At 32.2% G+C, this 69,411-nt stretch overlaps 1 pseudogene; it reads left to right on the forward strand.

Annotated features, from left to right (window-relative positions):
- Positions 1-41,252: 41,252 nt before the first annotated feature.
- On the forward strand, positions 41,253-50,883 carry LOC114384097 (annotated as a pseudogene).
- Positions 50,884-69,411: the final 18,528 nt, after the last annotated feature.

Consider the following 69,411-nt stretch of genomic DNA (forward strand, 5'->3'; position numbering starts at 1 on the left):
CAATTACAGAATCAAGAGATCTTACTAACATGTCTCTTACAACTCTTTTTGGAAAGCTTCCGGAACACAAAATGGAACTCATTAGACTAAATCAACATGAAGAAAATGACAAGAAAAAGAAAGGAATCACACTTAAAGCTTCATCTTCAATTAAAGAAGAAAGTGATAAAGAGGACTTGAATGAAATAGAAGAAGGTGATGATTTCAGTTTCTTCGTAAAGAGATTCAATAAATTCCTAAGAAACAAAGGAAATCAAAGAAGATCAAACTTCAAACCAAAGAAAAAAGGAGAAGATTCATCTTCTGTTCCAAAGTGTTATGATGTAATCAACCAGGACATCTGAGAGTTGATTGTCCTAGTTTAAAGAAAAGAATGGAAAAATTAGAGAAGAAAACCTTCAATGCTAAGAAAGCAAAGAAAGCTTACATCACTTGGGAAGATGACAATATGGATTCATCCGGAGACTCAGAAAATGAAGTCATGAATCTAAGTCTCATGGCCAAAAATTATGAAGGCGAAGAAGAGGTAACATCTTCTAACAATAACTTATCTATTTCCTTTGATGAACTCCAAGATGCATTCAATGATTTGCATAAAGAATTTGTTAAACTTGCCAAATTAGTTTCATATTCTAAGAAAACTATTTCAAGTTTTGAAAAGGAAATTTTGAAATTTGAAATTTGAAATTGAAATTTGAAGTTTTAAAAATTGTTATTGCCAAATTTACTCTTGTTACTAGTTCTACTTTGTTAACATGCTTTTACTGTAGTAAGAAAGATCATAGTGCATCAACATGTTATATTAGAAAGAATGGTATTAGCATTGGAAAAATGGTATGGGTTCCAAATGGACCCTTACTCAAAACTAACATTATTTTCTAATGAACTAATGAAGTTCTTCTTCCATTGCGATGATCCAGTCATTGTCTGTCAATGCTTTGTTTATTGTTTTAGGTTTGAATTCAGACACAATAGCATAAGATGCAAGGTCTTTGAATGATGATCTGGTTTTAAATCCTTTAGTCTGATCTCCAATGATTGTGAATGATAATGAACAAATTTCCAATCCTTCGTCTAAGATGGTTGATATTATGATTCTTTAGTTTAAGGAAGATATTCATCCGGCTGCTGACTTTATCTCCTTTAGATACATTAGAAGGACCTATCTGCATATCTAAAAAATCATCATTAAGATATGATAGTTTCTTATTAGATTTTAGTTCATAAAAAAATTTAATATGAATAGATACTTCTACAACTAAAGTCCTTGAATTTAAAACTTTGTAGGCTTTAGATGTATCAGAGTATCCTAAGAATATTTCATTATCTACTTTTGAATCTGTTCGTGTGTCGGCAAGTGTACCAATTCACACAAGTAGTATAAAATGGTAATACCGAATATCGTATCTTCAGGGAATTTGTTTCACACAGACAATGTACATTCAGTATGTAAACATTTCTATGGATTAAAAGCAATGTAAATATGGGGTTTTGTACTAGAAAACCTATTCAAACATTAACAAAATATATAAAGCTATGAAGGTGAAAAACTATCAAGTAAAGAGCGTTGGGTCGTCCCACTGAATTACGCTTGATGTTTAATGAGTATTTTTCTCTATTTAACGTTATCTTAGTGTTCTTACGCTGAGAAACTACTCAAATCAAGATCCCTCTAGTGAATGAGCCTAACTCTCTTTAAACTTCGTCCTTGATCCCTCAACAAACTTAGTCTAAAAGAGTTGCATTAAGCCTACAACATAATATGGAATAGATCATTGCACTCTATTCATAGACATACAAATTTCTAGCTTGCTCTACCATGTTCTAAGGCTTTAAAGCATTTCCCAATGCTAAAAATCCTAACTATACATACAAATGGATGATCAAGCCACAAGCATGTAAAATAAGCATAGATAGAAGCAATAAACACATAAAAATAACATCAAATAAATAGTGTAAGAATGTTACGTCAAGGTTTTTCAGCAAAACTCCCGAACAAAGAGGCTTAGCCTTCCATTACAAGCAATGCAATCTCACAATACAAGGAAGGGATAGCTTTAAGTGAAAGAAAATGGTAAAAGATGGTTGAGGATGTCTCCTACAACCTCTAAACCCTAAACTTCACTCTTTCTAACCTAAGCTCTCTCTGCTGCTCTCTTTCTCAAACTCATTCCCATGGTTACTTTTGATATAAGAAATGCAAAAACCTTTTTCATTTTGAACTCTTTTACAAAATATTTCAAAGACCTTAAAAGATTCATGTTTATGTGCAAGTATACCCATGGGTATCTAGAATAATCATCGACTATAACAAATCCATATTTCTTCCCTCTTGGACTAAAAGTTGTTGTTGGTCCAAAAAAATCCATGTGTAACAGTTGTAATATTCTGGAAGTGGAAACAATGTCATTAGATTTAAAAAAAGTTTTGACTTGTTTCCCTAGTTGACATGCTTCACAAAGAAGATGAGTTTTCCAAAAAATCTTAGGTAGTCTTTTTACTAGATTCTTTTTGGAAAGTTTTGAAATGTGTTTCATATTGACATGCCCAAGGTTTCAAGGTTTTTGTGCCAAAACCATCTTTCATTTTCTCTGGAAAGTAGACACGTTACATGTTATTTACTAAGACTCTTTTCTAGAGTTTGGATTTTCTTTTTAAGAACTTCATTTTATTTCTTTAATTCAGTGTTTTCACAAATAGATATTTGTATTTTTTTTTTATACTTTTTGCACTGAAGAGAAATCATATGACTGTTTTGAAGAAGAACATCATAAGGCATATATTCTTCATCGTCTAATGAAGGACAAGAAGAAGAGTTAGACTTTGAGCATGTTGTTACCTCAACCTTTTTGTCTGTTTTGGCCATCAGACAGATGTTAGCTTGCTCATTGATAAACCACTTTCTAAGTGGTATTTTGCATGATTTTTTGTGCCATTTTGCATGGATTTTCTTGGCAGAACTCACATTTTGACACTAGTTTTGTACTACAGAAGCACAACCACTCAATTGAGTGAAAGAATTTGAAATAGCACCAATTTATGAAGATTTTAAGACTGTACACTTGATCAAAGTTGTGGTACATTTACCAGGGTTGTAGTAATCTTCATGAACACAATAAAGTGATAACAGTCCTCCAGAATAGCATCAAGATTCAACAATGGTCATGGTCAACTGACGTCGGCCAAATTCAACAAAAGAGGGGTCAATCCATGATGGTCATGGTCAACTGATGAGGGCTATAGTGAATCCGCCATGGCCCAAGGCTTCAACGTCACTTCTGTCTACAGTCGTGGTGGATTCACCATGGTCGTAACGTGCCTTTTTGAGTAGTTAGCTTTTGGAAGCTATATATAGAGGTCTTTGTCTTGGGAAAAAAGGGAATCTAGTCTTACTTTTATCTTTTTACGAATTTGAGAGAACCTTCAGTGCTTTTGGGGCTGAAGAGTGTGGACAACACTATTAGGACAAATTGTGATGACTTTTCCTACTTATTGGTATGTCTATTTTTACTCTTTATAGGATTACTAGTTTTACTCTGATCATGAATGGCTAGTCCCCTAGTTTAGGGGTTATGATGTAATTGTTCAAGCGTACTCCTCTCCTTATTCTTAATGGAATTCCTCATTGTTTTATGTTAATTAATTACCTTCCTTATTTTAATGTTTATTTGGAACTAACCATTCAAATACTCAATGGATAGCATAATAGTGATCATCTGCATGTAATCAGTAGAACTAGGTAAAGAATGTTTTGGACCAAATTGCATGATCAAACTATTTGAGTAATCTCCGATAGATTAGTTAATCTTTAATTAATCATCCCTAAAATTGATTTTATCCTTTAACTTAAATTGATAAATACATGATCATTAGGGTATTGATTTAAGGCAAATAGCATATTCTGAGCTTGATCATAGGCTTTAGTTGATTTTGAGAATCAATAATTTTTATTAGGACTAGGATTGGAGAAAAATTGGTACTAGTGAGTCATAACCTCTGGTAATTCTTATCATCATTTAAACTTCTCTAATATTCATTTAATTGCTTTATTATATAAACTAGAACCATAAAAATATTTAAATCCTTTTTCTAATCAATTCTAGTGTTAGTTTAATAGGCTTAACTAATTAGGAATAAAAGTGGTCCTTTAGGTTCAATATCCAAACTTTCGAGTTCACTATTACTATTGTGTAAGGTACACTTGTCCTTATGCGAGCCTAACATATTTTACGCATCAAGTTTCCGGCACCGTTGCCAAGGATTAGTTGTGTAATTCCCAACTAGTTTAATTTTGTTAAACCAAACAATTTTGTTTATAAAAATTATTTTATGCTTTATTTAATTTAATGCTATTTATTCTTTTATTTCCCGTTGCACTTGATCTTCTCCTATGTTTTGTAGTGCATGCTAAACAGGTCCTAAAATCCACCACTGTAGTACCAACCTAATATTGAGCAGCTAATTAAGAAACATCGTGCAGATATCCTTGAAGAAAGATAAAAAGCAATGGCAACTAATTAGACTCAGACCCTTATGGATTACCTAACCCCTACCTTGGGGGACACCAATTGATGTAGCTCTATGTGGAGCTTGTAGGCCTTGGATCTTCTTCATCAATGGAGTCATTTGCTTCTTAAAGTTCAATAGTAGTGGAATGGAGAAGGAAGAAAGATGATTGGAGATTCCACTTCAAGGAGAAGATGAGTCAAGAAAAAGCTCACCACCATAGGAAGTCATGGATAAGAGCTTGAAGGTATGAGAAGATGAGTGGAGGGAGAGGGAGAGAAGGAGCACGAAATTTTGTGCCTCAAATGAGGTCAAAACTTTGAAGTGTAATTCTAAAATAATCAAAGTTGAAAAAATGCACACACACGGCCTCTATTTATAGCCTAAGTGTTACATAAAATTGGAGGGAAATTTGAATTTCTATTCAAATTTTACTTGAATTTGAAATTGAATTTGTGGAGCCAAATTTTGGAGCCAAAATTTCACTAATTATGATTAGTGAATTTTAGCTATGGTTCAGCCCAATAATCCAAGATAGAGTCCAAGATTCTCCATTAAGTGTGCTTAGGTGTCGTGAGGCATGTAAAGCATGAAGGACATGCACAAAGTGTGACTATATGATGTGACAATAGGGTGTAGCAAGCAAATGCTCACCTCTCCCTCTAAAATTTAATTGGATTAGGCTTCTCCCATTTCAATTAAATTTATTTCCCAACACACACATCAAATATTCACTTAATGCATGTGAAATTACAAAACTACCCCTAATAAAAACTAGTCTAGGTGCCCTAAAATACAAGGGCTGAAAAATCCTACATTTCTAGGGTACCTCACATACATTATGAAGCCCTAAATACAAGGCCCAAAAATAATGAAACCTTAATATAATATGTACAAAGATAAGTGGGTTCATACTTAGCCCATGGGCCCAAAATCTACCCTAAGGCTGATGAGAACCCTAGGGCCTTCTTTTGCTTCTCTGGCACAATCTTCTTGGAGTCTTCTATCCAATGCTCTTGGGGGGTAGGATTGCATCATTCGCTCCCCCTTGAAAAGGATTTGACCTCAAATCCAGAGGTTCTTGTAACTCTAGGCTTCTTCCCTCAACACCTATAAAAAGAATAAAAACATATATATTAATGGTGTTTGGTATGTTGGAGTAAGGTAAGGTCTGAAAATCCATTTCCTGGGCATCTTCACATGAGGGAACATGGTTCCTCACCAACTCAATGAGTGTTGCTACAAGTATAGAAAAATATGTGACATACCTTTTGTAAAAGTTTGTTAAGTCATGGAAGCCCTAAATTTTCCTTATACTTGGTGGAGTGGGCCACTTAGGAATGACCTTTATTCTCTTAGGGTTCATGGGAACCCCTTGATCACTATTTAAAAAATTAAGGAAAGTAATGCAATAAAACATACCTTTTTCTGTATTTTCATGTTGATTACTCCTACCAAAAAGTATGACAAACCCAAGGCGTCTCATATGAGCATTTAGGTTTGTATTAAGACAAAAAATAAGAACAAACCTACCTAATGAGTTCCTATGTATATGAATCATGAAGATGTTGGATGCATGAGTGATTTTACAAAAGAGGGTTGCACCACTCAACACATTTATCATACCACATATCATAGGGATTTAGTGCCTCATAATACCTTTTTTGGGCACTGTCGCAACCTACCCTTCGGCGGGAGGACGACGCAAGAGCTCATGGATGCGTCTTCCAAGGGAGGAAAATGCACGGAGTCGCCACCAACGTTTATTCGAGGAAAATGTCGAAAAAATCAGAAAGGTGTGGTCTACGAACTTTAAGTGTGAAAGGTTCGGGAGTTGTATTTACGCACGAGGAAGGTATTAGCACCCCACACGTCCGTCACAAGGGACGACAGCCTTTAATCAAGTGTGCAAATATGACTTCAATTTGTTTTATTTTTCCTTTTACATTTTTTATGTCTTTTTATGCCTTTTGTATTTTTTATCTTTTTGTGGTCGACAAGGGTGTTTCCCTCGCTCCTACGTATTCCTCAATTATGATAAGGAAATCAGACCAAAGTAGTTCTTTGAGAACTAAACGTTGGTTAAGTTGTTTTGATTTTTTTAGCAAGATCGATTTTAACCGCACAAAAATCGTTTAAGGCGTTGGACCATTTAAACGATCTTTTGATTCTTTTGAAAGGAGAGAAACATTAAGGCATTGGACCATTAATGATCTCTTGGTTTTTTTAAAGTAGTGACAAAGTTACATGTTGACTTTAGGCTTTCGAAAATCCACGTTAACCAATAAAAGCAAAGAGGACATTTTAAGGCATTGGACCTTAAAACAATTTTTAGGTGATTTTTATGGACAAAGCTTGATTTGTGAGTTGATTTTAGCCTTAGTTTTAGTTTGGTTATTAGTCAATTCAATTAAGAAAAATCTCAAAGAAAAGCATCCGATTGATTTTTTGGATTATTTTATTTAAAGATATTTTGATTATTTTATTATTATTTCACCTCTTTTGGTTTTAAACGTGGTTACGGCGTGAAAGATCGGTTGGATTTTATTTTAACAGAGATTAAACGATATTACAACTCAAATGATCGATGGAAATTCATTTTATTATTGATTAGGCGAGAAAATGGCTTAAATAAATGGTTAAAGCACGTCAAAAGGGGTACAGAAAACAAACGAAATGAAAATAAAAGCTCGCAAAACAAGTGGGGACCACTAAGGGTACATAGAATGAATTGAAAGATTCGATTTCGGGAACTTATCGGTTGAAGACCGAAGAACGAACGAAGAACGATGAAGAACGGTGAAGAATCTTCACGAAATCGCTCACGAAAACGTCTCGGAAGCGTTACGGAAGCGCCTCGGCTTGGATTTTCTTCACGGAAACAATTTTTCTCACTAATTTCAAGAGAATCTTAAATACCAGAAGGGCTGAACGAAATTACTCTGCCCTCTTTCCCCTATTTATAGGGAAAAAGAGGGAGGTGGTTGCTGCCCAGCTTGCCCAGGCGAGCTGGGTTTCTTCCACCAGAAGGCAACGCCTTCTGTTGGAACACCCTGGAAGGCCCAAGTCGGCCTGGTTGCTATTTGCACACCCCTTTTTACTAAATACACCCCCTTTTGTTGTTTTTGCTAATTCTTTTTCTGTAACATTACGAAACATTACGGATTACGTAAAGACACTTATTTTCTTTCTGTAATGTCGCGAAACCTTACGAATTATGCAATAATCCCTTTTTTGACCTCTGGAATGTTGCAGAACTTTACGGATTGCGCGACAATGCTCCCTTTCGACTTCCGACATGCCGCGGAACTTCACGGATTACCAAACAATGGGTGTTAAGTACCTCGAAGCGGTCAAGCAAAGGTTGCAGGCCATCAAACAATGGTCCCCGGACGAAATTAGGGTATGACAGGCACCAACAAAGCACAAGGATTTAAGCTCTTACAAACCAAACCCTCATCCAACAACTCCTTTAGTTGAGGAATAATCTCAAGCCCAAGAGGTATGGTATTGCTAACAAGTGTCTTTTTATAAAGGGGAAGATGTGGAGGTTGTCTAAGAAGGAAAGTTTCTTTAATGTTTGTCTTTATTGCAAAATGACATTCCTTCTTAGCTAACCTCTTGGAAGAGACACTTACCTCCTTACACTCCTCCTTAACCATTAAAGGTTGTCCTTCTTCTTAGGGGTAGATTTCTTCACTAAATTCTTCCCCTTTTGCTTCTTTACTTTCACTAGAGTAAGGTGAAGTAGTAGCCTCATCTTGGCTACTATAAATTTCTTGGCCCCTCATAATCATGGTTTTCTTGGTGGGGCATTGAGAAGTAATGTGTCCTCTTCCAAGACATTTAAAGTACTTTATAGAGCTAGTCTTCTCTTGCATACTAGCCTTAAGAGGTTGCTTTTCTATTGTCTTCCCCTTATCGTCTTTGGGCTTAGAAGGTGCCGCCCCTAAGATGCCTTGACCTTGGTCTTTCTTTGGATAAGAGTGAGGGCAATAAGATTTTGAAGTCGACTTCTTTTTAAGTTGTTGCTCTACCTTTATTTCCCAATCTAAGTAAGTCTCTGCATTGTCTTTCCCATGGAAGTATGAAAGGTTAATGTTAGCCTCTTGAGGCTTTCTTTCCTTTTCTCTCCCATGGGAGTGATGTCTAAGATGTGACCTATGCCTTCCTTCATAATAGTCGCGAAGTTCTTCACTTAGGCTCTTGCAAGGGTCATGACTACTATAGGAGGCATGCTTTTCTTTTCTTACTTCTTTTAGTATTTTCCTTCTTTCTTCTTCCCTTATTTGTTTTATTTCATCTTGATTTATTTCTACCCTCTCTTTTCCTTTTTCTTTTCTTTCTAGGTTTTCTTTCCATAACTTGAGGGAACTTAACTCATCTAAGATTCTAGATAGAGGATCCTTATGACTAGTACCCTTAACATTAATACTAGATGAATGATAACTCATGTTGGTTCCTAAGTTGTGGTTCTTTCTTGTTGGGGGTTTGTAAAAGGTAAAAGTTAGAGTTCGAAAGAACTCAAGATAAGTGTGATAAGCAAGAAGAAAGTATTATGTAATTACAAGATAAACTAGGCGTGACTAGTAAAGAAAATAAGCTATGAAAGTAAGCAAGAAATGTAAACTAGGCGGATCCTAGGAGTGTTTGGATGACCACATTTAAGGTTCCCAACAAAACACCCACTATCCTAAGGGAAAATTGCCTAAAATAATTACACACAAATGGAAGTTTGGTAACCTATTGGAGGCTCCCAACACACTTCGAATGAAAGACCTTTTAGTTACAAAACTTGAAAGCAATGAAGGTAAGTAAATTGCCAATTACAAAATTACAAAATAGTCCTCAATTTTGGTGGTTGTTCTCTCTTTGGTAATTCACTCAATTTAGGGTGCTTCTTAGTCCAATGGCTCTTAAGGTGGTTGGCCCCTTACTTCTTGACTCAAATTCTTCAAGGGATGGCATTAATCCGCCTTTCCAATTCCCTATATGGCAACTCACAAACAACGAAACAAAGAGACAAGCAATAACCAAAGACCAAAAAATGAAATGAAAGCTAAACCAATAAAGTTTTAACAAAAAAAAATTCAAGGATTATTCAACAATTAAAGTAATAAAAAGTACACAAAAGCACGTTAAGACTCAAAGAGAAACCTAGAATGGCTCTAGAGTAGAGTAGAAAAAAACTAAAAAAATAAGACTCAAGAAACCTCTAGTTTTAGCACTTGTTTCCACACTAATTTTCAATTTAAATTTCAGAACTAAGATTGGTATAAAATAGGCACCAATTATAGAACAAATTTCGAGCCAAAACAACAAGCACACTTCCCTTTCACTTTTTTTTTTCCTGGACACTGATTTTCTTACCAACTTGTGTGATTTTTTCGTATTTTTTTCCTTTTATTCAAATCACTTGATTCTTTTTTTCTAATTTTGTTCCATATGTCTAGAAAATTCAGTAAAATTTTCAGCTCAAAATTCACAGTGACCAATTCCTAGTAATGTTTACAAGTTCGTATATTCAAGCTGCCAGCACCAGTGATTTCAACCTAGAAATCAAGAGTAGTGTTTGTATTGCTTAAGGCTTGGATGATTACAATTTGTTTTTGCTTATGCTCAAATGTCATGAATAACACAATTCAAGAGAGCTTAAGACTTATTTTGATCCATAAATTCAACCACAACTCACACCACAACTCAATTTCTTCATATGCATCATATAGGAAACTTAGAAAACAAAACAAAGTTCAACAACAAGACTAATTCTAGGAATTGATTTAGAACATGTTATGAACTAAATAACATGCATGAATTAGACTCAAAATTCAAAAGATAGGCTAATAATGACAAGAATACATGAAAAAATTTATCTAGAATTCAATCAACAAAATCAAAATTCAACATAAACTTAGAACTTAATGTGACAATTATTATGACTAAACATGACTCTAAGACAACATCGATTAAATGATTTACACTTAGATTTTTGTGTTTTTTTTTCTAATCAATATTTTGGAAGAAAATTTAGATCTAAAGGTTCAGCACAAGAAGATTATGAATGAAAAATGATAGAACCTAAAATCAACACAGAAACATGATTCAAGAATAGATCTATAAAATTTGAACCATAGAAATGCAAGAACAAGTGTAGATCTAAGATTTAATTGGTTTATTTTTTTGAATCTACTCTAAACAACACTAAACCACAATACAATAGAGGATATAAATGGATAATAAGATGAAGAAAAAGGAATTAAAGTGAATTGACCAAACAAAAAGATAGAGGAAGCAAAAGAACATCACCTAGACGAAGATGCTCTTGATACCACATGATGTAGCTCCATGTAGAGCTTGTAGGCCTTGGATCTTCTTCATCAACGGAGTCCTTTGCTTCTTGAAGTCAATAGCAGTGGAATGGAGAAGGAAGAAAGATGATTGGAGACGCCACTTCAAGGAGAAGATGATTCAAGAAGAAGTTCACCACCATAGGAAGCCATGGATAAGAGCTTGAAGGTATGAGAAGATGAGTGGAGGGAGAGGGAGAGAAGGAGCACAAAATTTTGTGCCTCAAATGAGGTCTGAACTTTGAAGTGTAAATCTCAAATGATCAAAGTTGAAAAAATGCACACACATGGCCTCTATTTTTAGCCTAAGTGTCACACAAAATTGGAGGGAAATTTGAATTTCTATTCAAATTTTACTTGAATTTGAAATTGAATTTGTGGAGCCAAATTTTGGAGCCAAAATTTCACTAAATATGATTAGTGAATTTTATCTATGGTTCAGCCCACTAATCCAAGATCAAGTCCAAGATTCTCCATTAAGTGTGCTTCGGTGTCATGAGGCATGTAAAGCATGAAGGGCATGCACAAAGTGTGACTATATGATGTAATAATGGGGTGTAGCAAGAAAATGCTCACCTCCCCCTCTAAAATTTAATTGGATTGGTTTTCTCCCAATTCAATTAAATTTATTTCCCAACACACACATCATTTATTCACTTAATGCATGTGAAATTAAAAAACCACCGTTAATAAAAACTAGTCTAGGTGCCCTAAAATACAAGGGCTGAAAAATCATACATTTCTAGGGTACCCTACCTACATTATGGAGCTTTATATACAAGGCCCAAAAATAATGAAACCTTAATCTAATATGTACAAAGATAAGTGGGTTCATACTTAACCCATGGGCCCAAAACTACCCTAAGGCTCATATCATATCCGATTATTTTGCATCTAACTTGATCATGCCCAGTGGTTTGGCCTTAATATCAACACTTGCTGGGAATTTGTTTTGGTCTATCAACATAATTGTTTGTAACCAGCGCATGTTTACTGATTTCAAATAGCTCAAATGTCATCTTTTTTTCTTATGAATTGGGACGTTTCCACTTGGGCTGGTTACAGTGCACACGATTTGCATCATTTCTCCTTTTGGGTTAGGTTTTGATATGATTTGTTTCAAGGCCTTCTAAATTAACGTTGTTTTGATTGTTTCAATCTCTAGAGTTTTAAGTCAAAAAAATAAGATGCATATTGAATTTTGGTTTTGGTTTATATTATTAGTTCTAAAAATTTCTTATTGGCGAGCTACGACAATTGCACCTATCAAAGCAACTAAAAGGATTATTGAAATTAGTTCAAATGGAAGAAAAAAATATGTTGATAAATGAATTCCGCACATTGGGAATTAAATTTTTATTACTAAGATTTAGGTAACTTAAATGTAAAGTGAAATATTGTATTTTACTAGATGAACATTAGTTGAATGGATGCATTGAAAATTGTTTTTGTTTCAACCTTCAAGAGAACTTATATTATAATTGGTGATAATTTTTCACTATAAATAGAGAAGAAAATTAGTGGAGAAATACAATACATGTAGAGAGAGTATGTGTGAGAAGAGAGATTGTAAAACAAAGTTAATTTGTTGAGAAAAAAGTGTTTTTACGTGAGTATTATCATTTCTTTTAACCGTTGAGTGAGATATTCAAATTTGTAGGGCGATATACTATTTGAAGTGAGTTACAATCTTGTAATCATTTTCATGATAGTGAAAATATTTTTGAGACGATTTCGTGGACGTAAATAAGAGGTGTTGAATCATGTTAAATTCTTGTATTTATTATTATTTTTCCTATAATATAATCTTTGTGTATTCTCACTATCTTTTGTGGGTGTGAGTAATTTTATTTGTGAGAGAGTTGATTACTCAATATTAGAGTGTTGATTTTCCAACACAATCATTCTTTAATTTTGCTTTAATAGTGTTTAAGCGTTCTGCACCAGTTTTTGCATCATCCTTTTTTTTCCTTTTCTTTTGGTCATGTTTCAGACTAAATTGTTTTAATACCTTGTTTAATGTTATTGATTAGCATTGCTTTGATTTGGTAATTGGCATCCTGACTTTGGTGTAGCAGGAACATCATTTTTGGGTTTAGGTAGATTTACCTTCAATGCCTTTGGATGGAAATACAAAATCATGACTTAATTATATTAAGAAATAATTCTTCATAATTACTTGTTTTATAAATTAATTTAACAAAATTGCTTTAAAGAATTGACTTAGATTTACACTTTTCTCAATTTTATATGTTAGTATGTATGAGTTGTGACAATTCAGAAATTTTAAATTTAATAAATATAAAATAATAATAACATCTTATTAATTTTGTTTTTTATCCAAAATAAGTAAATAAATAAAATAATGCTTTGTTATTGATTTTTATGTTAGGATGAGATAAATATTTTAAAAGTTAAAAATAATTTCTTTAATTAATTAAAGGTAATGGTCTTACGAATGTTATAGGGTGTTATTGTTTTTTTAACACGGAATGCACTTCCGAACTTGAATTTGATTACAAAAGATCATTTTCTTTTTAAAGAAAATCTGTAATTTTTCTCTAAATAAACTATAATAATGAGGACTATAGTTTTTCACCGTCCCGGCGCCATCCAGCTTGCGACACTCAGCTTTGTGCCAGTACATATGCACAGCTTTGCAGTAAGAATTCCTTACTTCAGGTGAACTATAAAAACTTGAGAATGACGACCTAGATAAGAAGGGGAACCAAATTAAAATATTAGAATTCTAATGACAAAGAAAATGAAGAATTAAAAACGAAAAATTCAGAAGCTAAATTACTAACAAGTAGTTAGAAAGTTAGGTGAAAACTGATGTAGTTGAAACTTGAAAGACTATGTTTGAATACGCATTTCATATGACACAGAGAGATATACGTATGATTTAAACATGATTTGGTTGCTGCGTATGGTGAGTTCTATGGCAAATTAACGAATATAAAAATATTAGAAGAGATTTGGTGATGGCTGGACGTTTACTCCTCAAGGAGGTCTTGGTCCTAGAAGGTTGTTCTTCTATGTGATCGAATGGTAGCAACTGCCTCGAGCACCCATCATTTTTTCTGGGACACCCAGCAGTTCTCATAAATGCCAAAAATATTCTTATACAGCAGCATCCATTTTTTATTTTTGCAGTGTCTTTTTTTTTCGTGAAATCTCACTCCCTTAGTGTAAATTGCTTTTGTTAGGGTCATTTTCGAAGCGTGTTTGATTTCTGGTGGTGTACGTGTGTTGTTAAAGAGTATACGGTGAAATTGAGTCGTTATTCGTCGTCGGAGAAAACGAGGTATGTGAAACGAGGTATGCCATCGTTCCACAAAAGCAGATATTAGTCCTCGATCGCTCGTATCTAGGGAACATGCAATCAAAGGACTCAATTTGCTAGCAGCCACAAGGCCTTCAATCTCTGGAGTCGGTCTCTTGAACTTAGCCATCTTCCTTCCATGGGAAGATAGCTTCAGCTCAGGATGTTCCTACAAATAATAATATCGATCATATAAAAAAATTATTAAGTTGTAAATTACATGTTTTTTGTTTTTTAAAAAATACATACCTCTCCATTCCAGATTCTCAGAGCAATGTGATTTTCATAATCTCTCAGAACTTATGTGTCATGAGGTCAGCCTGGAAAATCCTCGACATCAATAGGAGGATCCTCAATAGGTGCTTCTTGCTGCTTTTTTTTCAATTCCTCCGCGGCCGCAGGAGGATCCTCAACAACACGCTTCTGCTGTCGTTGCCTACGGGCAGATGCAATAGGCCTTCACCGCTGGGGACATTATTATCATCATCACTCGCTTGTCTCCTCCCGGGGCTTTTCCTATTGCTCGGCCTAAAGCACGACCAAGACCTCTAGTTCTAACCATTATCTGTACGCACAATTTTTTTTTAAACTAACAAATTTAAAATCTTTTAAATTTTTGTTTAAATCATTTTTTAAAACAAACAATTTTAATAAATTTTCAATTTTAGTTTCAACAATTCTTTTAAACTAACTAACAAATTTATTGACTTTTAAATATTTGTTTCAACATTTTTTAAAACGCTTGAATATCCCATCAAAATTGATTTTTTATGTAGATTTTTATATTAAACACGTGAAGGGCATTTTTGTTTCAATAAATTTTTGTAACTAACCAATTTAAATTATTTTTAATTATGACTTCAATATTATCATATTTAAAATTTAATATCTTTTAAATATTTGATTCAATTTTTTTAAAAGTTAAAAAATATATAATATTACAATATTTAAAATTTATTTTTTTGCCAATCTAATCTAATCTAAAATCTAATCCAATCTTAGTAATAACTAGCATATTTTGTTTTCATTTTTCATCATTATATTAAACTATCAATGTTATCATATTTTAAATTTAAAATTTAAGATTTGGGTTTCATGAATATTAAAAATTGTAAATCAATTTTCATTTCAATCAATTTTATTCAAACAAATTTATTGTGCAATTCAATTTTTTTAACAAGTTAAAATTATTTAAATTTTTTGTTTCAATAAATTATGTAACTAAAAAATTGAATATCTTTTAAATATTTGTTTCAATTTTTTTAAAAGATAAATAAATATAATATTACAATATTTAGAAAAAAAATTGGCTAATCTAATGTTTGTCTTAGCAATGTAATCTAATCTTTGGTTTATCATTCTAATCTACTCTAAAATCTAATCTTAGTAACAACTACTTGATTTTTTTTCCATAGTAATCTAATCTAATGTTAGTAATCTAAAATCTAATATAATGTTAGTAATCTAAATTCAATACTTAACAAGTAAATCAGGAAAAATTATAAAATTACACTACAAAACAATTTAAAAAATAATTTACAAATAAATATTTAGAATTTATAAAAAAATCTACACAAAAATTTCAAAATAATATTCTACAAATCAAAAACAAAAAAATGGAAAAAAAATTAAAAAAAATAACCCATACGGATCAATCTGTATGGGCCATACGGATGATCCGTATGGGTTATTTTTTCCCAAAAAATGCCATTTTTCGGCATTGCTTCATACAAATAGCAACAAACAACATCAAACCAAAGAGAATGAAACAATACAATCATTCAACAACATCAACATAGGAAACAATAAATCATTAAAAAAATCAACAACGACGACTTCAGAGGGAACGAATAACCACTTACCTCGAAGAAGATGACCCAACGAAGAAAAAGAAGAACCACAACTAGGAAGAACCGAAAACCAACAATAGCAACAACCGCAACGAGGAAGAACCTGACGTGCGTGAGGAAGCAATTTGCATGAAGGAGAACGAAGAAGCAGAAGGAGAATGAAGGAGAGCATGAAGAGGAGGAAGAAGCACAACATGAAGGAAGAAGCACAGGCGGCGGAAGAAAGGCAATCGTACAGACGTGCACTGTAACGGTGTTTATATTAATAGGGTGAAGGACATTTTAGCCCTTTCATCTAGGGTGTTGGATGTTCCAACAAAAATGTTGGGTGCCCAAAGTAACACCCTCGAATGGTGGGTGCATCTCACGACATCCTCGAACCATACTACTTGGGCTATAAGACTAAAATAAGAGCTGCTTTTTACACCTTCTTTTGCACTTCACCCATTATTTTTTTCAGTTTTCAAAATACATTAAATGCCTTCATCCTTCTCCTTCCCTCTTTACTTCTTTTTAGTAGGGGTGTCTATAATCCGGTCTAGCCCCAAGGGACTCTTGAGGGTTCGAGTATGAGAAATTAGACATGATAAATTTTGAGAACAAGTTTGGATTATACTTTGGATTGTCTCAGTTCGTTCTAACATTATATATTATTCTAAAAGTACATTATTTTAAATAATTATAAATTAATACTACTACATCTCTTGAATTAATTAAAATATTAACATTGATATCATTTATTCCTTTTTTATGGTTTTGTAGTGATTGAAGTACAATGTTAAGGGTTTATAATAACTCACATCTATTCAACTAATTGAGTTAGACTCTTTTAACAATATCATTTATCTTAAAATATATCTTAATCTAGTTGTGTTTTTTTTAATTTTGTATTTTATCTATATATTATTTCTGATTCTATTTATAAGAAATAAATTCTAGTATATTTTACACTACAACCTATTTCTTATAAATAAAAAGAGACTATGTAATGTTAAGATTAATATATTGAGTCAACATCTGTCAAAAATAAATTGTGTCAACAAATTTGGTTGACTCAATTTTGTCCCAAATATTATGGGTCTTGATTGGGTCCCGAAGGAATATAGGTTAATATATTAGATTAAAAATGACCCCAACAAAATTTTGGGACAAGAAGGAATATAGGTTAATATATTTCAACTCGTCCCACAAACACCTAACACCTCGTTGCATTTTCTGTAAACATTTTCTTTTTCATCTCTTTTTTGCCTCCCTCACACTCCTTTTTTTTTTTATCGGCATTTCCTTTGCCAGTTTCATATCTACTGTCACTTTTCTTTTCAGGTCAAAGACATCCTCAAAATTTGATTTACAAAATTAGTTTCTAGAAGCCATTTCTCAAGTTTTGTTAGTGACATTCTATAAAGTAGTTTCTGGAATGCATTATTTTTCATTCCAAAAATTAGTTTTTCTCCATCTCTTTTCCTATCACATAATCTATTATATCAATTTTTTTATTTCTTTTCTCCCTATCTCCCTCAAGATGTATATTAGTTTGGGGTGTTAAAAGAGTTTTTTCCTATATCTTTTTGCATGCCACCTAGTTGTTGATAGTTTATGTTTCAGTGTTGGTTACTTATGAATTCATGAATTAATATTTTAACAGTAATGCATACAATGAAATATATGGAGGGGTTCTATTACACCTTAATTTATTTTTTTCCTAAGCAACATAAAACAGTTCGTTATCGTAACTACAATGCTACAACGAACTGATGATGAACCGATATCCTGATAGTGAAAGTTAAGAATGAGCATTGGAGATGCTCTTTGTTGTGTAGTTTCCTAGTTAGAATATTCGAAAGTAGAATGACATTTCTCTATCAATCTATATTTTATTATCCAGTTAGTTAGTTTCGTTTATCTTTTTATATACATAAAGCTCTCTTGTACTATATACCACATTTTTATTTGTGCATGAAAGATCCAGGAAATAAGTGTTGCGTGATAATAGCATTTTAAGCAATAGAATTATTATGGCTGAAAATAAGCTCTATGACTATATACTTTCCCCTACTCCCATAAGGGTCACTTTCCTTCCTGGACTATCCAGCTCTTCAAAGTTCAAATCACTCTTTTCTTTTTGTCTAGACACTGTACAATACGCAACTAAACAAATTATGATAAGCGAATACGGAATCCAATTTTTCCTAGTATAAGAACAAATAGAAATTTTCAATCTCAATTTTTTTCTTTCTTTTTAGAACAACATACATTGTTCATTGCCAAACTTTCCGTTTTCTTCTTCTAGAGATACGAGGAAATTAGTACTAGTGCCAGCTTGCATTTTTTTCTTCTTCACGTTTGATGTAAAGAAAAGTATTATTAAGATGTCTTTTTTTTGTCAGCCAAGAAAAATATATATTAACAAGGATACAAGGGATATCCTAAACCCATGTACAAGCAAAAAACATAAAATATAGTAGTATATTTTATACTTATTTCAAATATATTTATTATTATTAACATAACATTTAATAAGAAAAATTAATAATGAATAAGTCTCATTGATAAATTTACGTCATGTCATGAACTATAATAAGTTTTAATTAATAATATATATTTAAAAAGAACATAGCATAATATTCTCAACATATTTCTCTTGACGTAATAATATTCCATGATAACTCCAAGTTCTTTTACGTGAGGATATGTTTTTTTTTATTATCGCGGAGAACATATTAGCATCATTGAATTTTCGTGGCTCTATTGTAGCGATCTCTCTCCAAGATTCTTTGGAAATTCTAATTTATACTTTCCATGTGACAAAAATTAGATGTGGAAAATAAAAGTTAAATTGACTTGATGACGACGGGATTTAAACCCTTTGGATGTACAACATTTGAAGGACGACCCACGTGTTTGGGTTCATTACGGTACCACATATTCTTGAAGAATTAATGATGAAGGAACACTGTGGTGAAGGAAGAAGAGTGCATGAGGCAAACCTGAAAAGTGATTACTAATGAAGACTTGACTATTTCATGGACTTGACTATTCAAATATATTATGTTCGTGTCTTTCCTACTATAAAAGTTAACTTTCATCAAATAGTTTTCTATATTCTTTATGCTCTCACTAGTTTTTTCATTTAAAAATGAATTTTCAGCATTTTAATTTTTATTTATTAAATTTCTTACAAGTATATTGTAAAGTTTATCAATTTAATATCTCTCAAAAAAAAGTTTATTAGTTTCATAGTAAAAATAATTATTTAAAAATGGAATAAAAACAAGAAGAGAAAAAATTACATACAAATATTTCAGTAATTATATTTAGACAAAATTTAGGGAAGATATTTTATGTTTTTCCCCATCAAATTTTAAATTAAATAAAAATATGTAAATATTTTTTCAATAATTCATAACCTCCATTAAGTATAAAAAAAATTTTCTCTATATTTAAAATTTTGTTCAAAAAATTAACAACACTATTTAATGTTATCAAAATTGAACAAATCATCAATCCAGTCGAAACAGTTGGTCAATTGGTCACGGATTAAACAATATGAATTGACAAATTATTAAATATATAATTTTATATTGGTGATATAGTATAATATTTATTTTTGCCATTCATATTACATCTAGGTACATTGGTGCAATGATAATAAGCAATGTTATAAACATATGAGGGACTTGGGTTCTTTCTTGGTTGGAGCATATTTTTCACTTTTTACTCACTTTTTGAAAATTTGATGTGCATGTCTGATTGTCTACTCTAGCAACATGCAATGCGCCGGACAAACATAGATCAACATCACACTAGTGTGTCTTTAGGTCCATACAAGATTATGAAGGCTTAAGCTAAAATTAACCTATGCAGAAGTTATTTCATAAAAGTTCATTGATATATTTTTTTTTAAAAGATGACTTTTAACTAATGCATTATAAAGAAACTCATTTCTTTTTTTTTCTTTCTAATTTTTCTCTCCTTGAAGTACTTTTGGATAAGTTTATCCAAATAGACCCATAGCTAAGTTAATATAGGTCACCAATTTACGTTTTATTTTTAACTTTTTGAATTTCAAAATTGTTATTCAAGAGACTGAAAACTCTCTAATAAGATATAACTTTGTCATATATTTTAAAGATCATGAACCTATAGGGTTAAGTTTAGTGGAAAGGACTAGTCCTTCACAATGTTATGAATCATGATTTGAATCTCCTCTAGGAAAAGTGCTCACATTTAGTGTTCAACTCTTACTTGAATAAGATAGCTTTCAAAAGAGGATATTTGTGGGTAATTAAAAAAAATAAAATATGTTTGTGATTCCTAATAAAAACTAAAAATTTCTGTTTGTTTTTAATTAAATTTTTTCTTTGTTTTTGCTTCCCAATAAAACAAAAATTTATTTTTGGTTCGTCACACTCTTTTTAGTCCCTGATAAAATTAACAAATTTAATGTTTGCTCCTTGATAAAAACAAATTCATTTGTTATTATTCCATTTGAAAAAGGATAATAACAAATAAAAAAATTATTAGGGAACAAATACCAAATTCGCTAATTTATTAGGGATTAAAAAAAGTATGACGGACCAAAAACAAGATTGTTGTCATATTAAGGATTCAATGCAAAGAAAATATTTATCGGAGAGAAAATAAAAAATTTAGGTATTTATTATGGATTCAAAACATATTTTAGCCAAAAAAAAAAATAACAAGAAACTTCACACAAAGTTTAGACATTAAAGGAGAATAAAAATTTACAACCAACAAATAAAAAAAGATTAAACTATCCACATGGTATTTATAATTGAAGCATTTTTTATGTTTTTGTCTCTATACATAATAATTATATGCTTTAGTCCTTATACATACACTTATAACTATATTTATATGCCTCCCATCAAATCCCTTTTGACTTTGTCTAAGAACAAGGTGATATGGCTTCTCCATTTCTTTGGGGAAGTAACCCTAGATTAGGTCTTCTTCAATATGTGATAGAACTTGGTGGTGGTTGTTTGCATGTATAGAAGGTGCAATAGATCAACATTACCATGAGTCATTTTTTTCCATTAGATGATGAAAGAAGTTCAAGGATCATCAATAAGAGGTTAGATAGAGTGACTCATTGCACAAGTGAAGGAAAGGTAAGGCTATATACATTAAGGACACAGAAAATTGGGGCACACATTTTTTAGGTGTTCTAAATATAGGGTATTACAATTTCAATTTGAGGTGTATTTTAAATTTGGTTATTGATTTGCAATTGAATTGTTGATACAAAAGGCATGGAATTGTAGGAGTTTCTAATGGATGGATGAGACAACATAGGGAGAAACCTATTGAAGAATAACGAAAACTTATTATGGATTTGAATAAAAAGGTTAGGGTTTATAAGTTATTATTGTTTGTGGGATATGTTCTTGTTTATAGTGTTAGCTTCTCTTCATCATGTTATTTTATATTATATTGGTTAGGTAGAAATTGATGTTAAGGAAACATATGATGAATAAATGAATATTGAATGGTGTTTAGAAATTGTATTCTAGTCAATGTATTTTGGTTTTAATTTCTAAGCATATATTTTGGTGATGCAGTTATTTGTATTCAAGATTGTTGTTCAGATTTTTGTGTGTGACTAATTTAAATTCCACCATTTGTGTTGTTATGACAATGAATGGTAGATTATTGCATTGGAATATATTTGTGTCATCGATATAATTGTTAACTAATAACATTTATTTGATTAATCAAAAGAAAACATAGTACTAAATATACATAGTTCCATAATAATGAATTAACACAATGATTCATAAGCACAATATTGTCCACTAGGGCAACTAGCCACCAAAAGAAAAATATTACATTAAAAAAAAGCATGGCTACCATTTCAAAAGAATCCTAGGGATTATAACATCATTTCTTAGTCTTTTAAGCTTCATTCTAGGTGATTGCAACATTTCGCAATAATTATGAAATGATGACTAGGTTTCCTTACAATTGATGTTGGCTTTCTTGATCTACAATTTAGGCCTCAAGTTAGCTTTTTACTTAGATGATGCTTAAGATTGAGATTCATGTGCACTCTTTGCCTTATATAGATTATTGCTCTATGAAACACTTAGTGTCTAAGATGCTCTATTAGTTTGTGCAAGTAATGGTTGAGGCAATTGTACACTAGTAGGGGGTTAACAACAAGTGATGTGGTTGACTTTTTTTCCTTTTTATTGATGTGATTGCCTTATTGTTCTTGGCTGATCTGTGAGCTTTGACTTTTCTTTGGAGGTAGAAACATCTAGTTTAGACAATGTCATATTTTGACATACCTTCTTGTTGTGTCTATATATACCATACTTGTTGTACATAATAAAGGGGTTCGTCCTCTTCCATTTGTTCAGTTTGAGGACTTTATTCTTCTTCTTCTTCTTAGCTTATTTGGTTTATTAATTGGAATTTTGACTTATGAGAACATTATAATAGAAAGTTTAGTTTGTTGTCACATATCCTCACCATTAAGTGAGCTAATGATTGTTGCATATAATTTGATATATGTTTTTAAATGATAATATCTAAAGGTTATAATCTACTTTATAGAATATTATTATTGCCATAACATGCAAAAAAAAACAAAATCAATGGAAGTTTATCATTTTGCACATGCACAAGATATTAATAATATGAATCAGTAGAAGATTACAAATCACAAAAAGTATTCATCATTATTCATATCCATACATATACTAGTCTATTTGTTAGTACATTATCAAGCACATTCGTGAGAAAATTATGCCTAAATTAGGATCAATGTGCTAATTAAGAACATTAGTAATCACATTAAGCAAATTATTACTAGACTATAGACACATTTAAAATTATAATATTGGTATTAAATAAGTCATAGTGGTTAACTTGGTTAGACATTAGATCAATAAAATTAGTCTCATTTCATGAGTAAAGTTAGGCATATTTCATATAAATTTATATTAGTATATATTTGATTAGCATCACTTATATGACTACAAACAAATTAGACACATATTAGAGTGACTTAGATCAATACATGCTTATATGCAAATTAGGCATATTTCATATCACCAACTCTTACTTTTGATACTTGTTTCTATTGGTATATTTCACAATTATGCATATATCATATAATTGATGCATGCTTACAACCATGTTTGCATCAATACAATTGGAGCATATTAGATTAGGCACTTACTTAAATCAAATTGTGTACAACTTAGGTACATGCAAGTATCATATTTGGTACATGATTAGGAATATGCCTAAATTAGATTAGGTACATGCTTAAATTAGATTGGCTAAAACTTATATTAGTATGTGTAGATTAAGTACAATAGGCACATGCTTATAATATTACTTAAAATCATAGTTGTAGAAGCAAAGCTTCCAAGATTATTTTGACGATGCCAAAGATTATTAAAGATTCATTCAAACAAGATTAAAGAATCAAGAAGATTCAAGAGAAGACTCAAGATGTGCAAGAACCTCAAGAAAAGCATCGAGGTAAGTTAAAAAGAATTTTTCAAAGAAAAGATTGAATAGCACAAAATTGTCCAAGAGAATTTTTCAAAAAATATCTTTTACCAGAGTTTTTACTCTCTCGTAATCGATTACCATAAGGTAGTAATCGATTACTAGAAGCCCAAAACATTTTATAACTGATTTGCAAAGTAGTAATCGATTACCATGGGCATGTAATCGATTACCATTGTCTTGTAACATTCAAAAATATTTTCAAAATAGTGTAATCGATTACATAATATTTATAATTGATTACATGATATTTATAATCGATTACCAGTGGTTTTTGAATGTTGGATTTCAAACCTCAACATGAAGAATCACAACATTTGATAAAATAAACTGTGTAATCGATTACACCATTATGGTAATTTATTACCAGTGACTGGTTTTGAAAAATTGCCAAGAGTCACAACTTTTAAAGTGACTGGTTTTTGCCAAGAGTCACAATTTTTTAAAGTGACTGGTTTTGAAGAAATTGTCAAAAGTCACAACTTTTAACATGGTTTCTTCAAGAGCCATCAAAATGGCTATAAATATATGACCATGACACGAATTTCAAGACAATCATTATTAACATTTGTCTAAAAGTTTTTTTTCAACACTTGCTTTGTCAAGAAAAGTTCATTGGGCAAAAACTTGTGTTATTCTATTTTTATTCCTCTCCTCTATTCTTACAAAAAGATTTTCAAGAGACCTACTTTTGGTGACTGTTTTCAAGAGAAGGTCTTCTTGGTTACAAACACTGGACACAAGGGACCAACATTCCTTGGGTTCATTGCAAGAAGCATGATTTGCTTCTTGGTTGATCACTGGACACAAAAAACAAGTGTCTTTTGGGTTCATTGCAAGAAGTGGGTATAACTTCTTGGTTGTTATCACTGGACACAAGGGACCAACGTTCCTTGGGGTTCATTGCAAGAAGTGGGAATAACTTCTTGGTTGTAATCACTGAACACAAAGGAGGGAAGTCCTTTGTGGTTCATTGCTTGTAAAGGATAGTGGAAATCTCAAGCGGGTTGCTTGGGGACTGGACATAGGCATGAGTTATGGCCGAACCAGTATAAATCTGGTTTTGCATTCTCTCTTCCCTTAATCTCTTTTACTTTCTGTTGCATTTATATTTCTTTAAGCTTACTTCTCTTTATTTGTTATTCGAGTAACTTACAATTAAAGAAATAATTAAATCTAGGAAATATCTAAGAAAGGGAAATTTTCAATTAGGAATAATCAACGAAATCTTAATTCAACCCCTCTTCTTAAAATTTATGAGGCCACTTGTTCAACAATAATTACATCTATGTGTATATAAGTCAAGTAGAATAGGTGCATATCAAAAGTTTTCACATATCAAATTAATCAAGATGAATCATACCAAATTTTGACATGAGATTGACACATTAAACTTGATAACAAGTATTCTTTTCTTTTAACATATTCAAGATTTTAAAAACAATCCATAATGACAAAATCTTCCCATTCTTATTAGGCAAGCTTTTATAAAAATCTATTTAATTAAAAAGATCATATTAAAAACATTCAAAATACTTGATAGAATGACCTATGTAAATAAATATAAATAATATTTTTTATAATTATTATTATATTTTTAATCAGCTATTAAAATTTTATATTTATTTTTTAAAATAATTAATTTATAAATAATAAACCCCACTTTTTAAGACGTTTCTTTAAAAATCTGTTTTATTAAATGGACTTTCTAAAATGATTCCTCACAAAATCATTCTAGAATCCTCTAATTTTTTTAATTTTCTTAAAAAAGATATTCTAAGACGGTTTTTTGGAAAACAATCTTTGAATCCTCAAACTTTTTTTAAAAAAAACAAGACATTCTAAACAGTTCTTCAGAGAACCGTCTTAGAAAGTCTACTTTCTAAGACGGTTTTTCCCATTAATCGTCTTAGAGGCATCCATTATTTTTTCAGAAAAAAATTTCTAAAATGGTTCTTAACAAAACCGTCTTAGAAATTGTACCTTCTAAGATGGTTTAAGAACCGTCATGAAAAGTCTTGACTTTCCACGAAAACAGCTTCAAAAATGGATGAAAGTCATCGTAAAATGCCCCTCATAATCGTTGTGGAAAGCATTTCTTTTTAGTAGTGACAACATTTTGGTATAAAATTGTGACGTTATTGTTATGCACCAATATTACATAGATAAAAAAAGTCACATGTAAGAGATGTAACATAACGATGTTTCAGTGACAATGAACATTATAAAAATAGCAACAAAACACAAAATGAGATTTTTTCCAAAAATGTTAGGAATCCATTGTTTTCCCTAGAATTCCAGGCAAGAATTAGATGGAAAAAAACAAAACATACAATCACACACAGAATGTACAAAATAAAGAAAAAAAATCCGACAACAAAAGAAAGAACTCATAAGCTTTCTACTCCTCTTAGAATGAAATGTTTGAGATTTTCAATAAACCTTATAAAATACCAAATGAGCACCAAAAAACATTACGTCAGATTATCAAGAGGTTTTAAGGAATAACTGGATCCATAGAGAGCTTGATCAACATGCAACGGAATCTGATAGTGGTCACGAACAATTGGTTTAATGACCTTCCTCAACCAAATCACATTCTTCCTTATGGACCTTCGTTTACTCTTCAGATGAGGAGAGGAGAAACTGTTTATTGATTTTGTGTATTGGGAATCATAACCATGCCTTAGGTTTTAAACCTATTAGGGTTCTCATTATCCCCTAATGGGCCAAACTGGTTTCCGCTCATTAAGTCCATATCAATTTTCTGGCAGTCTAATGGGCTCACTTAAATATATCACTTTATATTGAACCCATTTAAATGTAAATAACTAATATAAATATTATAATATAATATTCAGCCCATATTAATTAATTAGGAATTATAAAATTCCTAACAATCTCCCACTTGGGCTTCATATTAACCTTAGACATTTATATCACAAAATTCTTTAGGCACGCAACCGTATGTTATTTACTTTTAGACTTCTTTTATAGAATCTGGTCCATCTCATATAGCAACAGGAAACCACTGCAGTTTTCATCACAAGTTAGCTTGACTAAGCCACAATGATCACCACTGTTACTCATACTCGATGACATAGATCAAATATGGATAAGCGGCATGAAAATTACATACAATGTGATCTTAATCATGTCTACTTCCAACTAGTCTAAACTTTATTCTTTATAGAGATCAATCCAAAATGCAATACAAATATTGTACACAAACAAACTTATAATGAAATGATAAACTTCAACTTTATTTCTGCAGAAAATCCAAATAACAAAATGTTTGCAAACCGTAAGATATAGAACATGAGTAAGACTCCCACTAAACTAAGGTACTATCAGGAATTACACCCATATGAGATAGCATGAAATGAGTTCCTATATGTTCTATACAGATCTATATTTTCTAGATTCTTTATTTAACAACCAAATATTTTATGCCAACAAACTTTTATTTGGTTGAATCCTTAATAAGACTGCTAAGATATTGTCTCAATAAACACCATATGGCTACTTAATGTTGGCGACAACAGGCAAACCGGTTACAATAATTTAGCAATCATAAATTCTAGTATGATGTCTCATAGCAAAATATTAACTCCACCGACATGGTTAAATGTGGATCCTTATGTAGAGTGATTGCTATTAAGACATTTTGAAAAATCGAAGTCAGAATATCCAATGATCTCTAAACTTCTAGACTTTAGATATGAAAACACATAGTTTCTTGTTTTCTTCAATTAGCGCATAATGCACTTTACTACTTCTAGTGTTACATACCAAAATTACTCATATATCACCTTAGGACTCCCTTTTCAAACTCTAAGTTTTACACATGCAGATTTGGGATTCACATAATATGAGTAATTTAAACTATAGTAGTAACAATAACAACAATTAAAGAAGAGAACAACAAACATGCAATGCACAAATAATCTTTATGGTAAATTTCAAGACCCAAACAAGATACCTAGCGCACCATTAATCCTCAATCTTTGGATTGAAAAAGACTAACTGCAAGTGGTACTCTCAATGCATTGATCAAACATTAGTGATAAGTCCTGTCAAATAAAGGTTGTCTTTGGACACTCCATTGCTCACATGGAAAACTTATATGATGATTATTTCGATCAAATAATGATTTTCTTTGAACATTTCATTATTCACATGGAAAATCACACTATTTATAATCACCACATGTTTACCATTGCAAGCATGTAATTATTCTATCAAATTGTGTCTTCCTTTGGGTCAAGCACAATTCACATGAATAATTTCATGCAACATCCATGTAAATTCAATCAAATAAATTTACGCAACAGAGGTTACTTTGGCAACATGTCGTTTCAATCAATTTAACCAAAAATACAAGACAATTTAATACAATAAATGAGAGGTCTTAAAATTACACAAATTTTCTTAAAATTACACAAATTTTCTTAAAACTACACAATTTAACCAAAAGAATCCTTTAAAGATACTAGAGAAAAGGTTTCTTTATAGTTAATGTCTTCCTTCTGTGTAAAGCCTTTAGCAACTAGACGAGCCTTATATCTCTCGATATTACCCTTTGAATCCTTCTTTATTTTAAATATCCATTTACAACCAATAGGTTTCACACCTTCAGGCAATTCGACTAGATTCCAAAATTCATTGTCATTCATAGACTTCATCTCATCCTTCATGACATCAATCCAATTTTGAGAGTTAGAACTGTGCATAGCTTGACAGAAGTTGATTGGATCATCCTCTGCTAAACCAACACCATCCTTATGTTCTTGGAGAAATATAATATAATTATTTGAGATTGCACTTCTCATCTCTCTAATGGATCTCCTTAATGACATTTCTTGAGGTTGCTCTAAAGGTATTTGAGGGAGAACTTCATCGTTGTCTTGTTCTGGAACAATGTCAATAGTTTGAACATTGTCTTCTATTACTGGAGTTGTGTCTTGAACAGTAATAGGTATGAGGACTTGATCATTGTAAATAACAGGTTCTTCCTTAAAGACAACATTCCTTATGTTCTCTTCCTCCCCAAACTCAACTTCCTCAAGAAATCTTGCATTTCCCGTCTCGAAAAAAGATCTTAAGGTGGGATTGTAAAATTTATAGACCTGAGAGCGTTCAGCATAGCCAACAAAATAGCAGCTAATTATTCTTGAGTCCAGCTTTCTTTATATGGCCTATAAGGTCGTGCCTCAGGCTGGACAACCCCAAATGTGCAAATGTTTAATGCTTGACCTTTTACCAGTCCAAAGTTCATAAGGGGTTTTGTTAACTACTTTACTTGGCACCCTATTAAGGACTTAAACTGTGGTCTTTAAGGCTTCTCCCCAAAGTGACTTTGGCAAAGAGGAATGACTAATCATACTTCTCACCATATCCTTGAAAGTTTGGTTTCTTTTCGTTCTGCTACACCATTCATGCTGCGTTTGCCTGACATAGTGTATTGTGGAACAATTCCACACTCTTTGAGGAAAAGCGCAAAAGGTCCTGGACATTTTTCTCCTGATCCATCCTATCTGCCATAGTACTCACCACCACGATCAGATTTGACAGCCTTAATTTTCTTTCCAAGTTGAAGTTCAACCTCAGCCTTGAAAGTCTTAAAAACCTCTAGGGATTGGGATTTCTCATGTATCAAATATAGGTAATCGTATCTAGAGTAGTTATCTATGAACTAATCAAATATTGTTGTCCATTCCAAGAAGTTGTAGGAAAAGGACCACAAATGTTTGTATGCACTAGTTCTAAGACGTCGTTAGCTCTTTCGGCACCTAATTTCCTTATGTTTGTCCGTTTTCCCTTTATGCATTCAATACAGACCTCAAAGTCTGATAAATCCAAAGGGTCAACAATTTCATCCAACATAAGTCTCTTAATTCTTTGTTTAGAGATATGGACTAAATGCTTATGCCATAAGGTGGTTGAATTCTCATTCAATTTTCGTTTTGTACCAAGTGAACTTATTTGCAGTATTTCATTATAGGAACTAACAACATCAAACATGTAAAGATTATCAATTAAAGAACTAGAACCAACCATATTTGAATTTTGGTAGAGACTAACTTTATTATTTCCAAATGAACAAGAAAATCCAAATTTGTCCAAACTAGAAATAGAAATCAAATTTCGTCTAAAAGACGATACAACAAAAGTCTCAAATAAATTCAAATAAAATCCAATTTTTAACTGTAATCTAAAAGTTCCAATAGCTTCCACTGCAACCTTCTTGCCATCACTCACAAAGATGAATCTTTCATCATCACTTGGCAGTCGGCTCCACAGGCAACCCTGCATAGTCATACTTATGTGAGTAGTAGCACCAGAATCTACCCACCAAGTATCTTTAGGTACAAAATCCAAATTAACTTCTGAACAAACTAGAGTAAGAAATTTACCTTTCTTCACACGCCATGCGGCATACTCGGAACACTCTTTCTTCATATGTCTCGACTTCTTGCAGAAGTAACAGGTAAATTACTCATCTTTATTTTGTTTCTTTTGCTGAGAAGTCCCTTCCGCAACACCCTTAGTCTCCTTCCTTTTCTTATTCTAAGAGGTCGAAGTCAAGTGAGCACTTTCAGTACTATCTCTTTGCAGCCTCTCATCCTTTTGCACACAGTGAGATATAAGCTCATTGAGGGACCATTTGTCCTTTTTAGTGTTATAGCTCACTTTGAATTGCCCAAAGTGTGCAGGAAGCGAGATCAAAATCAAGTGCACGAGCAGGTCTTCACGAAGCTCTAACTTAAGTGACTTGAGTTTGATGCGAGATTAGACATCTCCATAATGTACTCCCTTATGTTCTCTTTGCCTTTATACTTCATGGAGATGAGTTTAGCCAAAAGGTTACTCATATAAGACAAAAGACCATTGTCTTATTACTGATTCATATAAACAATATATATATATATATATATATATATATATCTATATATATATATATATATATATATATATATATATATGAAATTGTGCCACGTACTAAATGCCAACACCAGATACGTAGAACCTTTATCCCAAATAGAATAATATACCAGCAAATGCGACACAAACAAAAAAAAAATTGTACAACCCCGTAAATCAAATGCATAGGCCTTTTATTAATTCTGAAGAGGAGAAAAACTTTATGACCATAACACATAAATTTAGGGGTTTTACAATTTTATTGATCAAAATAGTTTCTCCCCAAAATAAAATTAGGGTTCATATAACTAAAAGGATCCATGTATAATACATATCAAACAGAGTTTTAAATCCCAATAATCTAACAGTAATGGTGGCTCTGATACCACTTGTTGGAGATTTTCAATAAACCTTATAAAATACCAAATGAGCATCAAAACACATTACGTCAGATTATCAAGAAGTTTTAAGGAATACCTAGATCCATAGAGAGCTTGATCAACATGCAACGGAATCTGATAGTGGTCACGAACAATTGGTTTGATGACCTTCCTCAACCAAATCACCTTCTTCCTTATGAGACCTTCGTTTTCTCTTCAGATGGGGAGAGGAGAAACTGTTTATTGATTTTGTGTATTGGGAACTGTTGCAACCTACCCTTCGGCGGGAGGGCGACATGGGGCTCACGGGTGCGTCTTCCAAGGGAGGAAGGTGAAGAGCGACGAAAAACCATCACGGATTTGCTCACGGAAATGTCTCAGAAGCATTACGGAAGCACCTCAGCTTGAATTTTCTTCACATAAACAATTTTTCACCCAAATTAGCTGAAATGCATAGCATAGGGGTTAGGGACCCTTTGGAACAGCCTCCCTTCGCCCATTTATAGGAAAATAGGGAAGGAGGTTGATGCCCAGCTCGCTTGGGCGAGCTGGATTGCTTTCTCCTTAAGTAACCCAACTTCCAAAATGTTCTAGAAGAGCCCAGATTCGGAAATTTGAAAATTTCTATTTGCACCTCCATCTTGATAAGTTCACCCCCTTTTTGTAATTTACGGAAAAGTTACGGAAGCCTTACAGAAGAATATAGGACTTGATTTTATTCTTTTTACTCTTCGCTTTCACCAGTATCAAGTGAAATATGCTAAATCAAGTGAAATATGCTTACCCAAGGTTTTCGGAAATTTTACGGAAGCCCCGAAAGCATATAGGACTTGATTTTCTTCTTTTTTCCTCTTCCCTTTCACCAATATCAAGTGAAATATGCTTACCCAAGGTTTTTAGAAATTTTTACGGAAGCCCCAGAAACCATTTTTCAACAAAACGTGGAGGATCTTGATAAGTTCACCCCCCCCCCCCCCCCCCGTTTTTGTGTTTTTGGCTGTGTTCTTTTTTAAATCTCACGAAACTTTACGGATTCCACTGCGATGAGTGCTAAGCCTTCTGAAGCAATCAACAATGGTCCTCAGATGAAATTAGAGTGTAATAATTTATTTACACACACCCCACTTTTCTAAATACACTCTCGTTTTCGTGTTTTTGACCGGTTTCTTCCCAAAACATCTCAGAACTTTACGGATTCCACAACGATGGGTGTTAAACATTTTGAGGTGGTCAAACGAAGGTCGCATGCCGACAAACAATGGTCCCCAGACGAAATTAGGATATGACAAGAACCATAACCATGCCTTAGGTTTTAAACCTATTAGGGTTCTCATTATCCCCTAATGGGCCAAACTGGTTTCCTCTCATTAAGCCCATATCAATTTTCTGGCTGTCTAATGGGCTCACTTAAATAGATCACTTTATATTGAACCCATTTAAATGTAAATAACTAATATAAATGTTATAATATAATATGCAGCCCATATTAATTAATTAGGAATTATAAAATTCCTAACATGAAATCACAATAAAATTTGGTACACATTAGAATCAAAATAAGAACTCACAATCAAATATCAAAATCATTTTGAAATCCTAACCTCTTAGTTTTCTACTCCTCTTGTAATTGCAACCTCCATTGTTCATTCAACCACTTAGGTCATGTGCATCTTGCTTTTGAGTTTTTCCACATGTAAAACTTCTCTGACTATGAGATTACTGAGTTTAGTTCCATCTTGGTGATGGCAGAAGGAAGTACCAAATGAGCTTTTGATGATGCGTGAGAGAAGAAAAGAGAAAGACCAAATGAGTTTCTTTATAAGTGAGTGTATTTTGGAATAGGTGGGGTGTGAGCATGTGAGAATAAGTTAGAAGGGGTTTGGAACATGAGAAGGAATTTTTTTAGGCTTAAATATGTTTTTGGTCCCTAATAAATAATCGTATTTTACATTTGGTCCCTAATAAATTTTTCCTTCGAATCGGGTTCTTAATATATGAAAAATTTTATCCGAGATTCCTGCCGTCAGTCGGGATCCGTTAACTGCCTATGTATCAGTTAATTGCCCATGTAGGCATGCCACATGTGATGTCACGTGTAATCTTTGTTTGGTTGAGACTACCGTGGAAATTTTTTTTTTAAAAAAAAGTAAAAAATAACATCGTTTTGCATGTTAAAAAAATTTCTTTTTTTTTTCTTTTCTATGTTAAGAAAACCATAGTCTTACACAAATATTCATTGTATGGTGGACCTCAGAGACCGAGACTAACATTACCGCCCCATTACTCACGCAATGATATTGTCCCCGTAACCAGCACTCACAACCTTTAGTCTTGTAGCCATAGTGAACCTCAGAGCAGTGAGTAGTGAGCATGGCTATCATCACATAAGAACTTGAACCAGAGCAACCCATACACTCACGCTCATAGGCCCACCTACCAAACCCAACAACAACCCCTTCTCCTTCTAGTTTTACTTCACCCTCTTTGTCTTCCTCCTCACTTTCTTCTTCGTCTTCACCTCCTCCACCCTCTCTCCCCAAGACTCCAAAACCTAGTTCCTCACCCTTCCATCTCCCCTCTACCACCACTACTCCAACGCCCACACCAACAAGGTCCAAACACACCCTTACAAAAACCCCTCCAATTCCTTCCCTACCAAGGTCTTAGCTCTTACTCCTACCGCCACCTCACCAAATCTCTCACTGCCAAAAGCCTCCACATCACCTCCCTCGACCTCCCCAAACACGACTTCTCCAACAACTTCGTCGAAGTCTCTATTGGGTGCTGATTTTATTTATGAAAGGGCTGAGTTGGTGAGAAGCATGATGGTCGAAGTCTCTATTGGGTGCTGATTTTGTTTATGAAAGGGCTGAGATGGTGAGAAGCATGACACTTATTGATACGACGTCGTCTACTAAGGGGGCTTTTCCCGTTTGGGCTCTGGAGGTACCTGTGGTGAGGGAGGTTGTATTGGGAGTTTCTTTTATTTTTGTTAAGATGGTGGGGTTGTGTTGTTCCGAGAGGGTTGGTGTGGGGATTTAAAGGGGTCGAGAACACGGATTCGGAGGGGTCGAGGACTCTGTAAGTTTCTCTATTTTTTCTGCAATTTTTTATGCCCTTTGGTGTGGAGTTGTATTTTTTCTGCCAGTTAACAACCACGTAGGCAGATAACAATTTCAGACTAACGGCAGGGATCTAAGACAAAAAAATTCAAATATTAGGGACCCGATCCAAAGGAAAAATTTATTAGAAACCAAATGTAAAAAATGGGTATTTATTAGGGACCAAAAATTGGTATTTTATTTATTTTTTACATTTTTTATTCTTTAACTTGAAAAGGGGTTGCGAATGTGGAAATTTTTTAAAAATGATGCAAATGAAAATTAGGAAGTAGGATTTTTTTTAAAATAGTGAAAAATGAAATTTTAGATTGATTTGTAAATGAATAGAGGGAGAGGTGAAATTAGTAAGGAATGGAGAGAAATTTGAGTGGAATGATTGTCATGAATCTATAATATTATTTGAATTATTTATTTTGTATTTTTGTGTATTTATTTTTCTTGTAATGATAATATATTTTACAATAAATTATAAAATGTAAAATGTGTTTTAATGCTAATTAATATTCATTTTAATCACATTTTTTTGTAGGATTTTCAAATTTTTAAAATTTCAATCTCATTTTAGTACTCATTTTAATCAGATTTTAATTAATATATCTGGCCTATAAAAAATATAATAATTTGAAAATATTTTGAATTGGTATAGATAACTTTAATTATGTTATATATAGGCAACAACTTATACATAATTTATGTTTATTTGCTAATTTAAAAGCATGTTTTGTTGTAGGTAGAGCAAAATATGCTATAAGTGATAATATTTGTTGGTATTTGAAACACTTAAGGGATATCAGGTGGAATTTTGTAGAAATTTTGTGGAAAAGTGATATCAAGTGGAATTCCTAGGTTAAAGGATCGCCTTGCACATATTCCAGTAGAAGGTAAAGGGTGTGGTAAGGTCACAACATTGGTTAGAGAAAATATGATGAATCTTATATGTGAAAATAAAACAAAGAAAAAATATATAAAAAAATTATGTGAGGTTTAAGAGAGGATGAATAATGAACTTAGAAAAATCTCCATGGTTATACAATTTGCTAATTGTATTTGCAAAATTAGGTCTAGGAGTTAAAGACCTTACTCATTATGAGGTTTCAAAGTGTACTTGAAAGATGAATATAAGTATATGAAAAATTGAATTGAATAACTTAAATCAACATGAAAGGAAAGTGGATAACTATAATGTGTGATGATAGCATCAATCGCATGCATATCATGAATTTTCTTGTGCATTTCTACAAACAAAGAACAATATTTTTAAAATTTGTTGGTGTCTCTGATGTTGGTAATAGAAACACTAATTATTCCTTAAAATTGCTTGATCAAGGTGTGGAAGCGGTGAGACAAGAATATGTTGTGACAACGCCTCTATTCAGTCCACGCGAGCAATACTGGAGAGGGATATGCTGATGATCAAAGATTTAGAAAGAGCTCACAAAACAACGTGTTTTGAGGCATACACATCCTTATATAGAAAATGTGAGCTTGTATTAGTCCACATAGAATATTTGATTAGATCAAATCTAATATAATATTCTATCAATCAATTAGATAATGTTTAATCAATTATTTTCTAATTAAATTAAATCCTATCTTATTATATTAAATAACATTTGATCAACAATAATTAGATCATATCTAATCATTTATCTCTTATGAATTAATCAAATCATATTTCATTAATTAAAATATTCATTAGATCTTATCTTATCAAAAATTTTACTAATTAATTAAATCATATTTAATTAATCATTCTTTGACTCAATTTAGTTAACTATATTCACTCTATGCGTGTGACCCTATAGATTCCCACTAGACTAACAATAATAGTAAATATTTTCTTTATAACATTATATTATAGACAATGATTTACATCTAGCAATACATTGCTGCCACCCAGTGTTAGTTGCTATTCATAAGTTAATTTGGTATTGAAAATTTGCGAGGAAATAACACTATGCCTCCAATCTGTGGTTCTTTTTGTAGGGATTGTACATATTTTCTTTATTGTATAATTTTAGAGGGTAGAAACTCGAATTTTGTGACCTAATGTTTAATCCAACTCAATTTCAAGCCAAAGAAGAGAAGGTTAAAGTTGTTGATGACTCGCTTAGCGAGGCAGATCCGCTCAGCGAGATGCATCCGCTTAGCGAGGCATCCAGCTCGCTTAGCGGATGGGAAACCCTAGAAGAGGATAAGCCAGAGATCTACATGCTTAACGTGCAGCCAGCCCGCCCAGCGAGGACGTTGTCACTTCTCGCACTTAGCGCGCCCATGCTCGCTAAGTGAAAATTCACTAACTTGCATTCAACGAGACATGCTCGCTGAGCGAGCCTTCGGAAGCTAAAGAGTCCAAGAGCCTTTAAAATACTGAAGTTGGCGGAGTTTCAAGGGAGAACCAGTAGAGAGTTGGTAGAGAACGAGTTTGGAGCAGCAAAGAGAGCTTAGCTCAGGAAAAGCAAAGAGATTTAGGGTTTAGAGGTTGGAGGAGACATTCTCCATCATCTTCTTTCGATTTCTTTCAGCAAAAATAGTTTCTTTCTTGTAGTTTAGTATCTTTGCTTGTAATGGAAGGCTAACCCAGCCCATGGCAAATTGGTGATCCAATTTCAATCTTATTGCAACCATATCATTATTTAACCTTTGTCCCTTCATCCAAATGTCTTGATTGAACACAATGCATAATAATGTCATCCTCATTAAGTTTAATCATTAATTCCTCGATACTCGAGTGGACGCTTAAATACAAATGGACCCAATATCTCTTATTAGTCCATTTGTGTGTGGCCATGCGTATTGCAAGTCTCACTCTTTCGAGAGACTTGTGGACATAACTCCCGTTATGTAGGAAGGACAAATCCTATCTACATCACTCACATCTCTCAACATGATTCATTACAAACCTCAATAACACCTTTATAATCACCTTGTTATGGATGACATTTGATAGTATTAAAGCCTACAATTCCTACATGTAGGAATCATAGTGACTTGAAGTTGAAGGACTACTATCACATTATGATTGTCATGAGAACGCTTATGACAAACTTACATAACTATTATGAAGCCTTATCATAATGGGTCAATCTAGTATTAATACTACTTTTAATATTTACACTTGTGTGTCAGCTTGATATCTTATATTCATGACCTGTGAGGTGCGGTCATCATGTTGCTCACCCAATAATCTTAATTGTCATGGTTGACAATAGTGCTCGACAACAAACACTTTAAGAATCAGGTTCTATTATTCAATGAATTTCACATCAACGAATAGCTCGCCTATTCTATGGATGTTATTATATCATACAACAAATAATTGAAATGTCTCATGTATATATAAAATATATAAACCAAAGTCATGATGCAAATGTAGCCTAAAATGGATTGGTCCCTAGGGCTCACTCCAACAATCTAGTAGTTGGTTGTTTGTCTTGATATAAAAGGTAGACATAAGGTTTTGTTACGCCTACTCTTAGATCAAGTGACAATCTTCACCAATATGGTTTGTTCCTGCATGAAAGACCATATTTAATGTGGTATGTATGGCAACTTGGTTATCACACCACAATTTTATACAATAGGTATTAGCAAATCTTATCTCCATCTATTGTTAGTTTGACTCATGGCTCCATACAGGTTTCACCTGGTTTGGTTCCCAACAAACCATTATCATTTAACAAGTTTGAAACATATTTCCTTTGTGATAGGAAGATCCCTTTCTTCGAGTACATAACTTCAATATCTAAGAAGTACTTCAAGGCCCCTAACTCTTTTGTTTGAAACTGATATTGTAGAAAAATCTTCAAGTTTCCAATGCCTTTGCTATCACTTCTTGTAATCACAATATCAACATACACCTCATATAAAATGTTGCCAAGGTTAGTATTTGTATAAAACATTATTGTATGATCACTTTGTTCCAAATGTAAGAACCACATCATTAAATCTCTCAAACCAAGATCTACGTGATTGCTTCAACCCTTGTAACATTTTTTTTAAGCAACACACCTTGCCAAACTCCCCTTAGCAACAAACCTATATGGTTGCTCCATATACACACCTCTTCTTGTAAGTCACCATGCAAGAAAGCATTTTTCACATCCAATTGAAGCAAAGGCCAATGATGTGTAGCAACAAGAGAGATAAGAATATGAATAAAAGAGGGAAATCAAATCCCAAGTGTCATTTTTCTTAAGAGACATCATTTCCTCCTCCATCGCTTGTCTCAAGCCACAATGACTAAGGGCATCTGAAAGATATTTAGGGGCAAACAAAATGTAAAAGGACTTAGAGAGGGGTGAAAATTAGCAAAAGACATGTATGTGAGGAAATATGATAGGTACGTACGTTTACAAGTGTGTTTACCTTTGTGTAATGTAATGGGGAGATCAAGGTCTGAAGGGAATCTGCAAATGTTGGAAGAGTTACATGTAAAGTTTGAGTATCCTTTGGTGGAGCTTCAGGTGAGATTTTAACATTAGGTGACACCTATTTGGGATGAGATTATGTCTACTCAAAAAATTACAAACTTGTATTAATAGAAGTCGAGAAAGTAAAGTGGATAATATTATAGTTTAAGAAAGAATCATCTAACACATACATAGTCATAGAGGATTCAGGCTCAACAAAAAATGGATGATCTTCAACAAAAGACACATAAGCAAAAATTGTTAGACAAGTGGCCTCAGATATCTTAAGAAGGGGGGGTTGAATTAAGATATTACAAACTATTTTCCCAATTAAAATTCTATTTCACTTTCTATTCAAGTTACAAATTCCCTTAATAATGAACTTCTTAAATATTGATTCAAATAGAACAATTTGAATATAAATATAAAACAATAATAAATAAAGGAGTTTAAGGGAAGAGAAAGTACAAACTCATATTTATACTGGTTCGGTCACACCCTTGTGCCTACGTCCAGTCCCCAAGCAACCCGCTTGAGAGTTCCACTATCTTGTAAAATCCTTTTACAAGTTCTAAACACAAGGACAATCCTTCCTTTGTGTTTAGAATTCTTTTACAACAAGAGACCCTCGGTCTCTTAATCCCTTAGAGAATTAGAAAGAGAAGAAGAATGAATCTCTCTTGAAAGAGATAGATTTTACAATCTGAGCACTCAAATGATTCCTTAATGAATTGCAATTGAATTTGCCAAGGAATTCTTAAGAGGATAAAACGATTTGCTTTTTGAGAGAATAAACACTTGTTGTTCTGAAAAACTCTGAACAAATTTGTGTTCTAAGTCACATATATATAGACCATTGGTGGTCATGTAAAAGCCTTTTGAGAGGTTGTGACTCTTAGAAATATTTTTCTGAAAATCTTGTCTGGTAATCGATTACAGGATTTGTGTAATCAATTACAACTTTCAAAATTTGAATTAAAACGTTCATTAACTGCTGGTAATCGATTACCAAGATTGTGTAATCGATTACACAGTCTAAAATTTGAATTAAAATATTTAGTAGCTGTTGTAAGGCATTTTTGGCCACTGGTAATCGATTACATCCTCTGGTAATCGATTACCAGAGAGTAAATCTCTTGAAAAACACTTTTTAACTTAAATTACTTGGCCAAACCTTTTGCTATATCAATTAGGAATTCCCTTCCTAAAATACTAGTGATCATCTTGATGTTGTGGCTTGTATTCTTGAATCTTTGTCTTGAATTTAAACTTGAAATGTCCATTTGCATCATTTGCATCAAATCATCATGATCATCATCAAAACATCAAAGGCATTTGCTTCTACAAAAATGAGGTACCAACCAAGATTTAAAGAGAAGCAATGATGCCCTTCATGGGTCCTAGAGTAACCCAAGAACACACACTTCAACGACTTTGGATCCAACTTGATTAGTCGAGGACGAACATCATACACATAACATGTACATCCAAATATTTTTGGGGTAAGGGGAACAAATATTAAGAGGGAAAAAAAGTAGAGTGAGTAAATGCACCATTTAGTACAAAAGATGGCATGCAGTTAATTAAATATGCAGAAATAAAGATTGCATCTCCCAAAAAAATTTGGAACCTTCATTGCAAATAATAGGGCTCAAGCAACCTCTACAAGGTGACAATTTTTATGCTCAGCCACCCCATTTTGTTATGGAATGACTACACAAAAAGATAGATGCAACTTGTCATTTTCATTCATGGATGTTCAAAATGGTTCAAAAATGTATTCTTTAGCATTATAACTACTGAGAACACGTACAAGATGACCAAACTGAGTACAAATTTCAGCACAAAAATGTTGAAACATGGTGCAAATCGTGAAATAGAAAAATCACATATCGAGTTTTTTTTTGTGGGCGACCTTGGAATTCTATTTTCGTAGCAAATGAAATAGAGAGAGAGAGGCATATAAGTAAATTGTAATTAGATACTTTACAATGTGTAGCTGATTCTGATATTGATACTAACAAGTTAAGTATATACAATCAGTTAGGTCAAGCCTTTATCATTCAAGGACTCAGCCTTCACTTTGTATATATCGATCAACTTGCCTAGCCAAACAGTTCATAGTCTCTCAAGCGCTGAGCCTAAAAACCTTGGTTATAATAATTGGTTGGACAGTCCACGTACAAATACAAATCATAAATATATGGGTGAATAGTGGGCCCTAACCTAACATTAATTGAAGCTAAAATTTAAATATATATGGTGTGTAAGGACAATTTTTTGTGGGGCTCCATTTTGTTATTGCTCAGACTACCACAAGTATAAGAAGTCCAGCGTGTCTAAATGTCTCATCACTTGTTCAGTTTACAACATATCTCCATATTGAGAATTGCAGAGTTTAACTGGGAATAAAAAAAATGCCTTATCCACTGTCATCTGGTGTGTGCATACCCCATGTAATTTTAGTTCAACCTAATGCAAATCACAGCAGGTGCCTATCTATTACATTACCAAGGCCATTATAATAAACATCTTTGTACCAATATTTGCATTGCTTGATTAAATTATTCATTTACTTATTCATATTATATACTTTGCAATTTATAGTTCCCAGTCTGACAGAGTGCGGAAAATTGGTGAGTTAAGGGCAGTACATGTAGCAATTTTATGGAGTTTCTTCAATGTTGCCCCACGTGACTTTTAAAAGTCTTAGAATGCCACTTAAGAAACTATCTAACAATTTAATTTGGGTTTTGGACTTTTTTCATTCACGTTGCTTTCTTCAAACTGACATTCTATACCAATGTAGATCATCTCACAAAAGTCCCTCGGAGTGTCAACATGGAGAGACTGCAGAATGGTTATTTGTTTCCTGAGGTCAGTCAGTTCTGAATTCTTTTCCTGGCTCATATTAAGTTTTTGTTAGTGTTTGGTATGTTCTGGCTTCATTGAAAATAGTGTGATTTCTTAGCTTTAAGATATTGGAGAAGTTTTAGCAAATGACTTAGTTAAAAACTTAATAAACTTTAATCAGATGGAAACGATATTCTTAACCTTAACTGTGAAGTTTATTAAAAAAAAATCTGAAAAGATTATAATCTAAGAATCTCGGATAAGCTGTTCCTAACACCCCAATTGCCTCAATGTTTTATTTTACAAGTGCTTGATTTGATATTACCTTTTCTCAAGTTTTATTCATTATTTGAGTCATGTTTGAATACAGTTTTTCATAAGCCCTTGTAGGAAAAGAGAATAACAAGACAAAAATGAATATGAGAGAGCTTTTAGCTATTAGCTCATGTATAAGCTAGTTTTGTTTATAAAGAAACTCATTTATTTTTTATTTGTATTTTCTTCTCCTAGAAGTACTTGGGGAAAAGTTTATCCAAACAGGACATTGAGTTGTTAGCTACCAATTACATTTAGTTTTGGATTCTATTCTCAATTATGATGTACCTTTATTGTCTTATAAACCTTATTGTACCTTAACCAGATATATATGCTCAGAGGAATCCACATGCAAGATTGATAAGACTTGGAATTGGTGATACTACAGAGCCAATACCAGACATCATAACTTCAGCCATGGCTAAGGTAATAGGCTAATAGCAACACTAAAGTTGTCAATATATTTCTTCTTTGCATTTAGATAATTTCCACTTAATAAAGGGAACATGGAAAGAGATTGCTACGTTGACATGATTTTTTAATTATAGTTTGTTTTCCGGGATTTCATGTATCAATAACCATCTATAAGACTATAACCACCTTTGGACTTCTCTGTAGAAAATGCTTTCTAAACCATAAGTAGCATAGTTCTACTTTTCAACAAGTCCAACTTTAGAACTGATATAATACGTCTTCCCTTTTTCTACACTTTACGCACAAACTGCAAGATCTAGAGCCTGAATCAATCTTCATATCTCAGGAAATTAGTACGGTACTACGTCAATTTTACCATTTGACTCTTGACATGTAATTTATCTTTCAAAAGAAATTGCCCCATTTCAAGGGAAGCTTTCCCTTTTATGTTGCTAGTAGTTGCTAAGTCTTCTTAATTTAGCATGCATTTGGATTCGCGTCTATAATTCACGATTTCACATCAAATTTCCTAAATAATGAAGAAGTAATAACAATTAATTGCTTTAATTTTAACGCATGTCTGCCTTTCTAAAAATGTGCAACCAAACATGCGGTTAATTTGTGTACGAATGCATAGAGTCACCTTTGTTCCTTCATCTCCATATCTCTTAATTTATCAGTTGACATGAGCAAAGAATGGTAAAAAAAAAAAGACTTGCCACTATAACCCTGTAGATTCACACTACACTGCAATAAAAAAAAACTAATGTACCATGGTATCCTAGAACTAGAAGGCTCCTCGCTATGGGAAAAGATAACAGAGTCCTTATACTTAGGCTTAGGCTTATCTTTGCATATACAAAGAGGATTAACTACACTATAATAATAATAATAATACACTGCAATATACAATTTGAGCCGGAGGGGGGGGGGTAAGTTGGGTCAAGTTGTTATCCAGTGAAAGAACTAAGTATATACTATATTGTTTTGCAGCAAGCATTGGCTCTGTCAACAGCTGAATGCTATAAGGGTTATGGACCTGAGCAAGGCAACAGGGTAAAGAGGCATTGCTAGTTTGTATCTTGAATAAATTGTTCTCATTATCCTTTTGCTTTTGGAATTCTTGTTCACAAAACTTCATGAACTTTTTCAGGAGCTAAAGAGGGCAATAGCAGAAACATTTTACCAAGATAAGCAAGTGAAAGAAAATGAGATTTTTGTATCTGATGGAGCACAGTGTGATATTTCTCGCATTCAGGTTAGGGATATATATAGACTGATAGACATTCTGTTATCAATTTAGGGCCAGGCTAACAACATTGAAAAGAAATTGAAGGACCGTTTTTGTTTATATTTTAGCAATTATGATATAAAGAGTTACTAATTTTTGCTGTACTTATATGTAGATGCTTCTGGACTCTAGTTTGTCAATAGCTGTGCAGGATCCAACTTTTCCGGTAATTACTTTCAAATACATATTGAGCTTTGATCTGAAAATATGCAATTTAAAGAAAAATGCCTAATCTCCTCAGTGACTCAGGTTTAAACTTGATTGACTTGTAGAACAATGGATTTTACAAAATGTTAAGAAAGACCTTTAATTATAAACACCGTATCCACCATACTTGGAACTTTTCACTTATCATTAGTCAATGATTAGAAAGCTCATCCTGTACTACATGCACATTCTTCAACAGAAAATATATAACAATAAAATTCTTAACTCTTATGATCATGCTTTAGCTTTTGTGCCCTGTGGAATACAGTCCTTGAAAATTCATCCGTCTGGCGTGTATTTAAATTATCCTTATAAATTCACACGACCCATCATGCCACCTGTTCTAAAATAAAATAAAAAATGAAAGAAAATAAATACGAAGAAGATGCACAGTTTTAAATTAAATAAAAAAATAACAGTAGCAAAATAAATTTAATTGACAGTACATGAATAATGTATTATAACATACAATAAGCACAAGGAAAAAATAAATTAGGGAAAAAAAGATATAGCCTGGGTTGAAGCGCGTAAACGCTATCCTTAGAGAGAAAACGCCCGTAGGAAAATTTGATTGCGCTCCTCTCCCAAGATACAACAACCTGTTGGTTCCGATCGTGTGCAGCGAAAGGATCCCCGAACCTTCTGAACACCAATGCTCTTGCTCTCACAAAAATAAGTTTTTTATAGAAAAAAGAAAGAGATAATTTTTTGGGGGAAAGAAACCAGATAACGTTGCTCTGTATCTCTTTTCTTTAGAAAAGAGGAAAGAGATATATATATATATATAAGCATTTTGCAACAATAAAATATGACCATTGGAAATATGACTGTTGGAAAACTAACCTACAATTGTCACAACAAACCAGTTGACTCATTAAAACAAAATCTTAAGAAAATCTAAAATAAATATTTTATTTTATAAAATAGAATTAATATATTTATAAATTTTAAATTAAAACACAAATATTTATCAACAATCCCCCACATAATTTAAAATTTTAAAATATATTTTCTAAAAGATAATTTGTATAAAAACATAACAGAAAGAGCATGTGATATTGTATTTCGGTATAAGGAAACTTCCAGGTTTGAGCCTTATACCTAGTGTTTATGAACTTTCATTCGAGAAAAATGTAGCGACTTGATTGTCTTGAACTACATATTTTTTAACCGAACTTTAGTACACAACCCCTACAATATTGGCGTTCAATTAGGTTCTAATCAGTGGTAGCGTGTTACACGGCCTTGCGCTTGTATCTTGTTTCGTGAGTGTCACTTAGATATTAGCCCATATCTCACAGTGGCGGTCCCACCACCACACTCACTAGGTGGATCCTCAAAAAGTGGGTTGTGACCCCCACCCCTACAATAACTGTCATCGGATTCATTAAGAGGTATTTTTTTTTACCAAAAATACACATATATAAATACCTCAACCTTAATATTGCCACAATTTATAATACACTTCGTCATAGGAATGAGAAACGGAACAGCTCCGCCAAATTTCATTTTGGTGTACTTTAGTCAACAAACAATTTCATTGTTACCCGTTGAACTCCATTCATGGGATCACCAATCATACGGAGACGGGTGTCCATTGTTGTAACTAAATAATGGGTTTTAATCTCATTTCCCTCGATGACTCAAATACTTGTTGACATGTCAACCTTTTTGTAAGCGGATCCGTAATATTATTTTTTGACCTGACAAAGTCAAAAGAAATGACATCATGAGAAATCAAATTTCTTATAGACTTATGTCTCACTCTTAAGTGTCTTCTTTTTTCATTAAAATTTTTCTTGTCACTTTAGATATAGTAATTTGACTATCACAATGCATTGGAATTGGAGGTATACGCTTATTTAACAATGACAAATCACATAATACATTTTTAAGAAATTCAACCTCACTAGTAGCAGTATTTAAAGCAATAATTTTTGTTTTCATGTGAAATAATAACTTGTCTAGTAAATTTTCATGATACTGCACAACTAGCTAAAGGAAAGACATAACCACTTCTCATTTTTATTTCATCAAAATCAGAACTTCAATTTTATATCACTAAATCCCTCAATTACTTTCCAATCTACCAACTACATGTGCAATATCAAACAGGCCTAGAGAAGTTTGTCAAATGCAACAAAGAACCGATACTTTGAGAATATTTATGTAAAGAAATTCATTTACTCAAATTTTTCTTTAACTTGATGGATGAGTCATAAGGAGTAAGAGCATGTTTTGCATCAAAATAATTAAACTTCTTCAATAGCTTTTCAACATAATAAGATTGGATAAAAGTCATGCCATCATTTTTCTTTATAAGCTTAATACCCAAAATCACATCTACACAACCAAGGTCTTTCATATCAAAATTTCTAGACAAGAAAAACTTCACATCATTTATGAAATTCATTTACTACCAAATATCAATATGTTATCCAGATACAAACATAAAATGACACGTTCATTATTATTAAATTGTTTCACATACACACATTTATCACTATCATTAATTTGAAAATCATACACAAGAATAACTTAATCAAACTTTTGTGTCAATGCTTTGGAGCTTGTTTCAAACCATACAAAGATTTAACAATTTATTTTTCAAGAAAAAATATTTTCAAAGAAAGTCACATCTCTAGACTCCATAATAGTACCATTAGAAATTTCAGATACTTCTAAATTAATAACTAAGAATCTATAAGTAGTATTATGTAAAGAATATCCAACAAAAATACAATTAACATTTTTTTTGTCGATTTTCTTTTTCTTATTAATAGGGATGTTAACCTTTACTAAACACCCCCACACTTTAAGATATTTTAGATTTGATTTTCTTTTTCTCCATAGCTCATAAAGATATTTTTTTAATTTTTTTTATAAGATACCACATCAAGAAAATGACATACAAAATATGAAGTTTTACCCAAGTGTTCATTTTATTGCTTTGTGAGTTATATTTTCACATGTTTATTATTATTATTATTATTATTATTATTATTATTATTATTATTTTAGCAAGAAGCTACACATATAGAGGTAACCAGTCACTAACGGTAATAACATAATATTTACAACAATAACGTTAAGAAACAGAAAATAAAAATCGAATAAACTTTCCAACATTAAATACCTGTAACATTCACAAAGGAAATTTGACCAACTAAAAGATAGCTTTCGAGCATATGAATGAAAGTAGTGGGATGCTTTCAGTTTTTTACATAAACTAATTCTAAAAGCATTTTATCTTTACAAAATATAATTGATAAATAAAATATATTTTAATTATAAATTATAAGAAAATATTTTCCAATAATCTTCCTAATTTAAAATTTAAAGAAATAAAATAATATAATAAAAACATTTTCAATAGAGCATAATACATTGTGTTTTCATCCTTTGATTTTTTATGCTTACTAGAATGGAACTCAATCATATCCATTATAGATATTTTAATAAAACATCATGCTACTGCAGAAAAGACTATGTAAGAAGAAAGTGATAAGCTTTTCTCTCTAAGACTATTGGAAAATAAAATAAAAAATGAAATAAAATAAATACGAAGAAGATGCACAATCTTGAATTAAATAAAAAAATAGCAGTGGCAAAATAAATTTAATTGACAGCACATGAATAATGCATTATAACATACAATAAGCACAAGGAAAAAATAAATTAGGGAAAAAAAGATATAACCTGGGTTGAAGCGCGTAAACCCTATCCTTAGAGAGAAAACGTCTCACTGCACTGGTAGGAAAATTTGATTGCGCTCCTCTCCCAAGATACGACAACCCGTTGGTTCCGATCGTGTGCAGCGAAAGGATCCCCGAACCTTCTGAACACCAATGCTCTTGCTCTCACAAAAATAAGTTTTTTATAGGAGAAAGAAAGAGATAATTTTTTGGGGGAAAGAAACTAGACAACGTTGCTCTGTATCTCTTTTCTTTAGAAAAGAGGAAAGTGATATATATAAGCATTTTGCAACAACAAAATATGACCGTTGAAAAACCAACCTACAGTTGTCACAACAAACATAACAAACCAGTTGACTCATTAAAACAAAATCTTAAGAAAATCTAAAATAAATATTTTATTTTATAAAATAGAATTAATATATTTTTAAATTTTAAATTAAAACACAAATATTTATCAACATTCCCCCACATAATTTAAAATTTTAAAATATATTTTCTAAAAGATAATTTGCATAAAAAACATAAGAGAAAGAGCATGTGATATTGTATTTCGGTATAAGGAACCTTCCGGGTTTGAGCCTTATACCTAGTGTTTATGAACTTTCATCCGAGAAAAATGTAGTGACTTGATTGTCTTGAACTACATATTTTTTAACCGAACTTTAGTACACAACCCCTACAATATTAGCGTTCAATTAGGTTCTAACCAGTGGTAGCGCATTACACGGCCTTGCGCTTGTATCTTGTTTCGTGAGTGTCACTTAGAGATTAGCCAATATCTCACAGTGGCGGCCCCACCACCACACTCACTAGGTGGATCCTCAAAAAGTGGGTTGTGACCCCCACCCCTACAATAACTGTCATCGGATTCATTAAGAGGTATTTTTTTTACCAAAAATACATATATATAAATACCTCAACCTTAATATTGCCACAATTTATAATACATCTCGTCATAGGAATGAGAAACGGAACAGCTCCGCCAAATTTCATTTTGGTGTACTTTAGTCAACAAAATTTCAATGATTAGAAAGCTCATCCTATATTAACTCTTATGATCATGCTTTAGCTTTTGTGCCCTGTGGAATACAGTCCTTGAAAATTCATCCGTCTGGCGTGTATTTAAATTATCCTTATAAATTCACACGACCCATCATGCCACCAAGGTCACCTCACAAGATCACACACACAAAGAACATATCTAGCTAGTGAAAATGGTTCTCATTTTAAGTGTAAGAACCGCGAATCTCGATCATATATAATAACTATAGATAGATAGTCAAAATTAAAAATTGGTGGTCACAGACTCGCATCATCTAACTACTTAAAAACATTAGGTGTATTTATTTATTCATTCTTTATCATTTAAATATGATTTAATGGTCTTTATTTATTGTTTTTATTTATTACAATGACCAAAAGTTCTTACATTTTATGCTACCTCTATATATAATCTTTTAATTTAATATTGACAATTATGTAAAAAAGAATGTTCTTAATGAATCTACTCATGAATCATGACAGGCATATATAGATTCCAGTGTCATTGTTGGTAGGGCTGGGGGTTCAAAGCAGGGAGTGGAAAGTACAAAAACATTGCGTACATGAAGTGTGGACCTAAGAATAATTTCTTTCTTTCCAAACCTATCAATCGCTCCAAGGACTGATTTGATTTTCTTTTGTTCTCCAAACAATCCAACTGGTACTGCTGCATCTAAGCAGCAACTTGAGCAACTTGTCAAGTTTGCAAAAGCAAATGGATCTATCATCATTTATGATGCTGTTTATGCTGCTTACATATCAGATGAAAGCCCCAGATCAATTTTTGAAATTCCTGGAGCCAAAGAGGTGGTTATATAGTCTTAAATTACCTTCACGGTTATCGTTCAATGATTAGTCTGCTTTTAGTTAAATTTAGCATTGATTTTACTAAAGAAAAACAAAAGTAGTTTTTATTTTAAAATTTAATATTCATGCACTGATAGATTGTCATCGAATCGCAATTGGAAGGTGATTTGTAGATAGACAAAAGTATAAAACTATTTTTTAAAAATTTAAATCTAATTTTTTTTAAAGAAAAATGTGTTATGAGAAAAAGCTGAAAATAAAGGTTTAAGAGAAGAATCCTTGATATTACTCACATGTGGGTTTTGTGTGTATGTGAGTGTAGGTGGCAATTGAAATTTCATCATTCTCAAAATTTGCTGGTTTTACTGGGGTTCGGCTTGGGTGGACAGTTGTCCCTGAAGAGTTGTTGTATGCTGATGGTTATCCTATCATAAAGGATTATGATCGCATTGTTTGCACATGCTTCAATGGTGCATCTAATATTGTTCAAGCTGGTGGACTTGCATGCCTTTCTCCACAAGGATTTCAGGTTTGTCACAAGCTTCTTTCTGCCAAGTGCTTTTTGTATGTAATTTTGTGTTAAAATAATGTCCTCTTTAAACAAGAATTAATTGATAATGTTTTATTAGTACATAGAAGTACATACTAACACTTAGATTTGGGAAAAATAATTAAGTGGTCTGAATAGGATATATTTTGGTATTTACTTTTCTAGGGAAAAAGAAATTGCGTTGACTGTAAATTCTTATAAATTAGTTCTCATACTGTCTTTTGTGTCCAAACTGAATAATAAGATTTCATTGTAGTAATTTTTAAACTTTCTTTGTTTTCGCCTTTCTCTAATTGAAGTAATTGGATATCTTCAGCGAGTATGGATTTTAATAAATTACTAACTTTGAACCATTAAGCATAAATAAATTTTAATATATATATATATATATATATATATATGGACATAGAATAATACTACTTTTTGTTTTTTTTACACCCACAACATACTAATTATGAATACTTATGGATTAAAAAATAGAAATAATTTTAGAAGTTTATCAAATAGATACTATACAATATATATTAAATGCAATAAGCAAAATAACTTAAACCAATGTCCCACTTAGAATTTTTGGGTGATTTGGCAATCAAGTATTTTCCTTGCCATGTTTAATAAATAAATAAAAATAACCTTTAATTAGGAGCTGAACTAGATGCGTTTTCCAACTGTTTTATTGAAAGACTAAAATATATTTATATATTTTTTTACAAATAAAAGAAAAATAAGAAGATAAAAGAAAGAAGTGAAGAATAAAATAATTATAAGATAGAAAAAGATCAATAAAAAGTAATTATAAAAGAAAACATGAGAAGGATAATATAACCCTTTACTCAAATACTCTTTATTTTTGTTGTCATTTTTGTAGACATGAAAAGTGGACTTGGTCATGTTATTTTTGTTCACTTGTGCGTTTCAGGCACTGAAAGCAACCATTTACTACTACATGGAAAATGCGAAAATACTTGTTGATACGTGAGTCATTGGGTCTAAAGGTATATGGCGGCAAAAATGGGCCATATGTATGGGTGCATTTTCCGGGGTTGCGTTCATGGGAAGTGTTCAGCAAAATTCTTGAGAGAGCAGCCATAGTCACTGTTCCTGGTATAGAATTTGGTCCTGGCGGCGAGGGTTATATTAGAGTCAGTGTCTTTGGTCACAGAGAATCTGTATTGGAAGCTTCAAGGAGATTGAGGAAACTACTGTAATAAAATATATTTGTGTCCAATGTTGACCATATATTATTCGCTTAAGGTTACTAAAGATATTTAAAATGTTATGCTTTGATTACCAAAATAATTTGTAGTTCAATTGTCATAGTTATTTTTCATTTAATCTGTTTATATATAGGAAAAAAATGGGTTATTAATGTAAAATAATTTTATATTTTTATTTAATTATAAATTATCATATATCATAATATAATATGAGTTTCTTGATTTTCATAATAATTATTTTAAAAGTTATATAAATAATATTTTTTTATTATCATATTATTATTACAAAGTATCTATTGATTTCATTGATGATTAATATTTATTAAATAATTTGAATAATCATTTTTAGTAAAATTTTCTTTTTTTTAATCATATTTTTTATTTAAGACTAATTCAAAATCTTTTTAAGAGATCGAGTAAAGTATCCTTCAAACCAACAACTTATTAGTATAAATAATATATTATTTAATGTAGGAATGAAATGAAAAAAAAAACTTTAAGAAGATAAAAATGAAAGCATTCATTACATGATAAACAAAATCAATGATAATTCATTCTAATATTAATAAGGGGTGGTCTTGACCCCAAGTAAAAATGGGATTGTTTAATCTCATTTTTAATTAGACACATTATTAATAATAGTAAAGGTGAGATCTTGCTTACACTAATCCAATACACAAATTTACTAACTTAATTCACTTACTATTCAGCTCTGCTGTAAAAAGCGTAAGCGCTTATCAGCTTAGGCATAAGAATAATATTCAAAGAATAACATATTAAGATGAAAGGTTCCTAAACTCATTTTTAATGGCTCTCGCATCTCACTCTTATAAAAACACAATAAACGTCAACATGGATAGAATGTCTATGTCTTTTCCACCTAATTAAAATGGGTATAAATATTAAGTTAAAGCTTGGTACATGTGGCACGCGAGTTTGCAACGCAACTGTCACCATGAGAATCAAAGTGCAAAGTAGACATTTATTTGTTATAAAAAAATTTGAACATAGATGTGTCTCACAGGACCACAAATATGTGGGCTTTATCTTACTTTCTCTTTCTAATATACTGTTATTAATTGGGGGGCAATTATATTTTTAAGTATAGATCGATGTAAAGCAATATAACTATTTTAGGGGGTGCACCGCAAGAAAAATAACTTATGTACGTTAACAAAAACTGTCACTGAAAATTAAAGATGTATAGGTAAATATATTATATATTTGGTCTTATAGACATATTAGCCATCAATTTTAAGGAGTAACTCACAGATTATAGTTTGTCATTATAGATTTCCTCTATAGATTTATTTTCATTATGATTATATTTGATTATCATCATTTGCTGTTCCTATAATTAAAAATGTGTATGTAAAAATTATTAATTTATATTTATAATTTTTAATTATAGGTAAAAATATTAACTTGTACTTATAACTCTCAACTATAAATAAAAGTCTTTTAAGATTTTACTTGTACACTAATTGGGTACAATTTTTTTAAAATTTTATCTACACCAAATAACTGTAGTTATAAGGCCTTCAAGGTTTTACCTGCACTCAGTATTTGTAGGCCGAAGTTTTCTTAATTTTTACATGTTTTTCCTACACCAAACAATAATAATTAAATACAAGTCTCTGAGTTTTATCTACTTTAAATTTTGTAGGTAAAAGTAAGCTATTTTATAATATCTATACAATGAATGGCTTTAAAATTAATTAGTCTTTAAAATTGAAACGTAATGAGATGATGTTACGAAAAATATCTACCTAGTCTAACCACGCTTCTCCTTTTCTACCTACCCATAGCACTTCCAAGTTACAATATAAAACAAATAAATAGCTCACTAAATAAGAAATAAAACAGGGTAATAATAAATGTTCTAACACATTCTTTTTAACACGATTTATTATTTATTAAAATTATTAAAAAAATAACTCATTAAATAAGAAATAAAACATACAAAAATTATATAATTTTTAATATATTTCAATCAATATTTTTAAAGAAAAATTCGACCAATAATAAAATATTATATTAAAAAATATGTTAAAAAATGTATTATTAACTTTTTTCCCTAAAGTAATCACAATTATTCTGTAAAAAAAATAAAGTAATCACAATTCACAATCATTATTAATTTTAGTTGGCTAAGTATTAAGCAGAGAATGTCCCTCTGGAAAAAAAATACACAAGTGAAAAGTTTCCAATTACTCGAATGAGTATCCTGTGGCAATTGGATTTGCATTTAACCATTTCTCATTTTCGAAATGTTACCACAAATATTATTACAAAGGTCAATCTTCTCGGTCTACATAATGATCAACACTATAAAAATGAACTTAAACCTTATTATCTTGCCACCTTGGTAGTGACCAATATTCCAAGTTTTAAAAGAAAAATATGGCTATTATATCACACATCATCATGCTGCACAGTTCATTACGGAAGTCCACTAATTAAATATTACTTGGTCACCAAGTTTAACTACCAAACAAAAACATAGTATACATATATAGCATGGAAAAACAGTCAAACTACAGATACACGTTTAATTTCATTAATTTATTGTGACTCTTTTACTTGCATGCCAAGCCAATCCAATAATCACATGACTATAAATCAAATCCACCGCATTAATCATGTGCTCTCAAAAACACACAATATTGTCTAGCTGAGACAATGGCAGCTGGTGTTGAACTTGCTGAAGCATATGTGTCGTGGAAGCAGCACAAGGAGAAAATGAAGGAAACAGAAAAGGGAAGAGCCAAAATGAACAAGATTGGTGCCAAGGCAAATACATCAAGTGGATGCTTCTCTTGGTTTCCCAAAAGGCTCAGAAGACATACATGGGTAAGAGACGGCGATGAGAAAGACTTGATTAAGGTTTCAACAAATCCATGAAAACCATGTTTTGCTGAGACATTGTAACATAATCTTGTTGTAATATACAGAATGTTGTGTGTTTGATGTTTCTGGTCTTAAACTTCACCAGATGGTCGAATGTTATGTACCTTTGTATATAGAGGCTAAAGTTTCATATAAATTTTAGATGAAATGTATCGTACTTTCTATTGTAATAAACTAGTAACTAGTAAGTGTTTTGTGTGTTATTAAAGTTGGAAATGAGTAAAGTTAACTAAGTGTGTTCTGTATGTATACACACCTCATATTCTTGTACAATAAAAAATATTTAGTTTCAATATGTATATTCATGTTCACCCAATTCGTATTTTCAACTCTTTCTCCTCAATTAATACTGCATTATTGTCATGTATATTATGTTTATTTTGAATTTAATCCTTATAACAACAAATGATGAAGGCAATATTTAAAATATTTGTACATAAAAATATTAAAAAGTCATACAAAAAAACATGTCATGTATAAAGATAGAGATCTACTTTAATTTAATAGTTTACTTGTTAGGAAGTGAGAAAAATATATGTGCATCGGTGTATTGTGAAAATTGAAAAATACTCTTGGCGATAAATTTTAATTAAAAATTAGTTTTTATTTAAAATCAATTTATCAGTTGATCTAAATACACACTAATGCATGGTAGGTTCTTCTTTGGATTAGCTGAAATGCTAACTCAATTTTTTTTATATTTTTTTTTACTGCCAGCACAAATTATTCTGTTCACCTAAATGGAATGAATGTTACTTATGTAGGTGTTAATTTTATGTCTCATTGGGGCTATTGTGTTAGACAAGTGGCCTCAGATATCTTAAGAAGGGAGGGTTGAATTAAGATGTTCCAAACTGTTTCCCCTAATTAAAAATCTATTTCACTTTTTACTCAAGTTATGAATTCCCTTAATGACAATCTTCTTAAATATTAATTCAAATGAAACAATTTGAATATGAATATAAAGCAATAATAAATAAAGGAGATTAAGGGAAGAGAAAATGCAAACTCAGTTTTATACTGGTTCGGCCACACCCTTGTGCCTACGTCCAGTCCCCAAGCAACCCGCTTGAGAGTTCCACTATCTTGTAAATTCCTTTTACAAGTTCTAAACACACAAGGACAATCCTTCCTTTGTGTTTAGAGATCCTTTACAACAAGAGACTCACAGTCTCTTAATCCCTTAGAGAATGAGAAGAAGAAGAAGAACAAATCTCTCTAGAAAGAGATGGATTTTACAGATTGAGCACTCAAATAATTCCTTAATGAATTGCAATTGAATTGGCCAAGAAATTCTTAAGAGGATAAAATGAATTTGCTCTTTGAGAGGATAAACACTTTGTTGTTCTCAAAATCTCTTTGAGCAATTTCGTGTTTAAGTCATATATATATAGACCATTGGTGGTCATGAATAAAGCCTTTGAAAAGTTGTGACTCTTGAAATTATTTTTCTGAAAATCCTGTCTGGTAATCGATTACAGTAATTGTGTAATCGATTACAGCTTTTAAAATTTGAATTAAAATGTTTACTAACTGCTGGTAATCGATTACCAAAATTGTGTAATCGATTACACAGTCTAAAATTTCGAATTCAAATTTTTGTAGCTGTTATAAAACGTATTTGGCCACTGGTAATCGATTACATCCTCTGGTAATCGATTACCAGAGAGTAAAACCTTTGAGAAACACTTTTTAATTTAAATCACTTGGCCAAACCTTTGCTAATTCAATTAGGAATTCCCTTCCTAATATTCTAGTGACCATCTTGATGTTGTGACTTGTAATCTTGAAGTATTGTCTTGAATTTTAATCTTGAAAAGCCCATTTGCATCAATTGCAACACATCATCATGATCATCATCAAAACATCAAAGCCAATTGTATCTACATATTGGATTAATGTGGGGTTTTAGAGGAACTTAGGGAGTGATGGATTTTTTTGGATATTTTTATAAACAAAATATTAATAAAAAGAGATCTATATTAATATTTTGTTTATAAAAATATCCAAAATAATTAATTAACTCAGTCATTTGGAGCCTCGGGACAATATATTTTTCCCTCTCGTATAGGACAAAAAGGAATTTGGATTTCGACAAAGACAGCAACTCTGATCCCCTGCACCCACAACGACTATTTTTGTTTTGAGAACGACTAGTGCAGTGTAGTACCCTACTTTTGGGTGAACCACACTTGGAGAACCCAAGTTCCCAACCCATCCGTCACTACCAAACACAATCTCGCTCCTCCTCAGCCACCACCACCACCATCGTGGTCACAAAATATTACACTGATTGTCAGAAAATATTCCTTTAACATCAGCCTTTTAATATCATAATTGTAAATAAATTAAGTTTATTAACATCAATTTTTTAAATAATATTGTGTTTAGATATTAACATCAGATTTTATAAAAATTGGTGTTTTTTTTAACGATTGACAATATTAATTTTTAAAAATTGACATTGTGCGTATATGTTAGCATGATTTTTATAAAAAAATCGATGCTGTCATTTTTCCCAAATTAAAAACCACAATCTCATATTTCTTCTCATTCGCACTCACTATCAGTCAAAACCTCCACTCTCAATCTCACTCGCTCTCATCACTCTCACTCGCAACGTTGCTCACTCTCACCGTAGGTGTCACCGTTGGCCATCCTCGTCTTCCGCTGGCTTGGTCGCTGTCTCGAGCCTTCATCCCCATCACTTCGTGTCACAGGTGAGAACCATATTTCTTCAACACATTTTCTACCGAACGATATTTCTTTTTCATAATGCTGCCTGGTATTAGGAAGCTTAATGTTGTGTGTGTTGCTTTTTGCATAATGCTTTCATAATCCTTCGTGTCGCAGTTTTTCATAATGTTGTCCATGTTACTTTATGCATTTGACTTTTGGAACAAAGAGCTTCAAAGAACTTATGGTGGGGAGGTTTCCCTTGGTTGGGATGTAGATCTGTTTCTCAGTCAGCTATTGGTCGTTAGGAAGCTTAAGATGTTAGACTTTTCTGATTTTGCAGACACGGAATTTGAACTGACGGGGTGATTTTGAGAAATTTTTCAACCTTCTATTTCAACGAATTTGATTTTTTTTAATTTTCAAATGTTTTGTTTGAATAAATCAATTTAAATTTTTTCCATTTTAAATTTTTTGTTTGGATAGGATAATTTAATTTCCTTCTTATGCAAAATTTTAATTTTTTTATTTTAAATAGTTGAAATTTTAATATTAAACTTTATAGAAAATAAACACAATCTAATTTTGAAATATTAATTAAAAAATATTTTCAATTTTTAATAATTTATAAATATAAAATATTGATAATTTTAACTATGGTTGTTTTGTCTGACCACAACCAATGATATTTTTAAACCGACATCAACTAAGACTATTTTTCAGTCGACATCAAATATGATTTTTTTTTTGTCAAAGTATGTCGGGAATATTTGTCAGCTGACGTCAGCCGGGGCTATTTTTTTGCCAACGTTGGTTGAGTCTATTTTTCAGTCGATGTTGGCTAGATTTTTTTTACCAACGTCGGCTAGGGTTTGTTTAGCCGACACCGGCTAGGATCTTTTCGAACGACATTGACCAAGGCTATTTTTAGTAAACGTCGACCCAAAAAATCCTAGCATACATTGACAAAAAAATCTACCCAATATCAGCTAAAAAAATAGTTTGGTCAATGTCAACCAATAGAACCTACCTGATGTCGACCGAAAAATATCATTGGTCAACGTTGGTCGAAAAATCCCTAGTCGAAGTTGGCTAAAAAAATAGCTCTGACCAATGTTGGACAAAAAACCCTACCTAACATCGGCTATAAAATAGTCTTGGCTGATGTTGGCTAAAAAATAACTCAAACCGATGTTGATCGAAAAAACTCTAGTGGATGTCGACTGTAAGAACCTAGTCGATGTCAACTAAAAATAGTCATGTCCGATGTCGGTCAAAAATACCTAACTGATCTTAACAGAAAAAACTCTAGTGGATGTCGACTGTAAGAACCTAGTGTTTTTAACCTCAACTTCTGTTTATCCTTAGAAAAATCACATTGATAACATTAGTTATTGCCAAAAACATTATTTACATGCTTACATGGAAGGAAGGAAGACAAATAGGTTACCTTCAATTGTGACTCTGCCTTTGTTGCTCTCTCTAATATAGCTAGCTTATCTTTCAATCGTTGCATCTCTGCCTATATATGCAAGGACATAATTGATCATAAATTTTTCTTGCTCATAAAAATTTCAGCACTTTAAAGTATAGTTTGGAATTGAAATTAGCTTTTTCTTGATAGGATTTGGACCTTTTAAAAAAAATCGTATATATATTGTGTTGGAAAATAAAATAAAATAAAAAATGAAAGAAAATAAATACGAAGAAGATGCACAGTCTTGAATTAAATAACAAAATAACAGTAGCAAAATAAATTTAATTGACAACACATGAATAATGCATTATAACATACAATAAGCACAAGGAAAAAATAAATAAATTAGGGGAAGAAAGATATAGCCTGGGTTGAAGCGCGTAAACGCTATCCTTAGAGAGAAAATGACCCCACTGCACGGGTAAGAAATTCTAATTGCGCTCCTCTCCTAAGATACGACAACCCGTTGGTTCCGATCGTGTGCAATGAAAGGATCCCCAAACCTTATGAACACCAATGCTTTTACTCTCAAGAAATAAATTATTTTATAAGAAAAGAAATAGAAAATTTTGGGAGAAAAAGATGAGACTGTGGTTCTGTCATCTTCTTAGAAAGGAGGAAAGATAATATATAGGCATAGGTCACCTTAAGCAACAAACAAAATATCACTGTTGGAAATATGACCGTTGGAAACTAACCTACAGTTGTCAAAACAAATCTAACAAACTAGTTGACTCATTAAAACAAAATCTTAAGAAATCTAAAATAAATATTTTATTTTATAAAACAGAATTAATATATATTTATAAATTTTAAATTAAAACACAAATATTTACCAACATTCCCCCACATAATTTAAAATTTTAAAATATATTTTCTAAAAGATAATTTGTATAAAAACATAAGAGTAAGAGCATGTGATATTGTATTTCGGTATAAGGAACCTTCCGGGTTTGAGCCTTATACCTAGTGTTTATGAACTTCCATCCGAGAAAAATATAGTGACTTGATTGTCTTGAACTACATATTCTTTAACCGGACTTTAATACACAACCCCTACAATATTGGCGTTCAATTAGGTTCTAATCAGTGGTAGCGCGTTACACGACCTTGCACTTGTATCTTGTTTCGTGAGTGTCACTTAGAAATTAGCTCATATCTCACAGTGGCGGCCCCACCACCACACTCACTAGGTGAATCCTCAAAGAGTGGGTTGTGACCCCCACCCCTACAATAATTGTCATCGGATTCATTAAGAGGTATTTTTTTATACCAAAAATACACATATATAAATACCTCAACCTTAATATTGCCACAATTTATAATACACCTCGTCATAGGAATGAGAAACGGAACAGCTCCGCCAAATTTCATTTTGGTGTACCTTAGTCAAGAGAAATCAAATTTCTTATAGACTTATGTCTCACTCTTAAGTGTCTTCTTTTTTCATTAAAATTTTGCTTGTCACTTTAGATATAGCAATTTGACTATCACAATGCATTGGAATTGGAGGTATACGCTTATTTAACAATGACAAATCACATAATACATTTTTAAGAAATTCAGCCTCACTAGTAGCAGTGTTTAAAGCAATAATTTTTGTTTTCATGTGAAATAATAATTTGTCTAGTAAATTTTCATGATACTACACAACCAGCTAAAGCAAAGACATAACCACTTGTCAATTTTATTTCATCAAAATCAGAACTTCAATTTTGTATCACTAAATTCCTCAATTACTTTCCAATCTACCAACTGCATGTGCAATATTAGACAGGCCTAGAGAAATTTGTCAAATGCAACAAAAACCGATACTTTGAGAATATTTATGTGAATAAATTCCTTTACTCAAATTTTTCTTTAACTTCATGGATGAGTCATAAGGAGTAAAAGTATGTTTCGCATCAAAATAATTAAACTTCTTCAATAGCTTTTCAACATAATAAGATTGGATAAAAGTCATGCCATCATTTTTCTTTATAAACTTAATTCCCAAAATCACATCTACTTGACCAAGGTCTTTTATGTCAAAGTTTCTAAACAATAAGGACTTCACATAATTTATGAAATGCATATTACTACCAAATATCAATATGTCATCCAGATACAAATATAAAATGACACATTCATTATTATTAAATTGTTTCACATACACACATTTATCACTATCATTAATTTGAAAATCATACAAAAGAATAACTTAATCAAACTTTTGTGTCAATGCTTTGGAGCTTGTTTCAAACCATACAAAGATTTAACAATTTATTTTTTAAGGAAAAAGATTTTCAAAGAAAGTGACATCTCTAGATTGCATAATAGTAACATTAGAAATTTCAGTCACTTCTGAATTAACAACTAAGAATCTATAAGTAGTATTATGTAAAAAAATATCCAACAAAATACAATTAACATTTTTTTTTAATTTTCCTTTTCTTATTAATAAGGATGTTAACCTTTACTAGACACCCCCACACTTTAAGATATTTCAGATTTGGTTCTCTTTTTCTCCATAGCTCATAAAGATTTTTTTTATAAAGTACTCTATTAAGAATACAACATGCAGAATATAAAGTTTCACCAAAGTGTTTATTTTATTGTTTTTGTGTGTTATATTTTCACAGGCTTATATTTTATCAATGAGTTATATATAAAGAGATAATCAGTCAACATGTAGCAACAAAATACTTGCAGTAATAATAGTAACATTAAAAAATAGAAATTAAAAAACCTAACAACAAATGTCTTGATTTTAAAGACTTGTGTTCACAGGATCATTTGACCAAGTAAAAGATAACTTCCTAAGGCAGGAATGAAAGTTGTGAGATGTTTTTAGTTTTTCACATAAACTAATTCTGAAAGCATTTTATCTTAAACAATAATACAATTGACAAAGAAAATATTTTTCAACAATTTCATACTAATTTAAAATTTCAGGAAATAAATAATATAATAAAAATATTTTTAATGGAATATAATGCATTGTGTTTTCATCCATTAATTTTTCATGCTTACTAGAAAGGAACTCAGTCATATCCATTATAGATATTTTGATACAACATCATGCTACTGCAAAAAAAAACTATGCAAGAAGAAAGTATAAAACATTTTCTCTCTAAAACATTTTTCTCTCTTAGACTGTTGGAAAATAAAATAAAAATGAAGGAAAATAAATACGAAGAAGATGCACAGTCTTGAATTAAATAACAAAATAACAGTAGCAAAATAAATTTAATTGACAACACATGAATAATGCATTATAACATACAATAAGCACAAGGAAAAAATAAATAAATTAGGGGAAGAAAGATATAGCCTGGGTTGAAGCGCACAAACGCTATTCTTAGAGAGAAAACACCCCCACTGCACGGGTAAGAAATTTTTATTGCGCTCCTCTCCCAAGATACGACAACCCGTTGGTTCCGATCGTGTGCAGCGAAAGGATCCCCAAACCTTATGAACACCAATGCTCTTACTCTTAAGAAATAAATTATTTTATAAGAAAAGAAATAGAAAATTTTGGGAGAAAAAGATGAGACTTTGGTTCTGTCATCTTCTTAGAAAGGAGGAAAGAGAATATATAGGCATAGGTCACCTTAAGCAACAAACAAAATATCACCGTTGGAAATATGACCGTTGAAAACTAACCTATAGTTGTCAAAACAAATCTAACAAACTAGTTGACTCATTAAAACAAAATCTTAAGAAATCTAAAATAAATATTTTATTTTATAAAACAGAATTAATATATATTTATAAATTTTAAATTAAAACACAAATATTTACCAACATATTGGTCTTGGATAATGAAAATAATAGTATTTTTGGACTAAATAGGCAGACCATATGAGTACCAAAGATTTGGACTATATTGGTATTGGATGGTTTGGCTAAGTTTTTCAACTTCCAAAATCTTTTGATGATGTGTTTTCTCTAAGATTTTGTTCTCCTCGTGTTCATGGAAGTTATAAATTGGCTTAAGTGCTTAAAGTTAACTATAGAACCTAAATGTGAAAATGGAAACATAAAAAATATGCCTGCCAGATTTTAGTCTATCTCTTTAAGTCAAACTTCTCATTTTCAACTTTCTCAACTATTAAAACTATCTGTAGTGCACTTCTTAAAATCTTCCCTGCTTCAAGCAGTGATGCCTCTTTTGACTTTGTGAGTCATTCCAAAGCTTTATTATCTTCTTCAAGTGATGCAATCTGAATTCTTATCTTCTTCAAGCAGTTTTATGCATATAGTATAACTTATTTAATCTGTATGTAAAAAATTCAGAATAGTGGTCATCTCGATATGCGCTATACTACTATAGCATTTTGGCTTTACAACCCAAGTGAAGTAAATGCTTCAACTCTAAAGTGTTTTCTCACAAGAAACACACTAGAGGAATTTCAATGAGCAGATTAGCACACACTTTTGGCTGTTCTTTGTTCTTCTTTATTTTGTCTCTTAAAACATACTTGATATTAAAGATATTATCGATGGTTTGAGTCTGGTCTGTAAAAATTCTTAAGGGTTTCCTAGACTATCAATTATAGAAAACCAACCGGATCTTGAAATTTATGGTTCTCACAAAACAATCAATAAAGAATAATAGATAATTATGTGTACCTTTCTCCATAGGATCTTCTCTCTGGTGCACTTTGATTTCCTTGAAAATGAGAGAAATAGGATTTCACTTCCTTTGGCCTTTCTTTTATGTCTCTCTCCGTTCGTGATGGCTATGGGTGAGAAAAGAGCACTTTCTGGTCAGGGGACCTTATTTCACATTAGTGGGTATTAAGCCCCTTTTATAACCACTACTCCCATCAAGTAGCAGTTAATCTAGAAACTTCTCCTATTAAGCCCAATTACAATTTAGCCCTTAATTGTTAATTATTTATTTATTAGTCCCTACTAAGCCATATGCCTCTCACATGAGACATTAATTCTAACATTCTCCCACTTGGCTCATGTGACATTAATAAACATTATGGACTAAATAAATAAATATATTAACTAACATAATGCGCATTAAAAATTGACTAAATTGTTTTACACATTGGGTACATCATAATTTCATGATTAAGAATAGGAACCAATTCGAGTCATGGCGGTTGTACATCATCTAATCGACATAGTCCCTTCCATGTACTACAAATTAGTCTTCTCCTTAATATGACCATTAGTTAGGAGTACATAATTGGTCCAACATAATGTCTTCATTCAAGACAAAACCTGTTAACATTACTTTAACACAAACATGCATGCAAACATAGAGAACAGGTAATCAGAAACATATCATAATTGAGCTCAGAGTGTCAGCAAAATTACATAAGGTAAATTACACTTAATGATCATCAATAACAATAATGCCCATACTTTTAACATGTTCTATAAATGTCTTGGGCGGTAATCCCTTTGTCAAAGGGTCAGCTATCATAAGCTTTGTGTTAATATGTTCTATTGACACTCTTTGTTTCTGAACTTCTTTCACGGCAAAGTACTTCAATTCCATATGCTTAGCACCCGTAGAGTACTTGTCGTTCTTAGAAAAGAATACTGCTGCGGAGTTATCACAATATATTTTCAGCGGCCTAGCAATACTGTCGACAATTCCAAGCCCTGAAATAAAGTTCCGCGGCCAATTAGCCTGAATTGTAGCCTCAAAACATGCTACAAATTCAGCTTCCATGGTGGATGCAGCAACAACTGATTGTTTTGCACTCTTCCATGATATTGCTCCTCCGGCTAAGAGAAATACAAAGCCAAGAGTGGATTTTCTTGTATCCACACATCCAGCAAAGTCTGAGTCTGAATATCCAATCACCTCTAGGTGATCAGACCTCTTATATGTAAGCATGTGGTCTTTTGTTCCCTGTAAGTATCTCAGAACTTTCTTTGCAGCTTTCCAATGATCCATTCCTGGATTACTTTGATATCTTCCCAACATTCCGGTTGCAAAGCTTATATCTGGTCGAGTGCAGGTCTGAGCATACATAATACTCCCAACAACTGATGCATACGGAATTGCTTCCATTTGCTTCCGTTCCAGATCATTTTTAGGACATTGTGCGAGACTAAATTTGTCTCCTTTCTGAATTGGAACGGGAGATGCTGAGCACTTTTCCATCCTAAATCTCTCTAGTACTTTATTGATATATGCCTTTTGAGACAAGCCTAACAATCCTTGTGATCTATTTCGGAATATTTCTATCCCTATCACATAGCTTGCCTCACCCATATCCTTCATTTCAAAGTTACTAGAAAGAAACTTCTTAGTCTCATGAAGAAGACCAAGATCATTAGTTGCAAGCAATATATCATCAACATACAGGACTAGAAACATAACCTTACTCCCACTGACCTTCAGATATACACACCGATCAACAGTGTTTTCCTTAAATCCAAAGGAAACAATGGTATCATTAAATTTCAAATACCATTGGCGGGAAGCTTGCTTAAGATCGTATATTGATTTCTTTAATTTGCACACCATGTGTTCCTTCCCTTCAACTGAGAATCCCATTGGTTGGTCCATATAAACATCCTCCTCTAAATCTCCATTCAAAAAGGCAGTTTTCACATCCATCTGATGTAGCTCCAAGTCATAATGGGCTACTAATGCCATGATAATCCTGAAAGAATCCTTTCGTGAGACTGGTGAAAACGTCTCTTTATAATCAATGTCATCTTTCTGAGTAAATCCCTTAGCAACAAGTCTAGCCTTGTAACGTTCAAGGTTGCCATGAGAGTCACGTTTAGTCTTGAAGACCCACTTACAACCAACTCTCTTACAACCCTTTGGTAATTCTACAAGGTCCCAAACATCATTATGTTCCATGGAATCTATCTCTTCTTTCATGGCATTTAACCACTTCTTAGAATTATCACAACTTATAGCTTGTGAAAATGAAACTGGATCATTATCATTAATGCTTAAGTTTGTTTCTGTTTCATGTAAGTATACCACATAGTCATTCGAAATAGCTGGTCTTCTTTCTCTTTGAGACTTCCTTAATGCTACTTCCTGTGGTTCTTCCATAATGGGTTCATTATGTATCATGGGCTCATCATTGTGTTGTACTTCTTCATTACTGTTTGTAGCAGTAACTGAAGTAGTAATCACCTTACTGCTAGAGGCAAAAGCTAAAGGGACTTGCACTCTAACTTCTTTAATTTCCACTTCTCGTGGAACTGTACTCCCACTGATTTCACCGTTTTCAATGAACCTTGCATTTCCAGTTTCGACAATTCTCGTACTATGATTAGGACAATAAAACATATACCCCTTTGACTTTTTTGGATAACCAATGAAATATCCACTGATTGTTCTTGCATCCAATTTTCTTTCTTGCGGATTGTAAATTCTTATTTCTGCCTGGCAACCCCAAACGTGCAGGTGCCTCATACTAGGTGTCCTATTTGTCCACAGTTCAAAAGGTGTCTTTGGAACTGCCTTACTAGGAACCCTATTTAACAAATACATGGCAGTTTTCAAAGCATACATCCACAAAGATACGGGCAAGGTTGAATTGATTAACATACTCCTAACCATATCCATTAAAGTTCTGTTACGCCTTTCTGATACACCATTTTGTTGTGGCGTACCAGGCATTGTGTATTGCGCACAAATGCCTCGTTTCTGAAGGAGCTTAGCAAATGGACCTGGATGTTGCCCAGTTTCATCATATCTTCCGTAATACTCACCACCTCTATCAGATCTAATAATTTTCACCTTTCTGTCTAATTGTCTTTCTACTTCATTCAAGTAAATTTCCAAAGCATTCACTGCCTGAGATTTCTCATGCAGTAAGTAGACATAACCATAACGTGAATAATCATCAATAAAGGTGATAAAGTATCTTTCCCTTCCAAAAGAACTAACATCAAAAGGTCCACAAATATCTGTATGCACAATTTCAAGAAGCTGAGTGCTTCTTGTGCCTCCTTTCTTTGTGTGTTTTGTTTGTTTTCCCTTGATACAATCCACACAAATATTTAGATCCGTAAAATCTAGATCAGGAAGAATTTCATTCTTTATTAATCTTTCTATCCTCTCTCTAGAAATGTGACCTAAACGTTTATGCCACAAGAAAGCAGATCGTTCATTCACTAAACTACGTTTAGTGCCAACATTATGATGCAGAGTTAAAACGGTTTCAACATACAAACCATCCAATTTCAATTTATATAAACCATCACAAAGAATACCAGTACCAATGAGATGATTATACTTAAATAAACTGAAACATCCATTACTAAAATTAAAAGAGTATCCAGTAATATCAAGTTTAGATAATGAAACCAAATTCCTAGATAAACTAGGTACATAAAGAGTTTCCAGTAAATCTAAATGATGTCCAGTGTCGAGTTTTAAACGATAAGTCCCGACCGCTTCCACTGGAGCTTTCACTCTATTCCCCATGAAAACAAACTTCTCATTTGGGCTTATGGTCTGGATTGTAAGGAATCCCTGCATAGTATTAGAAACATGAGTTGTACATCCAGAATCAATCCACCATGTATTATGGGGAACTTCAGTTAAGTTTGATTCAAAACATACAAGAGCATTGAGCTCACCTTTCTTTTCGAACCAAGACTTACGCTTTGGGCAATCTTTCTGGAAGTGTCCAGGTTTTCCACAAAAATGACAATTATTGTTCTTTGATGCTTTCTTCTGGATTTGCACAGGACCGTCCTTGATCTTTAATGGTCCTTTGCCTTTATCATGTTTCTTTACAAATTTTTTTCCAACTCCTTGATTCCCTCGGTGGCTTACATAATGGATTGAGTGACTTCCTTGATTCTTAAGCCTCGTTTCTTCCTGAACTAACATACTGTGCAATTCATGCACATTCCATTTATCTTTCATGGTATTATAGCTCATTTGAAACGGGTCATACTCAGACGGTAATGAGTTTAGAATAAACTGAACAAGGAAGTTCTCATTCACAGCCATTCCCAAGGTCTTAAGTCTTGCTGCAATGTTTGTCATCTCAATGACATGTTCATGCATAGTACGTGAACCATCAAACTTCATGGTGGTTAGTGTACTCATTAATGTCCCAGCAAGAGACTTATCAGTTGTTTGAGAGCGCTCTCCCACTAACCCCATAAACTCTTTAGCACTATCGGTTTTAGGGAGAGCTGTCTTAATACTGTCTGCAACAGTCATTCTCATGAACATTAGGCTGAGTCTGTTAGATCTTTCCCAAGCTTTATAATGAGCTTTCTGTTCATTGCTACTAGCATCAGTAATAGTAGCAGGCTTCTCTTCCAATATAGCAAGGTCAAGATCCAAAACACCGAGATGAAATTGGACTTGCTCATTCCAATCAGAGAAGTTAAGCCCATTAAAAATTGGTACATATGATACATGAGAATTCAATGAGTTGGGAACAGGTACTGCATAATAAAACTTCACATAAGCATTTTGGTACATGAAACACAAGTCATACATATAATTTACTCAGATAAAAATCAATGTATATTGATGTTCTCCTTTGGGTGACACACCAACACACAACATACAAACATGATGATGCTAATAAAATTTTAACATTATTTGACAATTAAATATGCACCAATTAGTAGTATCTATTTCCTTTGGGTATATAAATAAAACTAATGATACACACAAATCGCCTACAATAATATTCATTAATTATAAGAACAACTAATCAACCTTTGGGCGATCCATAAATGCCTTATAACAATGAATTTCAATTACCCATAAGCCAACAATCATATAATTTAGCATCCATTATTCTATGAGTAATTGAAATAATTATTAATTTGGAATTAAATAACCTTACAAATTTGGTCACTTTGGTGACTAACAAATTTAACATACATTTAATTCCAACCAAATATATATGGCCTGCACATACTTATTGCTATTAACAATTCATAGCCATTCCATTAATTTCATTCTAGGCCATAAAATAATATTTGCATTTATTTGTGTTTTACATTCTAACACGTTCAAGCAAATATATAGTATATACATATATTTTACTGCTACCAATAATTGTAAAACATTCACATTAATTTAATTATAGAACATAAACTTTCAATCCTTTAATCATGTTTAATGATCATTTTTTGAGAGAAAAAAAATAGGCAAGTGGGATTGTAAATAGCAGAAAGGGGTTTGCAAATAGAAATTCGAAAAGGAATCCAAACCCAACGTACATAGCAGCACCACTTTTCACAAAACTGAAATTAGCACGTACATGGCAGCAGCATTTTTCACAAAACTGAAATTAGCACGTACCTACGTGCAGCTTTTGAAAAAGGATAATATTTGCATTTTCCAAAACGTAATTGGAATTAAAACTTTCTATAAAGTGATACGTAATTGCCCAATTTTATTATTATTATAATATATGATTGTCATTTTTTATCTTAAATAAAAGGCACGAATGTGCAGTTCGTGACTAAAGTGTCACTTTTGGCTTTCTTTCCCAAAATGTAATTTCCAAAAATTCTATCACTTTCATGGCTTTCCTTCTCATGAAATTTTATATATCTAGAATTTCATACTTTGCAGCGGAAAATATAATTAACACGAAAGGCACGTTATCAAAACATGTAATTGAAAATACATGTAACATAAATTAAAAATCCCTAAATTTCATAATTAGGGTTTATGCATAATTGGGAGAAATTAAATCATTCTTGGAGAATCATAAATTTCATAACACATGCTCTGATACCACATGTAAAAATTCTTGAGGGTTTCCTAGACTATCAATTATAGAAAACCAACCGGATCTTGAAATTTATGGTTCTCACAAAACAATCAATAAAGAATAATAGATAATTATGTGTACCTTTCTCCATAGGATCTTCTCTCTGGTGCACTTTGATTTCCTTGAAAATGAGAGAAATGGGATTTCACTTCCTTTGGCCTTTCTTTTATGTCTCTCTCCGTTCGTGATGGCTATGGGTGAGAAAAGAGCACTTTCTGGTCAGGGGACCTTATTTCACATTAGTGGGTATTAAGCCCATTTTATAACCACTACTCCCATCAAGTAGCAGTTAATCTAGAAACTTCTCCTATTAAGCCCAATTACAATTTAGCCCTTAATTGTTAATTATTTATTTATTAGTCCCTACTAAGTCATATGCCTCTCACATGAGACATTAATTCTAACATGGTCCACCTGGTAAGAGAACATTTTTCAAAAGAGGATTTTATCCTCTAGAAAGATGAAGATTGCCCTTAAATCAATTTCGTTATGCCAGTCATCCAATACTTATCCTTTTGTTTGTTATGAAACCTTGCTGCACAAATTTTTGGATAACTGACTAGCAAGATAAAGAGCTTCTCTTCATGTTGCCTGATTTTTTAAAAACACTTGTGCATGGACTATATAGTTGTTGGACTTATCCCCACTATTCTTATTTTGTGTCCTAGTAACAAAGAAATAAGAGAATTCTCTATTACTTGTCATCTAATGAAAATCATTTTCACTCTGATCAATTCAATTGGTATTAATAATTAACTGTTAAGATCCATCATGCTATTACAAACTAGTGAGCCAGTAACTAAGC

This window comes from Glycine soja, chromosome 14 (genome assembly GCF_004193775.1).
Source record: "Glycine soja cultivar W05 chromosome 14, ASM419377v2, whole genome shotgun sequence".
Taxonomy (NCBI): Eukaryota; Viridiplantae; Streptophyta; class Magnoliopsida; order Fabales; family Fabaceae; genus Glycine; species Glycine soja.